This window comes from Gekko japonicus, unplaced genomic scaffold (assembly GCF_001447785.1).
Source record: "Gekko japonicus isolate JY-2015 unplaced genomic scaffold, Gekko_japonicus_V1.1 scaffold844, whole genome shotgun sequence".
NCBI classification, from domain to species: Eukaryota; Metazoa; Chordata; class Lepidosauria; order Squamata; family Gekkonidae; genus Gekko; species Gekko japonicus.
This window is the reverse complement of record NW_015166448.1, coordinates 9,856-69,922: the sequence shown is the minus strand read 5'-3', so window position 1 is coordinate 69,922 and position 60,067 is coordinate 9,856. Positions and strand designations below refer to the sequence as shown.

Sequence of the window (60,067 nt, the reverse complement as noted above, 5' to 3'; positions counted from 1 at the left end):
CTGCCTTGGTGGCTTCTTCTCCAGGCGTCTCCTTCTCCTTGCGCCCCCTCTCTCGCCCCGCCCCGCCCCGCCTGCCTTGGTGGCTTCTTCTCCAGGACGCCCGTGCGTGCGCCCCTGAGCGCCTGTGCGCAGGCCTCCTCGGGAGGCAGCAGGGCCCGGCCGGCGGGCGGGCGCCCCACGGAGCACCACCAAGCTGGGGAAAGGCTTGGCTCAGTGTGTGCAGTCTGTGGTGTTGTCCTATGAATACGTTTGTGTTATGGCTGCAGCCTGGTCAGGCAGGTCACCAAGGAAAATGGACCGGGGGTCGGTCAGTGTGGAAAGGAGGGGGGGCACCGAGAGGGGTCAGTGCTCAGGGCGCCCTCCGGCCCTGGGAGGAAGTCCGAAGAACACCGTTTGAGTCCAGCGGCTGCCTACTCCACTCCGGGGTGGCCTCCCGGACCCTGGTGCCAACGGTTAAGTATGCAACTCAACAAGGAAGGAAGTAACAAAGTGAATCAGCTGTATCGAGAAGGAGAACTTCCAAAGATCACACAGCATCAGAGGACACGCCACAAACAAACAGTGGAGCAGGGCCCCTTTTAAACTCTCCCGGGCTGGGGTAGCCACGCCCACTCACAGTTAACATCCAATCATGTTACATAGATAACAACCAATCATTTGTCTTCCCTCCAGCACAGACTCTTACATTTCATTGGTTACAGATTATGCTTCAGCCAATGGTGTTGTTTCAGATTAGAATCCGGCTGAGGTCTCAAGCTTAACATAGGTTTAGACGGAGTGAATAGACAACACCAACCATGACGGACCCTGCTTAGCTGCCGAGATTTAAGGAGACTTCCCTGGCCTGGGTGTTCAGGCTGGGGCAAGTGGGCCTTACTGTAAGTCAGGGCTCCCCAGTGTGATGCCCTGACAACCCCCAGCACCTTTCCTGGTGCCTCCCAAGTGTTTATTAGAAAGTGGGAGGAGCCAAATGAAGCTTTAGCCCAACAGGGTTTCTGATTGGCCAAATGAGAAGGGAGCACTCACTGGAGGAGAAGACCCTGATGCTGGGAAAGATTGAAGGTCAAAGAAGACAGGGACGGCAGAGGATGAGATGGTTAGACAGTGTCATCGATGCAACGAACATGAAATTGAGCCAACTTCAGAGGACAGGAAGACAGGAGGGCCTGGCGGGAGCTGGTCTATGGGGTCGCAAAGAGTCGGACTCAACTGTGCGACTGAACAACAAAACTAAATCTAGGATAGATCAGAGAAGTCTGAGCAGACCGGTGACTATAGGAGGATTAGGTATACCCTCATTATATCATTATTATCAAGCAACAGCTTTAACAACAGTGGTTCAAATATTACAAAATACATTGGGTGCGAACTGGATGCAGATAGAGCAATCATACGTCAGCCCATTTACTTTACAAGAAATCATTTGGATGCCTGAGACACAAAGACCTAAATCCATAGAACAAAATACATTTCTGGCAGCAACGCTTAAAATATGGGACCAGGAAAAAAAGATCCTAGCTCCTAAGATTTCCCCTCTCACCACTTACACTCAATAATCCTGGTTCCCTTCAGGGATGGAAAGAGGTGCTTTTGCAGCTTGGACGTCAAATGGCTTTCAGCGAATACAAGATCTTTTTGAAAAGGGGGAAGTCCACTCAAAGAGATACTTTGAAGAAAAAATAAACTCTACGATATCATGGCTCAGATATTATCAATTAAAAAGTATGATACAAGGGTTAAAGGATACAGGGACTCTCACACGGCCCAAAACCAATTTTGAAAAAGTCATCAACAAGTCTTCAAACAGTTCAAAGGGACTTCTGTCAATAATGTACAAGATTTTATTTGATATTGAAAAAGAACAAAACATGTCTTACAAAACTTCATGGGAAAAGGATCTTCAAAGGGAACAATGGCTATCTATTTGGGGATCCAAAGCAAATAATTCAAGGATTTTTAATATTAGGTTGCAATTTTTTTAAATGTTCACAAGATGGTACCTTTCCCCAGTCCGACTAAAACATATGCACCTGAGCTATAATTCGATATGCTGGAAAGGATGTGGAGAATATAGTGATTTATATCACTGCTGGTGGTCCTGCTCCGAGATACAATCTTTCTGGGTACAGATACTGGAGGAAACCTACAAAATAACAGGCCAAAACATCCCGTTAGAGCTGGCTATTATATTATTAAACTCAACAATCACAAAAGATAATCAAGAAATATATATATCAGATCTCGCTTCTACATTATTGGCTACGGCAAGACTAACTATAGCGGCCTCATGGAAATCTCCCAAACCTCCTACCATTCAGAACTGGCGAAATAAATGTTGGGATCATTTTATAATGGACAAGATTGCAGATAAATATGAAGGGCAAACGAGGGATCTCATACCAAACTTGTGAGCAGGTGGTTCCCTTTGATCACATATTAAGTGGAAAATGATCTACTACCCTCAAATCGTAACTATCTGGAATGGATACATTTTTGATTCACAGTTGTTTAGGCTGAGCTCTTATCATCTAAGTTTTAGAAGTGAAAAGTAGAGTAGACTGAGTACAAGGCTAGTTGTGTGCAATATACAGATACTGAGTTGAAATTGATTGAAAACACAATGTAATATATCTTTCAGTATGCAGGTTTGTATTGCTTTAATTAAATAAAATTTTGAAAACCAACAAGAAAAAAGAAATCCCGGTGAGACAACCAGACCTCCGCCACGCACCAGGCCTCTGTTCCCTTGACTTCTGAGACATCAGACGAAGAAGAGACCCATCAGGTTCGCCTCCCAGCTCACCGCGACTCACGACCTTCTGCCGCCACCACTCGCCCAGTGGAGACCATCACACTGACTGCCTGCACCAGCTGTGGAGAAGCCCACAAATGTTGCTCCTGCTGTTTCCAAAACGTGACATGCAGAACCTGCGGCAAGACAGGCCACATTGCACGCGCCTCCCGCTCCAAGGGAGCCCAAAGACACACAGCCACACACCAGGAACCTACAGATCTGCACACCACCGCCATCTACCAACATCAGGTACTGAATTTGCCCCGGGACATCCCTGATAAAATTAAAGTGACTGTGCTAATAGAAGGGGTACCTTGCAGGATGGAACTGGACACGGGGTCATCCATCTCCATCATTTCGGAAGAGATTCTCTGGAGGCTCTGTCCACAGGGGGGTCCCCGTCTTAGACCCACTGGGTTCACCCTCCGGGACTTTCAAAAGAACGAGGTGGCCATTAAGGGGTGGGGCAAATGCCACGTGAAATACAGACAATTTGAGGGAATGTTGGACTTCTTGGTGGTGGAAGGACAGCTCACCAGCTTACTTGGACTGTCCCAACCCTAACCCAAACCGATTTATGCCCTTGGGGTTCAGAGTAACGGGGGTGCACCACGTGTGGCCCTCAGACTTCAGTAGTGTGTGTGATGAGTTCCCTGCCATCTTCAGCGGGACACTCAGTCAGTACACAGGTCCCCCAGTAACCCCAATTAAGCCTACTGAGGAAGTCCGCATCTGCATGGACTACAAATGTATGAGCAACAAGGCACAGAGTGACCACGCATAACTGGTGCCTGTGGTAAATTGGACTTGGCCCAAGCATACCAACAGCTCCCAGTGAAGGAGCCAATCACTGAGGCACAGACCATCGTCACGCACCGGGGTGCCTTCAGAGTCAAGCGGCTGCAGTTTGGGGTAAGCATGGCCCCGGGGATCTTCCAGAACTTAATGGACTCTCTCTTGAAAGGCATCCCTGGGGTCCAGCCCTTCTTCGGTGATGTACTAATTGCCATCTCCACAGAACAGGACTTCGCCACCCACCTAGGCACCCTGCTGCAGCGATTTGACTCTGCTGGGCTATAGGTGAAGCAGGGAATATGCCTCCTGGGAGTCCCTTGTGTAGAGTTCCTGGGGTTCTCCGTGGACATGGATGGCATCCACCTGGCTCCTGACAAGGTTCGCGCCATCACGAATGCACCCGCTCCCACATCCAAGGCTGAGTTGCAGGTTTCCTTGGGGCTTCTAAACTTTTACCACTCTTTCCTGCCCCATACAGCTGAACTCGCGGAGCCCCTCCACCGCTTGCTCGACAAGAAGGCCCCGTGGGCATGGGGCCGGGCGCAGGCCACCACTTTCCGGGCCATGAAGGAGCTACTTGCATTGAATGACGTCCTCGCCCATTTCAATGAGACGCTGCCGGTCATCTTGGCGTGTGATGGTTCTCCTTACCACGTTGGTGCAGTCCTGGGCCATCGGTTGTTGGATGGGAGGGAGGTGCCAGTGGCCTACCAATCCCGGACCCTGTCATGAGCCAAGTGGAACTACTCCCAGATCGACAAAGAGGCCCTTGCAATCGTGGTGGGAGTGTATGGTCGCCCGTTCACCATCGCGACCGATCACAAGCCCCTGCTCGCTCTCCTCGCCCCTGACTGCCAAACGCCACAGGTACTGTCGCCCAGGTTCCTGCACCGGTCCACTGTGTGACTGAACATAATCTGTGTGTATGCACAAAGGTATTCTGAAACAAGATGATAGTATAAAAAAGCATCCTGTTAAACAGAGCTACTGCATGAAATGTTGAAGAATTATTAGAGTTATATGTCAGCTCGCTCCCTGATATTTTGTGGTTGGCTCCGCCTCCCATGGCAGCCATTTTGTGGTTGCGCTCACCATCCTTTGACAAAACTCCAAAGGTGCCCACAGCCTCAAAAAAGACCCCTGCTGTAAGACATGTGTATTTAGGATTTTTTATTATTTATTTATTTATTACATTTTTACCCTGCCCTCCCCACAAGCGGGCTCAGGGCAGCTTACAAGGAGCGGAGCCCACGTAAAACATAGTAAAAGCAATAAAACCTTAAATAGCAGATAAAAATAAAGTGCTCCATGAAGACAAGATAGTCCCCGAATAAATCTCTTGATGCTAACAGTCAGTTCTTTGGGGGTGATCTTATCCTGTAGTTGGTCCCAAGTAAGTCCGGTGGTACCAGTGTCGTGTGGCATTATAAGCAGTCTTCCTGGGGCCATCCCTAGCCCCATTGTTATCTACAGCGTTGGTGGTGGTGGCAGTGGCGGCCCCTATGTGAAAGCCTGGCGGAAGAGCTCCGTCTTGCAGGCCCTGTGGAACTGCATAAGGTCCTGCAGGGCCCTGATCTCCTCCGGGAGCTTATTCCAACAGGTAGGGGCCACCACCGAAAAGGATCTGGCCCTGGTCACGGATAGCCTTGCCTCCCGGGGGCCTGGAATCACCAGGCAATGTTGTGTCCCTGACCGAAGTGCTCTTGGGGGTATATATGGGGAAAGGCGGTCCCTCAGATAGGTCGGACCCTGGACATGTAGGGCTTTAAAGGCAAGCACCAGCACTTTGAAACGGATTTGGTATGCTATTGGCAGCCAGTGCAGCGCTTCCAGCCCAGGCCGGATGTGCTCCCACTTGGGGAGACCCAACATAAGCCTGGCCGCCGCATTCTGCACCAGCTGCAGCCTCCGAATCTGCACCAAAGGCAGCCCCATGTACAGAGCGTTACAATAGTCTAGCCTCAAGGTGACCGTCGCATGGATCACTGTAGCCAGGTTGTCACGGTCGAGGAAGGGGACCAACTGCCGAACCAGCCTAAGATGACAAAATGCTGATCTAGCAGTGGCTGCCACCTGGGCCTCCGTAGTCAGGGAGGAATCCAGGTGCACTCCCTCCAACGTTGGGACCAATGGCACCCCATTGACGGTTGGGAGAGGGATCCCTAACCCCAATCCGTTCCAACTCAGGCACAGGACCTCCAACTTCGCTGGGTTTAATTTCAGCCGGCTCAGCCTGAGCCACTCAGCTACTGCCTGTAATGCCCGGTTCAGATCTTCTGGGTCAGAGCCCAACCGGCCGCCCAACATCAGATAGAGCTGGGTGTCATCTGCATATTGATGGCAACCCAGCCCATACCTCCTGGCAATCTGGGCGAGGGGGCGCATGTAGATGTTGAACAACATCAGGGAAAGCACTGCCCCCTGAGGCACCCCACACTCAAGTGGGTACCTCCGGGACTGCTCCTCCCCTATTGCCACCCTCTGTCCCCGACCTTGAAGAAAGGAGGCAAGCCATTGAAGAGCGAGCCCCTGTATCCCCACGTCGGTGAGGTGGTGGGCCAGCAACTGGTGGTCAACCGTATCGAATGTGGCCGACAGATCTAACAACAGTGCCGCCACACCGCCTCGATCCAGATGCCTTCGGAGGTCGTCAGTAAGGGCGTCTCTGTCCCATGACCCGAGCCAAAGCCAGACTGAAATGGATCAAGGACAGAAGCATCATCCAGAAAACTCTGAAGCTGTGTCTCCACTGCCCTCTCAATCAATTTGCCAAAACAGGGCAAATTGGACACCATCCGATAGTTGGCCCATTCGGCCGGGTCTAGAGTTGGTTTTTTCAGGAAAAGGCGGACCATCGCCTCCTTGAGTGCCTCAGGGAACCGTCCCTCCGAGAGGGACTTGTTGATAATCTCCCTTATGGCACCTCGAAACCCCTCGTGGCCTGCTTTGATGAGCCAGGAAGGGCACGGATCCAGGCAGCATGTGGTTGGGTGCACAGTTACAAGCAGTCTGTCAACTTCCTCCAGACTGAGCAGGTCAAAAGATTCTAAACTCCGCAGAGACGTGCAAGGGGCCTCAAGTTCGCTCACTGTTTTAATTGTGGCCGGGAGGTCACGGCGGAGCGTCGAGACTTTATCTGTGAAATAGCTCGCAAAAGCCTCACAGCCAATATCCAATCCCCTACTAATTGTACCATAGAGCAGTTTGTGATTAGAGTGTCAGGTCCAGGAGACCCAGGTTCGGATCTCCACTCTCATGAAGAAGAAGAGAAGAAGAGATTGGATTTATACCATGCCCTTCACTTGGAGTCTCAGAGCGGCTTACAAACTCCTTTCCCTTCCCCTCCCCACAAGAGACACCCTGTGAGGTGGGTGGGGCTGAGAGAACTCTGATGCAAACTGCTCTTTTTCAAGGACAGCTCTTATCAGAACTACGGCTTGCCCAAGGTCACATCAGCAGGTGCAAGTGGAGGAGTGGGGGAATCAAACCCGGTTCTCCCAGATTAGAGTCCTCTGCGCACTTAACCACGACACCAAACTGGCTCTCTGTGGGCAACTTTAGCTCGCTGTGGGCAACTTTAGGCAAGTCACACAATATCAGCCCATTCCACCTCACAGCCTTGTTGTGAAGATAAAATGGAAGAGGACAATGTAAGCCGCTTTGGGTCTCCATTAATTGATGTATGTATTAAATGAAGAAAACTAGCAGCTCTTCCTCTTGTAAAACCCAACAAAGTTACATATAGCTTAACACCTGGGGAAGAAGAAGAGTTGGATTTGTACCCTGCCCTTCACTCGGAGTCCCAGAGCGGCTGACAATCTCCTTCCCTCCCTCTCCCCACAAAAGACACCCTGTGAGGTAGGTGGGGCTGTGTGAGCTCTGAGTGAACTACTCTTGAGAGAATGGGGACTGGCCCAAGATCACCCAGCTTGGCTGCATGTGGAGGAGTGGAGAATCAAACCCAATTCTCCCAGATTAGAGTGCGCCATTCTTAACCACTACACCAAACTAGCAGAAACCCACCATGGATAATCCTGGTTCAATTAAACAAACTTTTGGGTATAAGAACTTGTCTTAACCTTGGACTATTGCAGATCAGACCTTGGACTATCAAGATCCCTGTTGTCCACCTGGGGGCTCTCCAGTGTCTTTTGCATCACCTACTACCCGATCTTCTGCATGCATAGCTGGTGCTGCTCAAATGAACTGCAGCCCCTTATTTAAGGTGTCTTGTACAGAGTGAGACTGGCATTGGCTTTCCAGGGTCTTGGGTACAGTGTCTCAGGCAGCAGTCTTTCACATCACCTATTGCCTGGACCTTCAACTGGAGATGCCTGGGACTGAACCTGGGGCTTTCTGCATGCAATGCAGAGGTTCCACCACTGAGCCACAGCCCCTCCCTAGTGGGTAGAGGTCTTTCACATCACTTAGTGCTTGCCCCTTTTAATGTGAGACCCTGGGGATTGAACCAGGGACCTTTGGCCTGCAAAGCAAATTCTCTCCCTCTGAACCATGCCTTTAGGCTGGTTCCCTGAAAGTTTCTGGCTTGCAACCTTTTGTGATGAGCCCTGTGCAATGTCTCTCACTACCAAGATACAGGCTGTTGGTTTCTTATCTCACTTTGTATGCTAAACTTGTTCTGTCCTTACATCTGTATTCTCACTAAGAAGGGCTATGTTGTTCAGTCGCACAGTCGAGTCCGACTCTTCGCGACCCCATGGATCATCTCCCGCCAGGCCCTCCTGTCTTCCGCCGTCCTCTGAAGCTGGCTCAATTTCATGTTCGTTGCATCGATGACACTGTCTAACCATCTCATCCTTTGCCGTCCCCGTCTTAAAAATGTATATGTGACTAAATCCATCATTGTATATTCATTAGTATCCTGTTGGCTGGAATCAACAGTATGACAACACAATCCTAAAAAGGGTTTCACTCTTCTAAAGTCTACTGAAGTCAGTGACTTTAGCAGGATGTAACTCTATTAGGACTGAACAGCAACAGTGGGATTTTCCTGGACTTCAGTGGGTTTATCCAGGACTACCTCTGCATGTACTTTTACAGTAATTTTTTACATAGTGGCAGAAACATAGCTTTTGAGGTCTGTCAGCTGTTTAGGTTCGCCATTGCTTTCCTCCCAAGGAGCAGGCGTCTTTTAATTTCATGGCTGCAGTCACAGTCTGTGGTGATCTGGGATCCCAGGAACGTGAAGTCTGTCACTACTTCCACGACTTCCCCTTCTATTTGCCAAGGAGTGATGGGGCCGGATGCCATGATCTTAGTTTTTTTGATGTTGAGCTTCAAGCCCACTTTTGCGCTCTCCTCTTTTACTCTGAGCAAGAGGCTCTTTAGATCCTTTTCACTTTCAGCCATTAGAGTGGTATCATCTGCATATCTGAGGTTGTTGATCTTTTCCCCAGCAATCTTAATTCCCGCTTGTGATTCATCCAGGCCAGCATTTCGCATGATGAGAAGGGCTATACATCCCCTTTATTTTAGTGTATTTCTTATTTGGAATAGTAGTGAATGTAATGTAATGCAATGAATATTAGAATGTCATGTCATGTAGACTGGAATGTATTTCTCTGGTCTGGTGACGGAGGAGGCATAACACTGCACAACCAGTCACCCCACCGCAGAGAAAAGGATGCTGTTAGTTGCCTCCATGCTTGAGAGGAGACCGAGCATAACAAAGGGTCTCTGTTAATTATTCTCAGCTTTCCACAATTAAGAAGAATGCATTTACACACCAGTCTCTAATTCTGATTGAATTCTTTGCTTCCCCAGGCCCCTTTCCCGAAATTAAATCCAAACAAATGGTGACCATATAATACAAACTTAACTTGTTATTCCTCTTTGGTCCTTGCATCTATTAAAATATCTTCATTATGCTGTATGCTAATTTGCTGCTCACCCTCTAGCTATATGTATGGACTGGCAACTTCCATTTTAATGTATCTGAGGAAGTGTGTGTGCACACAAAGCTCATACCTTGAATAAAACTTTGTTGGTCTCAAAGGTGCCTGGCTGGACTCAGACTTTGTTCTCTCACTACCAAAGTGTGAGATACTTCCCATATACAGTCCTCTGGAAAACGTAATTCCGTTCCAGCAGGCTGAAAAACATGGTAAGTAGACTAGAATTTGCAGCTTAAAAGACTTACACCTTTATACAAGGTGAGAAAGAGTTCCAGAAATCTTTTCCAGCTCCCCAACAAGGCAGACCAAGCGTGATCCCCTGGAGAAGGAAATGGCAACCCACTCCAGTATCTTTGCCAAGAAAACCCCATGGACAGTATCAAAAGGCTAAAAGATATGACGCCGGAAGATGAGCCCCTCAGGTCGGAAGGTGTCCAATATGCTACTGAGGAAGAGCAGAGGACAAGTACAAGTAACCCCAGAAAGAGTGAAGCGGCTGGGCCAAAGCCGAAAGGACACTCAGTTGTGGATGTGTCCGATGGTGAAAGGAAAGTCCGATGCTGCAAAGAACAATACTGCATAGGAACCTGGAATGTAAGATCTATGAATCAAGGCAAGCTTGACGTGGTCAAAAATGAGATGGCAAGACTGAACATCGATACCTTAGGAATCAGTGAACTTAAGTGGACAGGAATGGGCGAATTTAACTCAGAAGACCATTATATCTACTACTGTGGCCAGGAATCTCGTAGAAAAAATGGTGTGGCCTTTATAGGCAACAAGAGAGTGCAAAAGGCAGTACTGGGATACAATCTCAAAAATGACAGAATGATTTCGGTCCGATTCCAAGGCAAACCATTCAACATCACAGTAAACCAAGTCTTTGCCCCAACCACTGATGCAGAAGAGGCTGAAGTACATCGGTTCTATGAAGACCTACAACACCTCCTAGAACTAACACCAAAAAATGATGTCCTTATCATCATAGGGGACTGGAATGCTAAAGTAGGAAGTCAAAAGGTAACTGGAATAACAGACAAGTTTGGCCTTGGAAAGCAAAATGAAGCAGGGCAAAGGTTAACAGAGTTTTGTCAAGAGAACACACTGGTCATAGCGAACACCCTTTTCCAACAACCTAAGAGACGACTCTACACATGGACATCACCAGATGGGCAACACCGAAATCAGATTGACTATATAATTTGCAGTCAAAGATGGAGAAGCTCTATCCAGTCAGTAAAAACAAGACCTGGAGCTGACTGTGGTTCAGATCATGAGCTACTCATTGCAAAATTCAGACTTAAACTGAAGAAAATCGGGAAAACCATGAGGCCATTCAGGTTTGACCTAGATCACATCCCTGATGAATATACAGTAGAGGTGAAGAATAGATTCAAGGGTCTGGATTTGATAGATAGAGTGCCTGAAGAACTATGGACAGAGGTTCGTGACATCGTACAGGAGGCAGCAATCACCACCATACCAAAGAAAAAGAAATGCAAGAAAGCAAAATGGCTTTCTGATGAGGCTTTACAAATAGCAGAGGAAAGAAGGAAAGCGAAAGGCAAAGGCGAAAAGGAAAGATTTACCCAACTGAACGCAGATTTCCAGAGAACAGCAAGGAGAGATAAGGAGGCCTTCCTGAATGAACAGTGCAAAGTAATAGAAGAAAACAATAGAATGGGAAGGACTAGAGATCTCTTCAAGAAAATTGGAGAAATCAAGGGAGCGTTCCATGCAAAGCTGGCCATGATAAAGGACAAAAACGGTAGGGACCTAACAGAAGCAGAAGAGATTAGGAAAAGATGGCAAGAATACACAGAAGAACTATACAAGAAAGACCTCGATGTCCTTGACAACCACGACGGTATAATCACTGACCTCGAGCCAGACATCCTGGAATGTGAAGTTAAATGGGCCTTAGAAAGCATTACTAACAACAAAGCTAGTGGAGGTGATGGTATCCCAGCTGAGCTATTCAAAGTCTTAGAAGAGGATGCTGTTAAAGTTCTGCACTCCATTTGCCAGCAAATTTGGAAAACGCAACAGTGGCCACAGGATTGGAAAAGATCAGTATACATTCCAATCCCAAAGAAGGGCAATGCCAAGGAATGTTCAAACTATCGCACAATTGCACTCATATCACACGCTAGCAAGGTCATGCTCAAGATCCTACAAGCTAGGCTTCAACAGTACGTGGATAGAGAACTACCAGAAGTACAAGCTGGGTTTCGAAGAGGTAGAGGAACGAGAGATCATATTGCCAACATTCGCTGGATTATGGAGAAAGCAAGAGAGTACCAGAAAAATATCTACTTCTGCTTCATTGACTATGCTAAAGCCTTTGACTGTGTGGATCACAACAAACTATGGCAGGTCCTTAAAGAGATGGGAGTACCAGACCACCTCACATGTCTCTTGAGAAACCTGTATAAGGGCCAAGAAGCGACAGTTAGAACCGGATACGGAACAACTGATTGGTTCAGCATAGGAAAAGGAGTACGACAAGGATGTATACTGTCACCTTGCTTATTTAATATATATGCAGACTGTGACAGCAGCCATGAAATTAAAAGACGCCTGCTCCTTGGGAGGAAAGCGATGGCGAACCTAAACAGCATGATAAAAAGCAGAGACATCACCCTGCCAACAAAAGTCCGCATGGTCAAAGCAATGATATTCCCAGTAGTCATGTATGGCTGCGAGAGTTGGACTATAAGGAAGGCTGAGCGCCAAAGAATACATTCTTTTGAACTATGGTGCTGGAGAAGACTCTTGAGAGTCCCTTAGACTGCAAGAAGATCAAATCTGGCTAAAGAAGATGGCAACGCTGCAAGACGCATTCACGCTCTTGCAGCGAAGAACTGGCAATAAGCTGTAACGCATTATTACAATAAGCTGAGGTAGGGACCAGAGAGCCAGAAGACCACCCATGCGGGGAGAGGGTTATAACATCGCCCTACTTGGCCTCAGGATGACCCCAACCGGAAAAACACCCGGGCTTGGCCTACCTGGCGAGAGCTCCGTCCTTTGCAGCCCCGGACTGTCGTGCGGGCTCTGCCAGGATTGTCGGACTGAGCGGTGGCTTTGTGGCTGGGCACACGCAAAGCAGCGACCGCCTCGGGATTGCGGCGGGGACTGCAGCTGGAGGGGAGGCCCCCCTTGGCAGCCAAGTGTTTGGCGGTGGGAGTGCCGGACCTGCGATTGCTGGGGAGGATGCTTGAGGAGGGCTTTTTCCTTCTGGGAGGCCTCTGGTTGACCGGAAAGTGGGCTGTGGATCTATGCCGCGCGGTATGGGGAAAGAGGAGGAATGCCGGATGACTACAGGACTGCCAATCGCTGAGCCGCCCGGGAGGACCCATGCCCCTGAGTTGCAGAGGGAGGTCGTGTAGAGAGATTCCAAGCAAGAGTAACAGAAGCCAGAGACGAGGCCCGGGTCTCTTCTTCTTGGGACGTGGAAGGAGGCTGAGCAGAAGGACCTTGAGGGAGCAACAAATCTATCTGCAGCCGGGGAGAGCCGAGGGAGCAGAGCCCCTAGCGTTGGGCCCACAGAAAATCAGTGACCAGGGAAGGAAGCGGTGATATCTGCCGCATCTGGCACCTGGGACCCAAGACTGAATTTGACTTGGACCAGCAGCAGCTTCTGTTGTGCTGATGTAGGAGAATGGATGGCGTAAGAGGCTGGACTTGTTGCTTGGATGATGTACGATGAATGTGGACTGAATGCTGACTGACTCCTATTAGGACGATGAATATGCTGGAGAGCGATTGAAGTGTGTGATTGTCAGGTTTAGAATTATTGTATTAGCGACTTCCGGTTGATGGCGGCACACTAGCAGACTCACCTCCCGGATATCCTGGGGGTGAAGCTGCGCTCCAGCCAAAGGAGGGTGTGTGCAGGCTCACTAATCCCCCAGGGACCCGGCTGAAGGGACCCTGGCCATGGAGCTTTTGAGAGGTTGCCTCTTCGACGGCATAATGCCGGAGAATTGAGGCACCTCTTTGCTCTGACGGTTCTTCGTGCTGAGAGACCGAATGGACTAAATGACGCTGACTGGAGCAAGCGCAGGAGATCGAGCGTAAGAAATGGAGTGTAACGAGGTCTGTGGACCGATTATGAATGTGAGTCATTTAAGCATTGATTAAAAGAAAAGAAGCTCCCCACCCCCACCCCAAGCGCATAGACTTTAGAGCGATTGAGGGGGGGAGCGGAAGTATAAATGGTTAAAACTGCTAAGGAGTACTTACCAAGGCGAGTGTGAGCATTTAAGCACATATTCAGAGACTTTCAAAAAGTTTGCGAAAGTAAACAAAGCAAAAAAGATGGCGGGGAAGAGGACGGAGAAAGAGAAACATTTGAAATCGAAAGTAACTGAGAGCCCAAAACTGGAAGGAGCCAACAAGCCAGCAAAGACTTTGGCATACTCCATGTGCCACCTGCTGGACCAAATGAATAATCTCAAATAACAGATGACATCAATGACCCAGTGTATCACCACTCAAACAAAATCAGATAAGCGAGACTCTGAAAATGATGAATCAAACAAATGAGAAGGTGAAAGAAGTGGACGCCACTACCCAAAAGGTGAAGAAGAAAGTACAAAAACTGGAAAAGAAGCAAGTTTCTACAGAAGAGCAGTTGCTACAATTACAAATGGAAAAGGCTAATATGATCCTTCGCTTTCAGGACATGCCAGAGACTAAGGGAGAGAATCTGAAGGAAATGATGAGTGAAATACTGGCCCCAGTGACAGAGATGAAGGCGGAATTTTTGCTAAGCGAAATGGATGTGGGCTGTAGGTCATATTCAGGATACATAAAGAAAAATAATCTGCCTGGGGAAATTGTCGTAAGATTCTCAAAAAGGCATGTAAGGGATGCAGTCCTGAAAGCAGTATCTGGAGCACCCCTGAGAGCTGGAGAGAGTGTTATCAGAGTACTGAAGGATATTCCATTTGAAATAAGACAGCGGAGAAAGAAATATAAAGACCTTGTTCTTTTTCTTCAAACAAATTCAATTGGATATAGATGACTAATTCCAGAAGGCGTCACCTTCAAAATCAAGGATAAAAAAGAAAATATTGACTCTGTTCTGAAAGCGAGAGAATTTTTAAGAGTCCAGCTGGGAGGGCCAGAGGAGGAAGAAAAAGAAGGGGACAGCAAGTCCAGTGGCGAGCTGGACTCGGGTTCTTCCGGAGAGGACTCTCTGTCAGAGAAAGGGGCAGCAGCTCCTAAAAGTCCTTATACGTTGCGGAAGAGACTGGACAAGAAGAAGTGAAGGCTGAAGGACTCTGAATTGTGCCTTTAAAATTTTTTGAATTGAGATGCTTTGGGTTATTTCCTTATATCAGTTAAATTTAAGATGTGGGAAAAGTTATGAGACGTTCACAAAGTAATGGGGGCCTTGCAATGCCTGACTTATCATTATATTATACAGCAACTTATTTAGCAGCACTAGCCAGACAATATAGACCTGAACAAGAGCTTGATTGGAAACACATTGAAGAAATCACAGCTCATGGGCACACTTTCCAAGAATTACTCTGGAAATCAAGAAACTTTGATTTTAAGACAATAGTTGCATCCCCCTTTTTACGCAATACGCTTAGAATCTGGTACCAAAATAAATCTAACCTAGTAACACATTTTTCAAAACTTAGTACTTTTTGTGGTCAGCAGTGGTTCCCCCCTGCTAAAGATAATACTCAATTCGTAATATGGAAACAAGTGGGACTCACGAGAATAACAGACGTTCTCAAGAAAAACCAACTCTTAAGCAAATTAGAAATTGAGAAAAGACATAAAATTAAGATACCATGGTATGAATACTTCCAGCTAAGGCATTTACTCATGACCACCTCCTTCAAATCATCACTAGTTATTCCTTTTACCAAATTTGAACAAATTTTAAGTATGAACCACAAAAAACGAGGTCTAATATCAAACATCTATCAAATATTACTTACCTTACACCAAAAACAAGAACTCAGCTATCAACATGCCTGGAAGACGGACCTCAATATATCCCTTTCGGAACAACACTGGAACCAAATCTGGAAAACACAAAAAAAATATTTCTAAGTCATTGTACATATATGAGGCCAATATGAAAGTACTACTACGGTGGTATCTAACGCCGACTAAACTTACACATATGATTCCACACTTGTCTCCACTTTGCTGGAAGGGTTGCAAAGAAAGAGTCACCTTTTTTCATAACTGGTGGACCTGTAAATACATAAATATATTTTGGACACAAGTAGCTCAGAAAATCAGTGAACTCGTGAACTGGAACCTACCTCTAGAACCTACCTTATTCCTTTTGAATCTATGGCCAGAAGAGGCTCCCTCTGAATCTACTAAAAGACTTGTAAACCTTATGAGCACCGCAGCAAAAATCCTTATTGCAACTTATTGGAAAAACAAAGCCTCACCTAACCTAGAAAATTGGATCCATAAGGTTTGGGACCTTTTTATGTTAGAAAATTTTAATATCTACAATACTGAACTCCAAAATGAATGTGAAATGATGAATCCACTTAACATATGGTACCCGATCCTAGACAAAATAGGTATAGACAAATTTGATTGGGAAACAATTAAGACAGCTAAGTATAAAAGATTGTTATATAGTTAAGTTATGTTTGATAGTAAATTGAAAGATATTCATGTACTCTAGCACAATTCCCTTCTTTATTCGTTTGTATCAATGCAAGACTCCATGACTTTCTTGTTATCTCTGTTTTGTCTGTTGATTGTACAAAATTTAATAAAATTTATTGGGGGGAAAAAAGATGTGGGAAAAGTTAACAGAATATGTGACTCAGTTTGTAATGAGATTAATATGATTAAGACTAGATGTGTATTCAAGCTGATTAGAAGAGCTCCTCTCTTGGGTTTTTAGTCAGTAGTGGGTATTTTTCTTTATCCCCTAAATGTAGTCCCCTCCCCCTTTTCTGTTATAGTTTGTAGTTTTAATAAAATGCAATAAAAAATTCCCCATTGGGGAGCAAAAAAAAAAGAATTATTGTATTAGCTATTGGGAGGGTTAGATTAGATTTTGAATTGTTTAATGACTGTTCTGTGAACGGTTTAGATATTAGGAAACTGTTAATAACTACTCCCAGGAGTTATATGTTAGGGGTGTGGTTTACCTGGCAGTGTAATTCTATGGCAGACTAGTCAGAGATACTGTGCATTAGGGAGCCATTAGGCTACATTTGTACAGTAGGAAACTAGATAGTTAGTTATAGCAAGGAGTCAGTGGATTGACACTGCAGCACCAGGAGCTGAAGGTACGCCCAGCTCTAGGAGGACAACTTTCCAGCTTGCTGCCGGCAGTCTGGAGCTACGGCGTGGACTGGCCGATGCAGCAATGCCAGGACAACGAATTCCGGTGCTCTTTGGGAGGGGAAAGAATAGCGGTGGGCCCAGGCGGAGTGACAAAGGAAGGACGCTGAGAAACAAAAGGGCTCTGTGTCTTTCCATCCCAAAGGATGTCGGCAGTGGGGCTAGGATTAGTAACCCCCCTCCGTCATTGGTGATGTGCAATGCCAGGTCTATTAAAAACAAGACAACAGTCCTTCAGGACTTTGTCATAGAACATCAGGCTGACCTGGCATGCATGGCCGAGACCTGGGTGCGGGAAGGGGAGACTGTAGCTCTCTCCCAGCTTGCCCCACTGGGGTTTTCGGTCCTACACCAATCACGGACTAGGGGGCAGGGGGGGAGGAGTGGCAATATTCGTGTGGGAGGCTTACTCCTTCAGGGCACTCCCTATGTTGGCGATTGCGGGCTTAGAATGTGTAGGTCTGGTGCTGGAAGCTGAGGAGAGTGTGGCAATCTGGCTGGTGTACCGTCCACCTAACGCACCGGCCAGTTGCCTGCTCTCCCTGCTGGAGGCTGTATCAGGCTGGGCATTGGAGCACCTGAGGCTAGTAGTCCTGGGTGACTTCAACGTCCATGCCAATGACGTGACCTCTAGCCAGGCTACGGACCTAGTGACGTCCATGGCATCGCTGGGACTCTCCCACTGTGTATCGGCCCCCATGCATCAGGCAGGGCACATGCTCGATTTAATCTTCGCAATGGGGATTACAGTGGACCGGATCACCGTGGAAGCAGTGCCATGGTCGGACCATTATGCCCTGAAGGCCCGTGTGAATCTCCCGCCCCGACCCTGTATAGGTGGTGAGCAGATTTTAGCTCGCTCACGGAGCCAAATGGACCCAGTGCGGCTTCAACTGGCTTATGGGATCCGATGCCCCTTGGTGGTTCGTTGGTGTCAGAACCCACAGCCGACAACAAAGTACATGCATTCAGGAATGGTGATTCTTTTATTGCAGAGCTATAGATGCAGTAACATAGACACTGTTAAGAATGGCGGTGGCCCCTTGGGCATAACAGGATATAGGGTGTTTGTATGCACCCCCCTCCACAGCACTGGCCAGTTAGGCACCCTCCCACGCGTGGGATAAGGCTTAGAGACTGTTAGGTAGCTGAAGCTGAGAACGGACACTCTCCCACGGCACTTAGGGCAATCCCAGACACTACAACACCCTCCTGCACATCTGTATAGATAAGCATTTTGGCACACAGCAGAGACAGCACAGAAAGGAATGCAGTAGCAATTAACCTGAAAGAAAAGCAATAGCAATTGACCAGACACAGACTGGACTTTAAATGGGGTGCCAGCCTCCATGTGGGGCCTGGGGATCTCCAAGAATTACAGCTGACCCCCAGATGACAGAGTTCAGCTCCCCTGGAGGAAATGGCTGCTTTGGAGGGTGGGGTGCATGGCGTTAGACCTTGTGGGTGTCCCACCCTCTCCCCTAATTGAGCCGTCCCCAGGGCCCTGTACCCCAGATCTCCTGGTATTTCCCAACCCAGAGCTGGCAGATAAGGGAGCTTTCACACGTGGGCCTGGAGCTTCAGGGCTTGCAGTGGCTTCAGAGAGTGACTCTTGCCGCTGGAACTGGCCTGTCCAGGGCTTCCAAGGCCACGCAGCTGCCAGGCGTGAGACACCGCAGAGGGGAAAGGGATTCCCATGCACTTCATCAGCCTAGGAGAAAAGGTGTTCTAGCCATCCTCATAAGTGTCCCTCATGTGCCATTTTAATTATTCATTTTTAGTTCTATTTATCTCCTTGGGCTGAAGGCAGCTGCTAGTGCTGCAACCCGATTGCAGGGACACAAGTTATAAGCAGTGCAACTCAGATAAAAAGAACGCTGTACAAGCAGCAAATTAAAAGTGTGCAAAATTTGAGATGTACAAAATCATGAAAACAGACACGTCTTCTAACTTGCTTCCCTTTTCAGAGCTCCTATGATTGGATGATCTTGAGCAATGACTAAAAAGAATCATATGTTATTTACTAAAGGAATAATAATTATAATTAATTCTCTTATGGCATTGCGTGTAATATAGCCAGGAGAGCCTAAGATTGTCTGGCAGCCTGAAGTTCTAGCTCTTTTGGTGTTATGCACCATTATGTGGAGCGCTAGACTTATTTTTTGGGCTGACAGTGCTCTGAAAGAGCTGTGACTGACCCAGGGTCACCCAGCTGGCTTCATGTGGAGGAGTCGGGAATCGAACCTGGTTCTTCAGATTAGAGTCCATCGCTCTTAACCACTATACCACACTGGCTCTCTTTACTAAAGGAAAATATGCTTGACAGAAATTTAGCAACCAAGTAGGTCTAGCAACAAGTAGGGTATATTATCCCCTTGAAGTTTATTAGACGAGGAACGTATTAAAAACGGTGAGATCTAATAATGGCAAAAAAACCCCAACATTCCAATATTTTATGGGATAGAATGTTAATTTTACTCTGAACACGAGGGAAGAGACAATCTGACTGTGGAATACGGAGGAATCTACCCTGTAATACTCAGGAGGGGACAATATGAAGTCAGGCTAAAGCAAATGCCCAACACGGCGCCGACAAAAAGCAAAGTCATATCTATTAAAACAGTTCAGTCTCGACCAAATCCTCTCAGAAATATGCCCTGTTGAATGTAGCTAGTGAAGGCGCCTTCCCCTTCCACTCTGGAAAGGCCACCATGGACACAGCCTGTGATCTTGCTGTAACAGACTACCTGAAGGGAGGGCACCTTAAGGCGGGCACTGTTTGATGGAAATAGCAAGATCACAGGGGAGTATCCTGAGGGATGCAGTTCAGGAATGCGGCTTTACAGATAAAACCAGCACTATGAACTGGGCCTAGAAGCAAATGGGCGACCCGTGCAGAGTCCATGCCGTGCTAGAGCTGCGTGTTCCAAGGAGTGACTCCAGAGAGGAGCCATGCTGCCGCATTGTGTACCAATCAGATTTTCCAGGACGCCTTCAAAGGCAGTCCCATTTTCAGCAAGTTACAGTAGTCTAATCTAGAAGTTACAGTACCGTGGATCAGCATGGCTAGGTTAGCGGAATCTTAAAAGTGGCTCGTTGACAAGCCGGATGTAGCAGAAAGAAGGCGCTGAGCAACGATATAGGCTTTGGCAATCATTTGATCCCCCATAATTTTGTGGTAGGGAGGGAAGGCAGCATTGGCTAGGCAGAGAAGAAGGAGAAGAGGAGGAGGGGGAGACTGGATTTATACCCCTCCCTTCACTCAGAGCGGCTTACAATCCCCTTCCCCTTCCCCTCCCCACAACAGGGACCCACTGAGGTGGGTGGGGCTGAGAGAGCTCTGACTGAGAACTGCTCTTGAGAGAATAGCTCTGAGAGAACTTGTGAGTGACCCAAGGTCACCCCAGCAGGTGCAAGTGGAGGAGTGGGGGATCAGACCCGGTCCTCCCAGATTAGAGTCCACGCTGTTAACCACAACACCCAACTGGCTCTCGAGGGTTGGTACGTGGATGGCTCTGCAAGGAAGGCTCGGCAGAGGAAAGCAAGGGCCAACCGCCTCTGCTTCTCACTTTCCTTGACAGCCCCCCTCACTGCAGTCACGACAAGTCAGGTGCAAATTGATGGCACTTGTGCAATTGGTTGTGAGCTTTTGCATAAGTGTTAAGGTGACCGTCCCATACACAGTTACCAGGAGCACCTCCCATTGAACAAAGTGGGGCTTTCTTATGCATAGAATTGGGACTTAGGGGGCTCTGTCGGTGGTGGGGGGGGGGGTTGAATCCCAATCTGCAAATGTGTATCGTTTTGGTTGGTAGACACAGAAGGAAAGGAGCTACTGAGGTTAACTGGGGTGGTTAGTCCAGTCACCATTAGTTAGCAGAGTGCTTAAATAAAGCTACAAATCCAGGTGTGTCACTTTACCAGGTTACTCAGCTTACAAAGCTACACAGAGCCACGTTGCAAGCAGTGTTCCCTCTAAGCTGAGTTAGTGTGAGCTTTTTGTTGTTCAGTCGCACAGTCTAGTCCGACTCTTTGCGACCCCATGGACCAGACCACGCCAGGCCTTCCTGTCTTCCGCTGTCCTCTGAAGTTTGCTCAATTTCATGTTCATTGCATCTATGACACTGTCTAACCATCTCATCCTTTGCTGTCCCTGTCTTCTTTGACCTTCAATCTTTCCCAGCATCAGGGTCTTCTCCAGTGAGTGCTCCCTTCTCATCGGGTGGCCAAAGTATTTGAGCTTCAGCTTCAGTATCTGGCCTTCCAGGGAACAGTCAGGGTTGATTTCTTTTAGGATTGACTGATTTGATCTTCTTGCAGTCCAAGGGACTCTCAAGAGTCTTCTCCAGCACCATAGTTCAAAAGAATCTATTCTTCGGCGCTCGGCCTTCCTTATTCCACCAATGATATTCCAATCATCTACCCCACATAGTGGGGATAGATGTCGCCCAATAGAGCTGGGGAAACATTCTTCCTGGCGCTCCCACTGTGAAGAACTTGGCCGCCAGTGTGGGACGTCGCCCATCTTGGATTTTATGTAAATTATCAAAGCACCAAATTTTATGTCAAGATATAGTGTTTTTATTATGCTGTTTTCAAAAGAATCTATTCTTCGGCACTCGGCCTTCCTTATAGTCCAACTCTCACAGCCATACATGACTACTGGGAATATCATTGCTTTGACCATGCGGACTTTTGTTGGCAGGGTGATGGCTCTACTTTTTATCATGCTGTTTAGGTTCGCCATTGCTTTCCTCCCAAGGAGCAGGCGTTTTTTAATTTCATGGCTGCTGTCACAGTCCGCGGTGATCTGGGCTCCCAGGAACATGAAGTCTGTCACTACTTCCACGACTTCCCCTTCTATTTGCCAAGGACTGATGGGGCCGGATGCCGTGATCTTAGTATTTTTGATGTTGAGCTTCAAGCCCACTTTTGCGCTCTCCTCTTTCACTCTGAGCAAGAGGCTCTTTAGGTCCTCTTCAGTTTCTGCCATTAGAGTGGTATCATCTGCATATCTGAGGTTGTTGATCTTTTCCCCAGCAATCTTAATTCCGGTTTGTGATTCATCCAGGCCAGCATTTCGCATGATGTACTCTGCATATATATTAAATAAGCTAGCTCACAGTTTTTTAGCCTCTGGCTCACACATTTCTGTCTCAGCTCAGTCAGGATGCCTCCAGAGTAACTCATTTATGCAGGAGCCAAATCGCTGGCTCACAACTTTAATGCCAGTAGCTCACAAAGTAGAATTTTTGCTCACAAGACTCCACAGCTTAGATTGCAAGTTTAGAAGAGAAGTACTCCTCTCTTTATTTGGGAAGTACACTTTGGATAGGAAAGAGCAGAGATTGATAGGTTACTAAAGGGATAGATTACTAAAGGATGGAGGTGGATGGTGAGAGGCCTGTCTGCTTTGTGGTGCCAAGAGAGGACCGCGTGTCCCTCTCTTGGTGCGTGCAGGTAGAGAGCAAGTCTCCATCCGGAGTGAGGGAGAAGAAGGAAAGGGAAGTTGATCCCTGAGAACACAGTCTGCCTTTCAAAGAGGACAGTGGCAGAAGAGTAGATACAGGAAGAAAGGTCAGTGTGCCTGTCTAGCTATCTAGTCTCTCTTGCCACTCAGTCCAGAGGTCTGAGACAGGGGACATCACACAACTGGAACATCCAACAGGGAGCCAGGTAGACCTCTCCCAGGCAAGGGATCAGGGCCTGGTGGGTATTTAGGGAATGGGCCAAGGAATAGCTTTTTGCAAGGCTGTATAGAAATATTGATTCCTACAAACCCCTGCCTCCCCCCTTGGAATGTCTCTTGCTGGGACCCTGCTGGATTTCCTGTTGAAGCCAAATAGAGTGGTCCAGATGGCCTCTATTGCCATGCCTTAAAAAACATTCCTTCACACCTCATGCTGGAAGCTAGGCCAGAATGCCAGAAACTGCACGTATGCTATGGGAGTTGGGGTTTGGGGGATCATATAACTGCAGGTGTGGCCTTCAAGACAACTGACCATTCAGAAATTGTACCCATGGCAACCCTACCATTGGGCACTCCCAGGTCTACTCCAATTGGCCCCTGGCCAGGGTTAATTTGAAGACTGAATTGCCCTATATCTGGTTAAACCCTATGGGAGAACTCTCTCTCTCTTCCTCCTGCTATGCTCTCTGTTGCTCTGTGTCTGTCCATCTGAGATGCTATGCTGCCATGTAGCAGAGACAAGGAGCTGCTTTGGAGCTGAGCACATGGCTGGAATCATGCACAAAGATGAGACCTAATGGACTTTATCACAATGGACAATCTTGGACTATGGATTCCTGAAGTTGGTAATTATGCATATATCTAATGCTTAGTTAGGGCCAAGAGCCATAAGTTTTTGTTATTTTGTAATCTTTTCTAGTCTGTGCTAAGTCTGTACTGAATAAACTTATCTTGGTTTATAAATAGTGTCTGGATTGTGGTAACTGGACTTCAAGCTAAATCCTGTAGCCTAAACCGCTGACCAATTGTGCTACCTGTGTAAGATTAAGTGCATCTCTGAGCTAGAGTTGCTAATGTGTAAAACCCACATGCCAACTGAGATTCTGGGGATCTCTAATCTCAGGTTGGTGAGGGGGTAAGTTTAGAGATCCCTGGTGGCTATTGTGTTTAAATCCAGAGAGCCTACCTTTCTGGGTTATTGAGTAATGTATTGTGCCAGTGTAGAATTCTTTTCCCCATCCCTGGACTGGCCTCGGGGGCAGAATCTATACAAAGGCACACGAGACAGGACAGCACACTGCCTAATTTTTGTGTGTGCTGCAGATGTCTGCTTGTGTATGGCCTAGCCGGCTCTGACCAACTGGCGGCCATTTAGTGAACTGCAGGCTGTGGAAGGTCGGTAGTTCAGCAGTTCAAGACCCGGGTGCCGCAAGACGGAGTGAGCTCCCGTCTCTAGTTCCAGCTCCTGCCAACCTAGCAGTTTGAACGCAAGACATTGCAAGTAGATAAATAGGGACCACTTCGGTGGGAAGGTAACAGCATTCCGTGCGCCTCGGTGTTTAGTCGTGCCGGCCACATGACCACAGAAACGTCTTCGGACAGCGCTGGCTCTTCGGCTTTGAAACAGAGATGAGCACCACACCCCTAGAGTTGGATTCAACTGGCTTTCGAGCAAGGGAACCTTTACCTTTACCTTTAATCCCTGTGAAGAGGGGTTTTCCCCTCCCCTTTTTGGTATTCCTTTTTCTGCCTGGAGGCATTAATTATATGCTTACCTGCTCCATTGCGCTTTAGAGCCATCATTTTTTGTTGTTGTTGTTGTTCTTTGACTTTTCATTTGCAATACCTGCCACACAAATTCCCCAGCAGGTTATGATGTTCAAAGGGATTATGATTTGCCATTAGCTGGAGGCCCTACCATGCAACAGTAATGCATCTAAAAGGAACATGGATTTATAGTTGCTTCACTAATGAGGAGGGGAACGCAGGAGGCAAGGCTCGGAACAGTCACCTCCGTTTAAATAATTGTTCCAATTGTGGTTTTGACACGGCCGTGCACAGAGGCACTCTCTGAACATTAACGCTCGGCTGCGGACAAGGAGGAGCTCGTGTACTGAGTGCGTGGTTTCCCTTCCTCTCCCCTGTGGCTCAGTGGAAATGTGTAACGTATTTGTAGCTGCCTAAGTCTAAGTAATCCATCCGATTGCCCTCTCATTAGCAGCGGTGGCATCTGTGATGCTCAAGCAGGCATCTGACTAGTGGTGTGAATATACTGCAATGGATACACTAAAATCCAGAGCGGGGCTTTCTTAAACTCCTTAAATTGCATTCAAAGTCTCTGTTTGGAAACATCAAAAAGAGAACTAACAAACGGGACAGGTACCTCTTTGTGTCTCTCGGTTCCCTCACTTCTAGGACCTCTTTCCATTGTTTCTTCCCATCACGGGCAGCTCAGTTCTAAAGAGGGTTTCCGGCATCCCACTGAGGGGGGGGATTGTCCACACCCAGCTCCTGCTGCCCACCACGGCTCAGCTAGGTGGTTGGGAAGAAATCCCTGACATGATGATGATGTTGCTTCTGCTGCAACTCAGAATTTGGCGTCATCACACTGGGTTATTGAAGTGTAGTGGGTTAGATGCATGTAGAAACCACAGAGACTGATGCAGTGATCAGCATGGTTTACTCGTACACAACAAAAGACACAGAATACTGACCGGATGGCCAACTATATACACACCTGGGGGACACCCCCTAGGTCCCGTTGGTGGGTTCAGATCTCCCGCCACGGTCCTATTGGTTCCCCAGTGGAGGGACTAAGATCCTAGTCCCTATTGTTTGTATGTATTCAAGCTCAGGCATATACGCTGGCCCCTGGTGGTGGTCAGTGGACATAACGTCCCTCCCCCCATAGTTCAGACTAGCCTAAGTCACATAGTCCTTTAAGTACGATGGAGCCCACCGGTCTCTAGTGGATCATCGGGGAGCCAGAACTGGGACCTCCGGGCCGGGGCCACCCTCGGAGTGCTGGGTCGTGCTGGTGGTGCCACCACCTCTGGTGCAGGAGGGACGGCTGCCGTGAGGACCAGCTCCAAGTTCTGGTGCTCCTCTGTTGGAAGGTCTTGTGCTGGGGCGTCTTGGGTGCTCAGGCACTTGTGTGCTCGGATGCCCTGCGAGCATGCGCCATCGGAGCTGATCTATGTGTCTCCGGAGGATCTGCCCGCAGTCAGTAGACACGTCGTACATGACGGTGCCCATGGGATGGATGACTCAGCCGGTGATCCATTCCGGGCCCCTTCTGAAATTCGTAATGAAGACGGGGTCCTCTGGGAAGAAGCCGCGAGGTGCTTCTCGCTGCTCTAAGGAGTTCCACGGCTCAGGAGCCCAATCCGGGTGCAGGCAGTCCAAGAGGATCATTGGACTCTGGCCCATGAGAAGTTCAGCTGGGCAGTGGCCGCTTACCGGGTTGGGCATTGTTCGTTGCGCGAGAAGGAAGTGGGCAGTGCGAAATTCCCAGTCCCCCTCCATCAGGCGGCTTAGAGCTTCCTTTGTCATGTGGACCATGCATTCCGCTTGGCTGTTTATAGTGGAGTGGAAGGGCGTCGACCTGATGTGTTTGATCAAGTTGTTGCAGAGGAACTGTTGGAATTCCTCCACCGTAAATGCCATCCCATTGTCCGATACAATGGTGTCGGGCAACCCATGGGTGGCGAAGATCTTTCAGAGGGCACGTATGGTGGCCTTTGCAGATGTCGCGGAAACAGGGCTTATCTCCAGCCACTTCGAATAGGAATCCACCATCACTAGGAATAGTAGTCCGTGGAATGGTCCAGCGAAGTCTATGTGGAGCTGGGACCAGGAGGTTCGTGTGGATTCCCATGCCTATGATGGTGCACTTGGTGGGCTGGGGCGGACGGCTTGGCAGGTTGAGCATCATTTCACCCACACCTCTACCTCTGCGTTGATGCCCAGCCACCAGATGTAGCTCTTGGCGAGGCCTTTCATCCTTATGATGCCCGGGTGTGCTTCGTGAAGGGCCTGGAGCACTTGTTGGTGGAGGCCGCTGGGGACTACTACCCTGTCTCCCCACAGCAGGCAGCCCTTGTGCACCAACAGTTCCTCCTGGCGGGCCATAAATGCAGTGAACTCTGGGCCCTCAGTCTTCACAGGCCACTCCCTCACCACCCAGCCCAAAACCCAGGAAATAAAGGGGTCCTGAGCCGAGCAGCGGGCAATGTCCACAGACTGGAGTGGAACGTCCGGAAGCCCGTTCAGCTGGAGGACAAGGTGCGTGGGGGCCAGATCCACTACTACGTCTGGCAGGGGCAGTCGGTTAAGGGTGCCAGCATGGCCCATAGCCTTCCCCGGGCGGTGTTGCAGCTCAGAATAGTAGGCCGCAAGGAAAATGGACCACCGCAAGACCCGCAGGGAGAGGACTTGCAGCGTCCGGTGATCTGGTGTGGAGAGGCTGAGGAGTGGATGGTGGTCTGTGGCAATGGTGAACAACCGGCCATGGACAAAGTCGTGGAACTTCTTGACCCCGGCCACGACTGCATGTCCCTCGCAATCTATCTGGGCATAGTTGCACTTTGCCACAGACAGAGTGTGCGAGTAATACACGACCGGGACCTCCCGCCCATCCGGGAGACGATGTGCCAGCACAGCCCCGATGCCGTAAGGTGAAGTGTTGCAAGCCAAAACTACTGGCAGTGCCTCGTCGAAATGGGCCAGGACCGAATTGGAGATCAACAATTCGTTTACATTCCAAAACGCGGCGGCTTGTTGGGGCCCCCACACCCAAGGGGCCTGTTTATCTAACAAGCGGTGGAGGGGCTCAGCGACCGCCGCCTTGTGGGGAAGAAAGGCATGGTAGAAATTGAGAATTCCCAAAAATGCCTGCAGTTCAGTTTTAGATATTGGTGGCGGGGCCTCGATGATCACCTTAACTTTGTCGCGAGTTGAGTGCGGGCCGTTCACTTTCATGACCTGTGTGCCAGTTGCTGCCCCACTCCTTTCTTTTCGCTTCCCCCCTCGTTATCACTGACCTTGTAGCCAGCCTGTGTAGTGTCTTCCCATCAAGTAACCGTGAGACTAGTTTCGTTTCCCAGCCTCGGCTCTAATTTCCTTGGTCCTCTTTCCCGTCCGTGGGAGTCAGGCCGATTAGCCCATAGGTGGTGGTGGTGGGTGCTTTTGAACACCCTATATCTCTCTCAGCTTTCTATGATGTAGTTATTCCTAACAGTGCCTGCGTCTATGCTACCATAGTGCTAACAATAAAGTAAAACCTTTGAAGAAGTGTGTTCCCTGTTGTTTGACTGTGGGTCCTGACAGAAATCTTCCTCAGAAGACGATCACCTTCGAAAAGATTTTAATACAATTTCTTCTATGGAGTTGTCTGGAACTAATTTTCCAAGTTGTAAAGTTTATTCAAGGAGCTAAGCCAGTCTTTACATTTTCCAAATCAGGAACAAAAACCTTCCAGTTCTGCCGCTGTGGGAAAATTTCTCTCTCATTCAAAATTCTTGAGATAATTTTTCTGGCAGCATCAGAATTGTAACATAGCACTCAAATCTATTAAATATGCAATATTTTATACAGTTTAGCAGCCATTTATCATGGTGGTTTTCTTGCACTGTGATCCTGCTGTATATTTTACCTAGGTCCTTGCCCCCCCCCCCGCTTGCGCTGCCACACGACCAGTGCTGGTGTAGCTAGTTGGTATCCTGCACTTTCTCACAGAACAGAAAGAGCAACCAAAACCCAGTCCCAGGGGGCTGAGAGCATAGCAACTGCACAGGAGCCTGTGGTGACACCGCTCACACCCACTGACCGTAGGACAGCATGCTAATAATGTTTTGTCAGCCATACTGACTCACACCAATACGGCATACTTTCCCATTGCCAATGATGCCCTGTCCCCCAGTGCGCTTTGTTACGAGTAGGGCCACGGGGTGGTTTCTAGGAGTCCTGTACTTAGGAGAGCTCTGCCAACGGCCGTGTGAACGCCGTCCTGCAAACATGTTAGCATCCTTGCAGGGAAGGCAGTACGGCCACTGCAGCTGTCTCACCCATCTCCTCCTCCCAGGCCAAGGGGTCGGCAGCAAAAGGAGAAGAGGCAGGACTTGAGGACCCACCTGGCAGAGCTGCCTTCCGGCAACACAGCCCATTCAGCACACCAGGAGGAAGACTGACACGAGACTCCTGTTTGGCTTTTGCTGCCACCACTCTGGAGTCATTTAGAGCGGGTTTCCATCTAAATGGCCTTGAACCCAGCTTACAGGAAGTCTGCCTTATCCAATAGGAGTGGGCCCCTGTGTTAGGGTCATCCAGCAGTCGAGGCCCTGCTCACCTTCAGAGATTAGGGGTATGTGATTACAAGGCCTTTTCTGTTGTGGCACCGCAGCTCAGAAATGCCTCATTAATCCATTAGAAACATAGAATCATAGAAGAGTGGGAAGGGACCCTACAGCCCATCCAGTCCAACCCCCTGTCGCTCAATGCAGGACCAGCCTAAAGCATCTCTGACCAATATTTGTCCAGCCTCTTCATGAAAGCGGTCAGTGAAGGGGAGCCAACCACCTCTCTAGGCCGCTGATTCCACCTTTGAACCACTCTGACCGTGAAAAAGTGTTTCCTCATATCCAGCCAATACCCTTCTGCATGTAACTTAAACCCATTGATTCGGGTCCTCTCCTCTGCTGCCAACTGGAACAGCTCCTGGCCCTCCTCCAAATGACAGCCTTTCAAATATTTAAAGAGAGCAATCATGTCCTCCTCGTAGGGCTCCGTCTCCAGACCCCTGATCATCCTCGTCGCTCTCTTCTGCACCCTCTTGGTTTTGCCCACATCCCTTTTGAAGTGAGGCCTCCAGAACTGCACACAGGACTCCAGGTGCGGCCTGACCAAGGCAGTATACAGAGGGGCTGTGACCTCCTGTGATTCTGATGCTATGGCCCTTTTAATACAGCCCAAGACTGAATTTGCCTTTTTTGCCACTGCATCACACTGACTGCTCATATTTAGTTTACAGTCCACCCTTACCCCAAGATCTCTTTCACATTCATTACTCCCCAGAAACGTATCCCCCATCCAGTATTTGTGCTTGACATTTTTGTGGCCCAGATGTAACGCTGTGCATTTATCTTTCTTGAACTGCATCCTGTTTGCAACTGCCCACTTCTCCAGAGTAGTCAGGTCTTGTTGAATTTTAACTCTGTCTTCTTGGGTGTCTGCTACTCCTCCCAATTTGGTATCATCAGCAGATTTAATAAGTAGCCCTTCTACCCCTTCATCCAGATCATTGATACAAATATTGAAAAGTACCGGGCCTGAAACCGAGCCCTGCGAGCACCCCACTGGACACCTCCCTCCAATCTGTTGAAATGCCATTGTCCACCACTCTTTGGGTGCGGTCCTCTAACCAGTTCCCTATCCACCAAACTGTCCTATAGTCCAGCCCATAGTCTTCCAGTTTGCCCATCAGAATGTCATGGAGAACCTTATCAAAAGCTTTACTGAAATCCAGGTAAATCACATCAACAGAGTTCCCACGATCCAGTAAGCTCATCACACAATCAAAGAAGGAAACCAGGTTGGTCTGACAAGATCTGTTGCGGACAAAACCATGCTGACTTCCCCAGGTCACTAAGCGGTCTTTCAGATGCTTACAGATCGAGCCCTTTAAAATCTGCTCTAGTATCTTCCCGGCAACAGACGTCGGACTGACCGGCCTGTAGTTTTCTCCCCAACAGGGACCCAAACCAACTTACATCATTCTAGTTGTCACTGTTTTATCCTCAAGACAACAACCCTGTGAGGTGGGTCAGGCTGAAACTGGCCAAAGGTCAGCCACATGGGGTGGCCAGTTCCTGGTCGGGAAATTCCTGGAGATTTTTTGGGGGGTGGGGGCCCGTGGAGGGTGAGGTTACAGGAAGGAATGGATCTCAGTGAGGTATAACAATCACTCTCCAAAGCTGCCATTTCCTCCAGGGGAACTGATCTCTGAAGTTTGGAGAGGAGTTGTGATTCTGAGACATCTCCAGACCCCACCAGGAGGCTGGCAACCACGTCACCCCTTGAGCTTCCGTGACTGAATGGAAATATAAACCTGGGTCTCTCAGATCCTACTGTGCCGCCGCACCACACTGGCTTTCTTTGCAGAACAAGTTCACTTACTGCCTTTAACATCGTTAAAACAGCAGATGAAAAGTGGTTTTATTCACTGGAGCCTTCAGTGGAATTTAATTGATTAATGTATTCCGATTTCGCTGCAGTGATTTTGCTTTTAGGTTGATATTGGATTAGTGTTTGATTCTGGGCTTTTGAAAAAAGTTTTTTATTTTTTGTAATCCATCTCAGACATTAATCTAATGGAAAGGCAGAACATAAATCTTCTAAATAAGTAAATATTGACTTGGGCAAATCACTCTGGAGGAGGTTAATTACCCTGCCATGACTTGCAATACAGTGAACGGATGCCACCTGCTGGGCACTGTTGGTATGGCAGTTGAGCACAACATCTATTCCGAGGCAATCCCGGCTCTCGCATGAGACAGGCTGAAGAACAGAGGAAAGCTTTTGACCCTTCTGATCTGCTACAAATCATTATTTGCTAACAAAATGCTGTTTTGCCATTTTCTTGACATCCTTAAGGATGGAACTGAGAAAGGAGAAAACCTCTCTTGGTAGAAATTGAAATATTGCATTGGGGGTAGGGTTGCCAACTCCAGACAGGGAAATTCCTGGGGGAGATTGGGGGAGAGTGCCTGTGAAGGGGAGGTTTGGGGAGGAATTTCACATGGCAGAAAATGGCGGCTTCAGAGGGCAAACTCTGTGGTATACCATGCCATAGATCCTGGTAGATTACACAGTTTGCCCTCTGATGCTGCCCTTTTCTCTGGGTGAACTGATCTCTGCCGTCTGGAGAGCAGCCGTAGCCCCAGAGGACACACAAGGCCCCGCCTTGAGGTTGGCTTGCCAGGCTAAAGGGAAGGGATGGCCACAATGATCAGAGAATAACCTGATGGCAAACTCAGTGGGTTGCATCGTGCCGTCCATCAGTGGAAGGAGTTGGCGTCCACGGTTCATTCCAGCTCTCCCTCTGCCCAACAGCCATTCCCAACTCCGGAAACGTTTAGGGAGCTGGGGGGCCCGTGTGGAATAATATCACTGCATGTGATCAGAAGGCTGCAATGGGGAGAAGGAAGGGGCCAAATGACTCCCCCTGCCTGTTGCATGAGCAGCGCTCCGCTTTTTAAAGATGCCAAAGGGATCGGCTTTGTCTCCTTGTTCTCCCAAACTACGTGGCTGTTATTCCACATGGGACCAAGGGTTGCCAGGTGTCCTGCTCGGGCAGTTGATCTCCTATTGGCCACCCCTGCTCCTTTGACTGGTAGGAGAAAATTAATTTTAAAAATCAGTATTGGTGCAATAGGGGCCTGTCACTTTTGGGGAAAATACAGAGGTTAACATCAGACCTCTCTGGGAATTGCTGACGATTCCTTGAGTGGTGTGATACCACTTCCAGGTTTTTCCTGGACATGATGCAATGCCGTCAAGCCACCAGCACTACCCACCATGCCCCTCCTTCCTCCTCTTCTGCTGGGTGTTAGCCCAATCTCCTCCTATCTCGGAAGCTAAGCAGGGTCGGCCTTGACTAGTATTTGGAAGGGCAACCTCCAAGGAATACCAGGGTTGTGATGCAAAGGCAGGCAATGGCAAACCACCTCTGAAACATCTCTTGCCTTAAAAACAAATCTAGCTCGCCACCTAGTGGTGCAACATGGTAAATTAGCTATAACTTCAGTCTGCCAGACAATCTTAGGATCTCCTGGCTATTCTACAAACAATGCCATAGGATCATCATCATCATCATCATCTCTACCCATAATGGGTAGAAATGGAAATGAGTGCTGGAGGGAAGGGAGAGCCAACCCAGTTTCTAACAAAGGGCTGTGAAGGCATAGAATGTTTCAGAAGACTATTCTGTGGGGCCCAAGCCCCAGACTGAAACTAATATTCCTTGTTTTAAATGCAAATTGTTCAATTGTACATAGCCTCATTTTATAGTTTTAGCAAAGTAGTCAAGTGAATGTAAAACAGCAAAAAGAGTTTGTATCTGGAGTTTGAATGTGGTGTTGCTGACTAACAGTTACCACTTAGAACAAACCCAATGGCACCTTTAAGACCAATGAAGTTTAATTCTGGGTATAAGCTTTCTTGTGCATGCACACATCTCCAGATACCTTGAAACAGACTTCCTCAAGGTTTACATATAGAACAAATTTTGTTCTGTTGCTTCAGTCCAACATGGCTACCCACCTGAAGTTACCATTCAGTGATTGTTGATGCACTGAGAATTATCGCTGTCACTGCTTTCAAGACTATATGTTCAGCATTCCTTGAATCATCTGTATATTTCAGGACACAAGTATTTCAGAAAGTGGAAATGGAAAACACCCCCTACATATATCGAGAAAGAACAGTTTGATATTAAGAATTGTCATCGTTGTGTGTGTCATTACATTACATATTATGTAATTGCATTTATTAAGCATTGGCAGCATTCCTAGAGAAACACTTGTTGATGCTCTTTGAATTATTAAAATACTATACTTATAAATAACTGATATTTTGGTTATGTTACAAAAAATGAAGGATGCTCAAACACCTACTGGTTCAGAATCAGCACATGCTCCATTTGCCAGTCATGAGCAGGGAGCCAATTTTTTGTTGGGCAGTTCAGATGTTCATGAGCAGCCTGACTCGGTTTGGTGAATTACTTCCCATATATTCAAACAGGATGTACAACAACAGTCTTTCATGAATCCATTTTCTCATACAGACCAAGGAGGTCCTGGTTTTCCATCACAGACCTGTTGTCACTCCACATCAGTCCTCAACCAATGGTTTAAATAAAAACAAGAGTAAGCTGAACATTTATTTATAAACCAACACTTAAAAAAAAAAAACTTTCCAGATGCGATCACACGCATAATTAGCTATGCCATAGGTGCGAATGCCGGGCGGATTCAAAGGGAAGCACCCTGCACCCATCGGCAACATGTTTTGCTCCACCGCAGAAGCAGAGTAAAAAAACACCAGGAAAAGTCCAGTAGCAAACAGGTTGCTACAGGCCACGGACAGACTGTCACGGTACAGCCAGGGAGGCAGGCAGGCAGGGGGAGTCACAATACAAGTCCAAAGGTTAGCCGGGAGAGCACTCAGCAGAGCATTAAACAAGTCCCAAAACACCAGACAAAGCCGTAGTCAAACGTGACCAGAGGTCAAAGTACAGGGAGTAAAGCCAAGGGCGTGGTCAGGTTCAAAGTTGGAAGTCAGGAGCCAGAGCAGTCAAAACACAAGCTGAGTCCAAAAGCCACAGAGTCAAACAGGAATCAAGGTGCAGAGCTTCTGGTGCTACGAACGAGGTTGCCAGCACAAATTGCTCATGGCCAGAGGCCCTACTAAATAGTGCTCTGGCCCATTAACCCATTAGCACCTTTGTGCGAGGTCCTGGCTGCTGTTAAAACTCAGGGCTCAAGGATCTCCGCCCTCTTGAACGTGCTTCTTTTCGTCGGCTAGCCAGCTCCTGACGTCTCTGATCCCTAAGCCTACTTACAGGTGGGGGAGATGCAGGTGGTGAGCTGCTTATGGCCTGCTCAATCCCAGGTGCAAACTGTCCTGTAGTTGACTCAGATTGCTCTGTATCCTCCTCGGTACTCACAGTAGGTGCAGATCCTGATGCTTCTTCAGCTCTTAAGGGCACTGAATCCTCCCCTCTTAGGCTGTCAGGAGCTGGCTGCCCTTGAGAAGGGCTTCGTATGTGGATGCCTCCAAGGTGAGGGGCACGATGAGGCCCTGGACTAGCCTGAGGGTGGCGATTCCACAGGCACTGAGCAGGAGAGCCGCCTTCTTGCCCACGTCGTCGATGTCCTGGAACAGGATGTAATACTTCAGACGTTCTACCCATGGTTGGTCATGACAGAGCATCAGAGGATAAGCAAGGATTTAGAAAGATTCTCCTTTGGTGATTCTCTGGCTCGATGGCGCCTGGCGCCTGATGGATCAAATCCACAGCTGCACTCAACTAAGATCGGAACTCTGTTTCCCTCTTCTGTGATGCCGAAGGAGGGGACATTTCTTCTTTCCATGCACTTGGTGCTGTTTTCAGATTGCTGCCCTTTGCTGATTCTCATTTACAAGGAGGGGGGGAACAGTTTCTGGCTTCCCTGTTGGAGACTGGAAGAGACAGTTGTTAGGACTTAATGAGCCTCGGTCAGTCTCCTTCCGGTGGCATCCCCGGTCCAGGCTCCAAGCACAGCATCAACTCCCTGGAAACTGACAGATGTGGTGGAGAACCTCTCAAGAGGAAGCCCACAGACCTCACTGGTCTCTCATCACTGAAAAAGTTTAGCCATCAAGAAATACAAAGAGCAAAAGCAAAAAAAATTGTCTTGCCTGGTCCCTGTTTTTCCCAAAACCGTAATATGAACTAACGACAGTTTTCTAAATATCGTCCAAAGGATATGCAGATCCCACTAGCTTTGCAGCTGGGTAAGCGACTGAGGCCCTGGCCTGGATGGCCCCGGCTAGTCCGATCTCACCGGGTCTTGGAAGCTACGCAGGGCTGACCCTGGCTGGTTCTTGGATGGGAGGCCACCGTGGAAGTCCAGGGCCGCTATGCAGAGGCGGGCAGTGGCCAAGCCACCTCTGTCTCTAGCCTCGAAAGCCCACGGGGGTCACCGTATGTCGGCTGTGACTGGATGGTACTTTCCATCACCACCACCACCACCGCCAAGCGGATGAGGAAAACCCTTCCAGGACTGGGTCATGCAGTTCCTAAACTGGGTGTGAATTAGGCCATTTGTCATGGCTGTACATTTCTTTAAACCTCTAAGAGCTGCCATTTCTATGCCAGGTCAGTGTTCGGTGCTGAGATTGAAAAATAGCTGAGTTAGATTAAAGCGGCCAGACACGTGTGTATTTGTCTAGAAAAGAATCTTTACTAAAGATTAGGGAAAGGTTCTTTGAGAACAAAAGTAAAGTAAAATCCAGTTGGTCAGTTGTGTTGGTCTGAAGCAGTAGAACAAATTTAAAGCCCAATGACACTGTCAGAACCCACTGCCAACAATGAAGCACACGCGTTCAGGAACGGTAATACTTTTATTGCAGAGCTATAGATGCAGTAACACAGCCACTGGTAGGAATGGGGGCGGTCCCTTGGGCATAATAGGATATAGGGTATTTGTATGCACCCCCCCCCCCGAGCACTGGCCAATGAGGTACCCTCCCACGCGCGGGACCAGCTAGGAAACTGTTAGGTGGCTAAAGCTGAGAGCCAGGAGTATCCCACGGTACATATGAGACACCCAGACAATACAACACCCTCCTGCACATATGGGGAGATAAGTGTTTCGGTGAAAGGCAGAGCAAGCAGAGAGAGGAATGTAGCCATTAACAAGACACAGACTGAGCTCCCCAACCCCCATGGCAGCGTAGCTGACAGGGACCATCAAAGGTTTATTCAAGGTACGAGCTTTCATGTGCATGCACACTTTATCAGTGGCAGGCCATTGCAATTTATTTGATAAAGTGTGCCTTGCGCACGAAAGCTCATACTTTGAATAAACCTTTGTTGGTCTTAAAGGTGCCCCCACTGGACTCTAAAGTAAGTCATCCTTACTGGCTCTAAGCTACGTGTTGCTACTTTAAGAACTTGAGACTCAGAGGAAACTTTAAAGGAGAAAGGACAACAAAGAGCAATCAACTGAAGCCCGATGGGCGCTCTCCGCCTTGGCTCAGCCCCAAACTATTGATTATCCAGTTGGAGAATCCCAACAGTAGCTCATGATGCATCCCATCACCTTTTGCTCTAGCAGGAAAATTCAATTCTATTGAATTTCTAATTAGAAATTAGCCAGCATAACAAACAGGAGATACTTTCATGACAAACAGGAAGAGAACTCACAAATATCCCATCAGTAGCTGGCAGTGAACATGCAGATAAGATAGATGTTGGTTGTCAAGGGTGATGTCCTAGCAGACATTAGGTGTGCTCCATGTATGGGGTAGGATTTTCATCAATAGGCTGGCTAAGATCTTAGGAGAGTGACTGGATGGCCCCGGCGAGCCCGGCCCCATATTGCATCTCAGAAGCCAAAACTAGCACTTGGACGGTGCCCAGGAAGCCCAGAGCCACCATGTAGAGGCAGGCCATGGGGCAAAGCACCTCTGTCCATCTCTTGCCTTGAAAACCCCATGAGAGGTTGCCATAAGTAGGCTGTGGACCTGATGGCATTTTACACAATGCAAGATCGTAGGGGTCAGTGTTCCCTCTAAGCTGAGTTAGTGTGAGCTAGCTCACAGTTTTTTAGCCTCCGGCTCACACATTTTTATCTCAGCTCAGGGAGGAGGGCTCCAGAGCAAACTCATTTATGCAGTAGCCAAATCGCTCACTCACGACTTTAATGCCAGTAGCTCACAAAGCAGAATTTTTGTTCACAAGACTCCACAGCTTAGAGGGAACATTGGTAGGGGTATTATTGGATCCAGTCCTCGTCAGAAAGACAGACGAATGCAATGGCCTAACATACATTTCTCCCCCAGTTATGTTTGGCCCAGAAACTGTCTCCTCCGTTGGGCACAGATGACCTAGCCGCATTAACTCATGCTATGGTAACATTGAGGCTAGACTGCTGTAACACACACCACATGGGGATGCCCTTGAAGATTGCTCAGAAACTACAACTGGTTTCGAACACAGTGGCCTGTTGGTTGACAAGGGCCAGCCACTTTGCTCAGAAGATGCACATTTTGAAACTCCCATATCGTGTGCCGGCATGTTTCCAGGTCCCATTCAAGATTCCAGTTTAAAGCTCTTCCTGACAAGGGACCTTCACATCTGCAAGGCTGTTTGGCTCCACCTGAGCTCCTGTGGGCAACGCCATTTGCCCCAGTAGGACTGGCTGTCTCTTCTCACCTGCCAGGTGGTGAAAACTGCTCCCGCCCATGTGTGGGGTTTTTTGGTAGCAGTCCCCACGTTGTGAAGCAGTGTGCCAGAGCTGGTCAGAAATGCATCAGCACACATGACCGCTCAGAAACTGTGTGAAGCTGAATTCTTCATAAGGGTGTTTGAGGGTATGCGATTGTCTCATAAGCCAAAGTTGTCCTTTATTAGTTCAGATGAGTTTGTATTTATTTTGATGAGGTTTAAACTTTGTTTTTTTGTATGCTACTTTAGGTCCTTTGGGGAGAAAAGCAAGTTAGAAAATCTTTTAACGATTTTTTTAAAATCTTTTGTATGATTTTAAAAATGTAAACATAGAGAGAGATGCAAACCCAGAGAGATAACAAGGAAAAATGAAATAAGGATTGTAAACAGGATTTTCAGGTACAAAAAATAACACATCAGTCAATCAATCAGAACCTTTATTGGCATATCAACAGAACTAACACCAGCCGCAGGGAGACAAGGATACGTCCTTTACCCCCCCGGGGACTGAAACAATCTTCTCCTCTTAGAGGCACAGCAGAGAAATTTAGCTTCAGATTCAGTGATCTCAGAATTATTGGAAGATAATAAATAAATGATCTTATATTCATCAGATTGCCCTACTTGGCTTTGATAAAGAGGTTCTAGAAAAACAGCACGGATATCACAGCAAAAGGAACAATACAGGAGAACATGCTCAATACTATCAATCTTCCCCAAGGCACAAGCACAAAACCTAGACGAGTGTGGGATTTTCTTGGACCTCCCATACAACACAGCAGAAGGGAGAACATTAAAATGAGCTAACAGGAATGCTCTCCGCAGATCAGGGGTTGTCAGGCAAGCAGAATATCTAGGCAGAGAACCAATGCTAGAAAAATCTTTGGGTTCATAAACAAGAAGTCATAGCAGATGTGTCACTAAATATTTGACCCCAATGTGTTGGGTGAAGTGAACTTTGAGTCACAAAAGGTTACATACATTTCGTTAGCCATTCATGTACTACCAGACTCCTGTTTCATAACATTTGACAGACTTCCTTCTCGATGGCTGCTATGTCAGTCAGTTTTGTTTACATGGCTCCGTGAAATAATGATGTCTATTGAGGACACACGTTCTACTCTCTTCCACTCGTCCAGCCTATAAGAACACTTCCCCACCAAACAAGAATGCGGATTTCACAGACGTACTCGCTGCTCTTCCCATGCCAGGGCTATTTCCGTGTCCCCGCAACAGGGGAAATGGGTTTCCTTCTTCTCTGCTGAGTGTTGTCCCTCGGTCGAGGACATCATGTGAAAGCATAGCTGTGATTTGTATCTGGAATAAGTCTGTGTTCCTGTAATGTTAGCCGCCCTGAGCCCACTGGGGAGGGCGGGATATAAGTGTGAAAAATAAATAAATATAAATAAAATAAATAATGTATCTAAACCCAACCGCGTGCGAGGCGAGTGCTCCACGCGGTCATGCGAAGCCTCCGAGCTTCGCTCCGAGAGACAATGGCCCAAGCGGATCCTAGCCCACACCAACCTGAGGGCTAGGGTCTTGGTCAGGGCCTATGGAACTCTCGGCCACTGTAGATAGCCTATCAGGGAGTGGGGGGGGTGTTCTGGGAGTGGGTTGACTGAGCATATAAGCCGGCCGGCCAGCCGGGATTCCTCGTCTTGGTCTGAACTTCTAATAAAGTATGAGAGCTGAAATCACTGGCCAGTCTCAGTGCTTTTCAGGTCCCCCCCCCCCCACATAAGGTAGGAGGGAAGAGGCACACCAAACAGTTGGGCTGGTTTCAGAAGGTGGAACCATCTATCAAGCCACTGGATATAAGCCCTGCTTTGCACAGAACTAATGTGCGCTCCATCTTTTTTATTTCTTTTCTTTTTCTTATTCTATTACATGGTTACTTCACACTTCCTCCCAGAGGGAGAGCTTCCGAAGGATCCTGCTGTGGGTGTCGGGGTGGGTGGGTGGGGTGTCTCTTGTGGGGAGAGGAAGGCAAAGAGATGGCAAGCGGCTCTGAGACTCGGAGCGAAGGGTGGGATATAAATCCCAGCTCTTCTTTTTCTTCTAGATATTGCTGTCAAGTCAAAGCGGACGTGTGGTGACCCTGCGGGGTCTTCAGGGGAAGAGACCTTAGGAGGTGGCTTGTCACCCTGGGCGGCTTCCCGGGTGGTCTCCCATCCAAGGACTCACCAGGACCGTCCCTGCTGAGCTCCCGAGATCTGATGAGATCAGGCTGCCCTGGGCTGCCCCGGTCGGGCATGTGAACTGGGACGAGTGGAGGATAGCCACAGAGGAGTCCTGCATGGCTGGATGGATCAGCTCTTCTTGATGGGAGGGGAAGGAGAGACGGCAATGCAGGCACTGAGGAGGAGGGGCAAGAGGCTCCAAGGGGTCCTACTCCCACCACGCGTGGCCTTTGCAGAGGGCCACCCCCAGGGCATGTTGCCCCTCACAGCTTTGTTTCATACACAGACCTGGTGGATATTTCCTCCACACCCCTCCATCCAAGCCACTGATAAAAGTTTTGGAACAGTACAAGGCTCAGGACAGAGCCCTGCGGCACCCCACGTGAAGCCTCCCCTCCAGCTCCGTCCAGTGCTGTGGACCAGCACTGTCTGAGTCCGGTTCCCCAACCAGCTCTGTGGATCCCTCTGATGGCCAGGGCGGGCTGCCGGCTGCTGCTCTGGGCTGGGGGGGGGTGGAGCCTGGGGAGGGGAGGGGAGGGGCCTCAGCGGGGCACCATGGCCAGTGGAGCCTCCACCCTCCGGAGCAGCCGTTTTCTCCCGGGGAGCTGATCTTGGTCGACCGGAGAGCAACTGCATAGCGGATCCCCAGGTGCCCCCTGGAAGTTGGCAGCTCTACAGAGGATGCTATCATCTCACCCACCCTCACCAGCAATACCCTGCGGGACCTTGTCAAATGCTCTGTTGAACTCTGGATGTTTTTCATTTAGTAAACCAAAAAAGAAAAAGAAAAAGAAAAGAAAAGAAAGAAAAGACAAAGGGAGGGGTATAAGATTAGTCTAACAGGGTCCCCCCCCCCCCTTGACAGTTCCACGCTGGCTCCATGCATTGTCTTCCGGTTACTCACAGACGGCGACTGCCTCCACGTTCTCACACATTCCCGGCTATTGAGACCAGACTGAGTCCCAGGCTGCAGCTTCCTGGATCCTCCCTTTCCGAAGATCAGAACAGCACTTGCCCTTCTTCCGTCTGACGACACCCCACATTTGCGCTCCTGGATTTCTCAAAGACAACAGGCAGAGGCTCTGAGAGTCCACAATCAGCTCCTTTGGTGTCCTAGGATGCAATTCAGCCACCCCGAAGAGCGTGGACTCTAATCCGGGAGAACCAGGTTTGATTCCCCGCTCCTCCACTTGCAGCTGCTGGTGTGACCTTGGGCCAGTCACAAGTTCTCTCAGAGCTGTTCTTTCAATAGCTGTCCTCGAAAGAGCTCTCTCAGCCCCACCTACCTCACAGGGTGCCTGTTGTGGGGAGGGGAAGGGAAAGGAGTTTGTAAGCTGCTCTGAGACTCCGAGTGAAGGGCGGGGTATAAATCTAATCTCTCTACTTCTTCCGGGAAGTTGAGGGCACTGTGTTGTATTTGGCTCGTCCCTTACTATATCCTGTTGGCAGGTAGATGCCAGCATGGGCACTCGGGGTGTTGCCATTTGTTGATCGGCTCCTCTTCATGCTCGACATCATCTGCTTGCTGCTCCATGACTGATTGGGGTTGGGGCCGGTACTGTTACAGACTCGCTTACTGTTGCTTTGCTCTCACTTCCTTGGAGCTAGGTCTTTTAAAATGTCATTTCTTTGGAGGTAGAGCCTCAGATACCAATTAACTCCAGCTATGTCAATGTCAGAACCCACAGCCAACAACGAAGTACACGCATTCAAGAACGGTAATACTTTTATTGCAGAGCTATAGATGCAGTGACATAAGCACTGTTAAGAATGGTGGCGGCCCCATGGGCATAATAGGATATAGGTATTCGTATGCACACCCCCTCCCCAGAGCACTGGTCAATTAGGCACCCTCCCGCGCGCAGGATAAAGCTTGGGGACCATTCGGTAGCTAAAGCTGAGAACCAACCCTCTCCCACAGCACCTAGGAAAAACCGAGACAATACAACTCCCTCCTGCACAACTGTATAGATAAGCATTCCGGCGCAAAGCAGAACAAGCACAGAAAGGAATGCAGTAGCAATTAACCAGACACAGACGGATCTCCCCAACTCCCATGGCAGCGTAGCTGACAGTCAAGCCGATATCAACAGCACACTGAAGGGGCTGCCCGCTGAGGAAACACAATTTTAGCCAGTGGCTCAAGTATAGAATTCTATCTGATAAAATTAGTCTACCTATAAGAGTTACAAGTAGTAAACAATCAGGGTGAGATCCAGAAAACCTAGATTAAAAAGGATTTATCGGCCCATGTAGACTTACATTTTGAAAAGCCATGACTATACCTTTTTGCACTCTTCAAGAGCCATAACTGAGCTAGTTGAATCATAGTTGATTCACACACTTCAGATTAACAAGGTTATACACCTACGGACAATAAATCATTAAGTTTAAGGTATTTTTTCAGATTACAATTTGACTTCGGGTTATTTTTGTTCTATAACATGTTCATGTTATTCATTTTAATTGGGTAAGACTGTCCAACACCTAAAATTCAGGATCTCTGACTACTGTATGGAAAGCAGAAAGGAAAACATAGAGAGTCCTTTCATAGTTCACTTTTGGGGAAAAGAACGTAAGGTAGCTGCCCCCCCCCCATTGATAAACCATGTAGCATCTTTATAATAGCCTTGATTACAATACATTATTAGTTTGGCAAGGGGCATTCTAGTTTTATACTTTTACTAGGAAAAAGGCCCGTTGTGGAAATAAATACAACGGCCTCTAGAAAGAGGCTCTGGGCGGCTTGTGGCGACCTCAGCAGGGTATAATGACACTGAGTCCACCATTTTCTCCAGAGGAACTGATCTCTGCTAGCTAAAGAACAGTTGTAATTTTGAGTGATCTCCAGCCCTCACCTGGAGATTGGCAACGATGGTTTCCCCAGAAGGGAATAGTTGGTTTGGAGGGTGGAGTCTATGGCTTTGTACCTGTCCGAGGTCCCACGCCTCCTGAAACCTCACCCTCTCCAGGCTCTATCCCTGACATCTCCAGGAATGTCCCACCTGGAGTTGGCAACCCTACCTCCTTCCCAGCCAATCATCAACCTGCCTTTATTTCCCCCTCACTCTTCAGCTTTCCACCCCCCACACCCCTGCAGCCTCTCCCGTGCTCTGAAGCCCTGACTGCTGCGTCACATTGGCTGTCATATGGGGGCCACCTCAGCAGCATAGAAGGATACAGAGCCCACCATTTCCTCCAGGGGAACTGATCTCTGCCGTCTGGAAAGCAGTTGTAATTCTGAGTGATCTCCAGCCCTCACCTGGAGATTGGACACATTTTACCTCAGAACAGAAAACTGTTTAGAATGTTAGGCAAAAGCCAATCAAGTCACATATGCAAACGACCTCTGTGTTCCGAGGCGGAGGCCAATGAGGCTGCATATGCAAATAACCTCTGTGTTCTGACTGGCCATGGGGGGGGGGAGAGGAAGAGCAAACTGTTTAGAATGTTGGAGGCAGGACTCAGGCAAAGCAGCCAGTGGATAGGGGGACCCTCTGAATGACAGATCAGAGAGCGAACTGATTTTGGAGCATGTGGAATGTTCTAGAGGAGTGCCACCACCATTCGGCTTTCATTTATAAGGGAGATACATTCTAGATGGCTAAAGGTTCAATTAAATTGACCCCATTCATTTGAAGCGATCATATATTAAGATGCAATTATTTTTTCTTGTTTGCTTCTGTACACCCTTAGATCTGTGAGTGTTGCCTGCTATCTATAGTTCTTTGATCCCTTCCACTGTCTTTGGGTTCTCTTGGCTTTGGCAATGGGTTTTCATTTTGATATTTGTGAATCCCCTGCATTCTTAGCCATTGGGGTTAGATCTAGGCTACATTTTCCAGGGGTAGAGTGGGACTTCTCTTCCTCCCCTCTCCCATTACAGCCCACCAATCTCTACAGAACGCTGGTCCTGAGAAGGGACAGGGAGGGGAATCTGCAGCAGAAAGGAGGAACTGGTGGAGAGGCTGCCAGTTAAATCAGGATCCAGCCCATGGTGTGGGTCTGAATGTTGACACTGTACCTGGGATAACAGATTCCTTTTGCAATCTGAACATTACAGAGTGAGTTCTCTGTGACTTTTAACATTTTTCAATTTTGTTCAGTGCAATTTCTAGTACTCTGTATGTCCTACTCAATTTTAACACATTTTCTTTTGCTTCTAAGAGAATACCAAAGGGTGCAACGGTTTGGATCCACACTAATTCCCCAGTGACAGAGCAGAGCTCTCCTGCCTTCCCCGCCCTACCGAGGCCCACTGATCTCCACGGAAGCGGCTTCTGGGGGACAGGTGTGACCCTTGAGGAGTAACACGAGGCAGAGGGCGGCCGTGGGGAGGAGGCGTCAGTGGAAATTGCAGATTCCCCCCCCCCCAGATCCATTCCTGTGCTCAGGAGTTTCTGTTGTATGGATTTCTACTGTCTGTTTCATTCTAGAAGGAGATGTTGATTTAAAATGGATTTTGTCTGGCTTGAGTTTACTGAACATGGATCACACCGGCTTATGTTATTTAATCTTCTTCTTGACACTTGATGTCATGTACTTTTTTGAAAGCTATTGATGCATACATATTTTACAATTATATCATAGAATCATAGAATGTTAGAGTTGGAAGGGTCCTCGGAGGTTATCTAGTCCAACCCCCTGCACTCTGCAGGAGCATAGCTGAAAGATAGCCCTACATACCTACAACATACCCCAAAGATGGTCGTCCAGCTTCCGCTTGAAAATGTCCAGCGAAGGAGCTTCCACCACCTCCAGAGGCAGTCCATTCCACTGCTCAACCACTCTTACAGTTAGGAAGTTTCTCTCCTGATACTTAGCCGGTATCGACTCCCTTGTCATTTCCACCCATTATAGAATCATAGAATCATAGAATGTTAGAGTTGGAAGGGACCTTGCAGGTCATCTAGTCCATTTAGATCAGGTCCTACCCATACCTTTTAATTTTTTCTCCCATATCTAGCAGAGGCTCCTGCGTATTTGCTCCAGTGTGTGTGTGCTGAGCTAAAGTGTTGACATACATTTCTCTTCCATTTTATCCCCACAATAACCCTGTGAAGTGGGTTAGACTGTAAGAGGATGGCTTCTTGGCTGGGTGAAGATATGGGCCCAAGTCCCTCCAGTCTGAGGCTGCGGGCACACTGGGGGCTTGCCATGACCTGGGCATGCCTCTAATGGCGCTGGTTTAAAGTGTTGCAAGGCAGACCAACCAGACAGCACACCCGGAGGTGTCTTCCCCGGTGGCCAGGTGTTCACGTGACTGCAGCGCCTCAGTCATGGAGTGTGCGCTGCCCGGTCATTTTTGTTTTAATGCAGGCGGGTGCATATTGGGAGCAATTTTTTAAAAGTGGCAAAAATGGATCTGTGGGTTCAGACTTCTCTTCCGGGTTCCTTTTGCGGCAGGAGAGTTCATCTGTCCGGGAGAGTGGAGTGGAAGCCCTGGCATCCATAAACACCAGACTTTCCCTGGTGCCTGATTCTCCGCTTCTGAAGCGTGGCAGAACAGGGTGTCGAAGACTGGGGCACAGAAGGCAGATCCTGCTGTCTGATCATGCTCTTTGAATCTGCAAAGGTAGCACTATTCTATCGTGGCAAACTGCTCGTGTGACCACAGCCTGAGTCAGACACTTCAATCAGTATATTGCCATGGTCACCTCTCTCTCAAGTGCTGGGCTGCCAAGCAGGTAGTGGAGCGCGGGAGACACACTATGAGTGCAGGCAATGCCCACAGCCTCCCCTCAGTTACCACTAGTCAGGGTTATTGGAAAACAGGAGGACTCTGGAGTTCTGGAATTAAAACTGATCTCCAGATTACACAGATGAGCCCCCCTGGAGAAAACGGGACCTTCCCTTCTGAGCTCCCCGTCTCCCCCAGGCACCGTCCAAAATCTCCAGGAATTTCCTCAGCTGGAGTTGGCAACCCTAGCACTAGTGCATTCCCCTCTGATTCCCCCAGAAGCAATGGATAGTAGACAGGCAATCCTATGAGTGGGGTGGTGGTGGCAAGACTGTACATCTGTTTGATTCTCTCATCCTACACAAAAAGCTGGAACCTCTTCATGCTGTTCAGTAATCCATTCCTGTTTTACACTAGTTCCAGGATGCTAGACTCTGGAGGAGTTCCAGTCCAGGTTTTACTCATGTCTGGAGAAAAACTGGGTAGAAGAACTGCTATGGAGGACTCTGCTAGGCCTCGTGTTCCTTCATTCGTTTATCATGGATAAAATTACTAGGCTTTCATTACAGAGACCATTAGCATCTTCCTGGGTGATTGCCGCATCTCATACCCTTCACCCCACCAATGCTTGCTGTGGGGTGAAGGGAGACTGTAGTGACTGCAGAGGGACCCCTGGGAGCTGGGGGTGGTGATGTCATGGCATGGGGAGGGGAGCATTGTGCAACATCTCAATGTCACTTCTGGGTGAAAATCTGGAAGTGATGTCACTGTGGTGCATGAAGCTCTAGGAATCCTCCCAATCTCTATGGTAAATTTTAGAGGAAGTGTTTGGAGAGTTGCTGGATGTAGTGACATCACTTCCAGGTGCTCACCCAGAAGTGATGTGAATGCATTGCACCATGTGGTGTGCCCCCCCCCCGTCCCCCTCCACTGCTGCAGTCGGGGGGGGGGGACAAGCAGCGCCAGTTGAAGGTGGCCTGCCCGTACTGAGTAAGCAGAAACCATAGAAGGGAACAAAACTCAGAGCCTGTCTCTGGTGTGTGCAGAGCTGGTCAAACACCTTGTACAGCAGAAGCCTGTAAGCCTTATTTCAAAATGAAGGCAGTGTTCAAGGCAGGGCAAGTCCTCAAACGACCAGTTCCCTTAACAGAAGGGGCTGTCTCTGAATGATCACTTCTAGGGGGGTCCCAGAAGAGCTGGGGGCTCTCTATGGCCCATGGGCGGAATACCTGGTGGAGGCATTTGTGCATATTCTGGGAGTAGAATCAGTGGTTCACGGGACTGGTGTTTGTGGATCCACGCAGCGACAGAACTCAAGGGACAGCAAATAAGGAGATGCACAGACAGCGAGGAGAACTTCTTGGTGGGTGTCCAGAGCCATTTATTACATAAAAACAACTCTCTTCAAACAAATCAGGAACCCTAAGCCCAGTGCTGCTATGACTACACTCTCTTGTGGACGGGCCTCCCTCTGTGGGCAGGCGACAGAATAACCTGAATGTGCTGCTTGGTGGTCAGAAGGAGCTCAGCCCTTTGACGTACCTTCAGTTCAGAGGTGGCCAAGGTCTTCCGCTTCTTGAACCCGAGAGTGGCAGGTCTGGAGAGCACAGAAGGAAAGGCCATGTGGAGCGGGGTGGTGGGGGTGGAGGAAGGACCCCCAGTAGGCCACCATGATTGGATACCGAATCCCCCAAAGCAAGACTCCACACTGCCCCCTCCACAGAGCTACCTACATTCTTTACCCAATTTAAACGTGTACCCCCACCTCATCTCTTCATGATCCTTCCATTCAAAGATTTAGATGAGAAAGGCTGGTTGATAGGACAGAAAGGCTGAGCGTTTCCTCTACCACAGAGCCGCAGGGCTTGCTCTGTCTGGAATGAGGGAAACAAAGCAGAACTGGCCGGTATTGCCTGCCAGAAAGAAGGAATATGAAAATGCATTGTGCCACCTGGGCGTTCTGCCCCCTTGCCTTTCTCTTATGAAATGCAATGCTTGGCTGCAGGGGTGTGCTATTGTTTTGCAATGCACACAGATCAGTGTCAGATTCTTGTTGCGTAACTCTGAATCTGAGCTTTAAAACACACTCTAAAAACCAGGCTGAACAGTGTGGGAACCTATTCCTTGGGTACAGCAAGCGGGAAGCCAAACGGGATCCACTATCCCTTGTCGCTGACGGCAGTGTGCCGCATTGAGCCTCATTGATTAAGGGAACAGGGAGGAGACATGTGGTTAGCCACCGACACTCTTGGAGAGTTTGCAGTGCATGGGATGACGAGGAGCAAGCACAGGGTGAAACAATGGGAGAAGGTCACCGAGAGGGCGTCTGTCATGCCAACTCTGTCCTATTCACCCTTGCCAACTGGAAATAAACAGAGCCCCAACGTACCCTGGGCCTCCTATTTACTTGCCTGAGGCAGGGATTTACTTGCCCCCCAGCCCCAATATCCTGTCCCCAAGAAACTGCGGATCATGGGAAAAACAGGCTCTGCCTGGGAAAAACAGGACCCATATAGTGACACTCTAGATGCCTCCCCTGCTCTCTATGGTAAACACCATAGACACTAGTGCAGGCAGTTTACAGTATCAATAGGAAGTGATGGCACATCATCCCCAAACTCTGCCCTCTCCAGGTACCACTCCTCAAATATCCCGCCATTTGTTGAGATAGTGTTAGTAACCCTAACCTACCACCACTCAGCCAGAGGCCAGTCATTTCTTGATGGTGTTCTAATGCCTACATCTAGCTGCTCCCCTCTTGAGCCCTCCCGTCACCTAGCAGCTCCCATGAACTGCTTATCCAGACTATAATGTGGTTTACAGCAACCGTCTTCATCCTTTCGAGAGCCCAGGTCTAGCAAGCATGGGACCCACTGTGCGAGAAGCATGTGACAGGAAGCCACATTCCACCAGGAGCATGTGACAGGAAGAGCCAGAGTTCTGACCTCACTGGTGTTGAGGCCAGGACCCGTGGGCAACAGATCAAAAAAAATCTGGGAATGGGAAACACAAGCTGAGCACCAGGAGGTGTCCCATAGTGAGGACCAAGCCAAGGGTCCGAGCTATGGAGGAATCCTCTCCCCCACGGAGAGACTTCGCCTTGCGTTCCCGCTCCTCTTCTTAGCATGCATGCAAAGAGAGGCAGGAAGCACAGCGCCTCTGCTCTGTAGACAAGTCCTTCCAAAAAGCAACCCCCCCCGCCCGGCACTCATGATCCAGTCAGAGGGGTTCCATGACCCACCTGAAGGTCCCGATCCTTGGATTGCAGTTTCCTGGTTTATAGAAAAGCAGTCTCATTATAATTTCAGCTCTTGCTGGAATACAATGACTCTGCACTATTGCACAAGTTCTGCTCGTAGCCACACCTGGCGGCTACCCTTCCCTCACCCTCCCCTCTCGTGCCACCAGGAATGGGGTTGGGGAACAAGAGAAAAGAGATTCTTCTAGAAATAGAAAGACTGTTCTGGATTGTGTGATAAAGCACCAGAGTGACTCTAAAAGGTAGTCTGTCGAATGCTTCCCCCCACCCCCCACCCCCCGTGGGCTGGCTTATCACTTTGGAGCGTGTGACTTCCCCAACCTGCTTGCTGGGTGTTTGCTGTCTGCCGTTGAACAGAACAGTCCAGGGATCAAATGGTTAAAGATTTTTTTTTAAATGACCAACATTCAACCAGAATTCCTAGCAATGATTAAACAGGTGGACTTTTCTTTTTTTAAAAAAATATCCAGAAACGGTAAGCACAGCCGTTTTCCGTCGAACATCGAAGGTCACAGGTCCACTGGTTTGAGCTCCGGCCCTGATCTTCCCATCCCAACCCTGCCTATCCCTCCCGCCCCCACCCCCCATTTTAAAAAAAGACTCTTCTAACAAAAATGGTCCTTCCTGGCATATTGAAGCACAAGGAACAGATACAAAAGATAAGATTCTGGGGCCAAGTTCTTCTCGGAAGGTTCATTTGGTTTGGTTTTGTTTCTGGAGGGCCCCTAGGAAATACCTGAGATGCAGGGGACATTCCACCTTTTTTATCAAAAGCTTGTGCCCGGGTGCAGCTCTCAGTGCTGGGATGAGAGCGGAATCCCCCTCCCCTGCCCCCTCACCCTCGCCCAAGAAAACGTCAGCAAGTGCTGGTGTCTGTGGGAGCGCGTCATGTATCCAAGATCTCCCTGGTGGGCGAAGGCTCGTGACCGATGCCTTGAGTACTGTGGACCGTCTGGTTGTGGGGCACCGAGTTCTGCTGCAGCTCGAGGGCCATGGCATTCTGCGGGAACTCCTTCACCTGCTTCTTGTACTCGAGGAAAGTGCAGGCTTTGGTGGCGATGGCGATGATGTTCTTGCCGATGAAGATGGTGGAGACCCGGCTGTCTTGGAACAAGACCATGTTGATGGCCCGGATGAAGATGGTGACGATGTTGATGGTCACCAGGCTCAGGACCGGGTAGAGCATCATTTTCTGGGGGGCAATGTGCTCTCCTTGCATGCTGATCTCACTGAGGGACACACAAGGCAAGATGAGGAGTAGGATGTAGCAGTAGAAGAACATAAGTCCTTCCGCCCAGATTGGCAGCCCGGTTTTGTGCGGTTCCCACAGGTTGGCTTGAATGTCTAAGATATCCAGGAGGTCTAAGGCTACCCAGAAGAGACGCCCCCGCAAATCCTCTTTCTTCCGGAAGGTGCGTATGTACTCCATGCTATCCAAGGCCACTAGCACCAGGTACAGTCCCGGCACACAGATGGAGAGCAACAAGGTCAGGGCCTTCCTGGCCACGGTCTCCAGATTTCTCTTATCGGCCTTGTAATTCTGGAATATAAAATACAGTTTTATCTCCAGCACAAAGATGTAGAGGAACCAGAGGATCATTGCATAGCCACGCTTTGCCGTCTTCACCTCGGCCCCCACCCACACAGCCACGTAGCGCAGCACAATCAGAAAACAGATGTCTCCCACCAGAACGATAATGCAGACGCCAATTTTACGGGGTCCTTGGTTCTGTTCCACCAGATAGGCATCCATGAATGCCATGCTGGTCATGATGACAATAGTGGTGAGACACACATGACGTTTGTCTGGAGGTGGAAGCACCATTGTGGGATGATGGAACTGTTCTCTCTGTCTTGCTCTGGCCTCCTGGTGTTGCTACGAGGGCAGCCCTACAGGCATTACTAATGGAGTACCACCTGGTGGGCAGCAGGCTTCTCCCTTGTTTATTTGGGGGGCAGGATTTTATCCTGCTCTTCCTCCAAGGAATTTAGGGAGAAGAGAAGTCCCAATGAGGCAATGGCAGATGAGCCTGATATTTCGTGGGATACCATCAGGCTATAGGAACTCAGAACTACAACATGCCTGGCGCATTCTTTAATCCAAAAGGCTTTGTTGTCTGTGAAGTGAGGGTCCCACATGCAAAACTCTCAAACAAATACTCCATCGGGCTCCCCTAGGGACTGATCCGCTCTCTGTCTTAGAGCTACCTTAAGTACCCGTGAAAGTACTTTTGGGAAACCTCTCTTCCTTTCACTTGTGATTTCTTTTGTTGGATTCCATTGGACTTTTCACCCCAGACTTTTCACACAGGGATAGTTCCTCAGTGGGCCATAGATAATCCTATTATGGGCTTTCTGGCAGAAACTTATCCGAAACCTCTGCAGTTACAGAACTGACTGGGCATCCACATCAGCTTGACAGAGAAGAAATGGGTCAAAATGAGTTGCTCCCGAGCGAGTAACTCAGATTTTTCCAGAGCTGCAGGCAGGACTGCCAGCTTCCCAGTGTATCCTCCCGCTTGCAATCCTCTCTGCTCCTCCTGCCACCGCCCTCTCCGGAGTTGCATCCATGATGAGCGAGGCTTGCATGGCCCAGCGAGGGGACCAATCCACCATCTCATCCACAACGATCTGAAAGAGAACATAGAAAAGGACAAATAAATGGAGGTCATACCAAGGTCTCAAGAGCCTGGATCCTTCTGGTAGTGTTATTTTGTTTGTTTATAGTCTCCTTTTCTCACTGAGATGCAAGACAGATTGCACAGTTAAAGTCAATACAGTCAAACAGGAGGGGACATCCAATAAGCAATGAGATAAGACAGCATAATGCAGCATAATGTTTTAAACAAGCAGTAAATGGCATTACAAAAGCAAAAAATACAATCCACAAAGAACTAGATAATCATATAGCAACAGATAATGTATACCATACAGTAGTAAGGTCCACAGATCCATTCCCTTCCTTGAAACACCTCCTGAACTATTCTGGTATAATATACCCACATCACAGGGAGGGGCTGTGGCTCAGTGGCAGAGCATCTGCTTGGCATGCAGAAGGTCCCAGGTTCAACCCAGCATCTTTCGTAAGGATCATGTGAAAGACCTCGTCTGCCTGAGACCCTGGAGAGCTGCTGCCAGTCTGAGTAGACAACACTGACTTTGATGGGCCGATGGTCTGAGTCAGTATAAGGTGGCAGATTGCGTGTTCACGTGTTCACCTTTATAAAATGCCCTTTGGAACAAGTCTGTCTTACATAGTTTGTGGAATGCAGGAGAACAGGAGCCTACCCAGTGTCCTCAGGCAACCCACCCCACAAGGCCGGAGCCACCGCAGAGAAGGCACAATGCTGTTGCTGATCCTGCTCATTGCTGCAGGAAGCCAGGCGCAGAGGAAGGAAGTCATTACGGTTCTTTCTCCCACCCTGGAGAATTCTTAACTGACCCCTCACCAATACCTTATAACTTATATAGGCAGTTTCAGAAGCACAGAGGGGCTCTTTCTTCATTTGCAGGTCAGTTTAACACCCAGTGTTTAGTCATGCCGGCCACATGACCATGGGAACGTCTTTGGACAGCGCTGGCTCTTCGGCTTGGAAATGGAGATGAGCACCGCAACCCTAGAGTCAGATTCGACTGGCTTTCGAGCAAGGGAACCTTTACCTTTACTTTTTTAACACCCAATGGAGTGAACTCTTCTGTAAACCTTTTGTTCTGGACGACTCTGGTCAGGCCTGATTCAGTTATAGGTGCGCAGTTCAGAAACCGTAGGCATCTGGTTACCTTTCCTAGATCATTTAACTCCTAGCCAGAGGTCCACCTCAGTAGCATTACGAGTTTGATAAAGGGAGATTTGTGCATCAGGTTCGTTCTGAGTATAGCACACAAGTAAATACTATTAGAGAATCTCTGCTTCCATTTTAAGGTTTTTTATTAAAGCATAACTGTTATTTTCATAACAAAGGCTAAATCCACAAAATGTTATACCATCCAACCCTCATTGTTGCATTGGTAATTAAAGAGCGATTCCATGGGCTTTTTTGGCCAGTCATCCATCAGTGGCCTGGTCCTCACTGGACATCTGATTAGATATAGGACTGCTTGACATCTGATCTCTCTGTTTACGTGGTATTTTATGATATGATATTATTATGTGTAAATGGCTATTTTAACAATATTTTAATTGTATTATTTTAATTGTTGTACACCGCCCTGTACACCTGTACACCCTCTATAAATCTAATGACATAAATAAATAAATAACAAATAAATAAATAAATAAATAAATTTCTTACCCCAAAAGTAAGCAGGTCACAGGTAAGGGGTCCCTTCAGAGAAGAAGCTACAACTTTCCATATCTATAGGATTTTAAAATCGTCTTGTAACAATAGCTAACTGCCCGACTTGATAAGGGCCCACATTCTTGGCTAACTCATTATCTGTTAACTTCAAACACCATACAAGATAATTTATATTTGAAATATCTTATTAGAATATATAAAAATGTTAGTTCATCCTTGCTACTTCTGATCTTAACAAGGTCTGTTCAGAAATAGTGATTACAAGTTTCGTATACGTATATGACCAAGCCCTGGGAGGAAAGGCTGAGGGACTTCTTGGGAATGTTCAGTCTGGAGAATAGGAGGTCGAGGGGGGGGGGGGACAGGACGGCTCTCTCGGAGTCTCTGAAGGGCTGTGTCACTGGGAGGAGGAGGGCAGGGGGCCGTTCCTGTGGGCAGCGGAGGATGAGGGACTCACAACAATGGGTTTATTTAAGGGTGGGAAGGTACCAGCTGGCTATTAGGAAAACCCTTTTTACGGTAAGAGTCATTCAGCAGTGGGATCAGCTGCCTAGGGAGGTGGTGAGCTCCCCATCACTGGCAGTCTTCAAGCAGTGTCTGGACAAGCACTTGTCAGGGGTGCTCATGGCCAATCCTGCATTGAGCAGCAGGGGGTTGGACCAGGTAGCCTGTACGGCCCCTTCCAACTCTGTGATTCTATGAATATCTTTTGAACCTCAACCCAAACTCCCATCTTTGAAGCATAACTTCACTTCTGTGACGCTGGACATTCTTGCTATTCTCAGACACTTCCGCATCAGGGCCTTAGCAAATTATAACTATTGACAATGGGTTAGGCAGCTTCTAATCTACACAAGGCCATACAATTATGTTACTACGATGTCTTCTTCTTCTTACTGCTCTTCAACGCTATTCTGTTCTGGGCCTCTAGACTTCCTTCTTGGCCATGCTTCGCTGAGAGGCCAGGCTTTCTCTGTTCCTGTGCATGGAACCATCCTCTGTGATATTGATGGTCAAGTCCAACAGCTGTTCTCCTATATTTCTGGGCATATCCTTGACACTTTCATGGGTGGTACAAGCTGCCCACTGCTTATTCCAAAACATGTCTCAGAGTGATAGCTCCGGTGAACCCAGAAGCAGTGCAAGGAAGTATTGTGCCTGTGGTGATATTCTGCTCATTCCTCACAATGGCTGGAGTTAAAATACCAAAATGGATGTCAGGGTTGGAGCAACTGGTTCAGAGTGATGTCGGGGTATTTGGGTACCCGTCTCTGTGTGGCCCCACTTCTTGCTACGTGGCTTAGTGTGAGCGTCATCCTATACATGGCAGAATAGCATAGAGATTTGTGCCACTCTTACCCTAACAGTGGAGATATTATCTACGAAATGTCTACACTCGGCCTCTCTAGAGAACCTTCAGGCAGCAACTCTCCAGGACCGTTCACATCACCTGATCTATGGGACCGGAGTTGCTGGGGACTGAACCCAGGACCTCCTGCTTGGTGCCCCGTCACTGAGCCCGGGTGTGGCCCCTTCTCGTCAGATCGCTTGGCCCCGGAACACCCCCCCCCCACCCGAGCTCTTGAAACTGGAGACTTTGCACACTCTCCCCAAGGAAAGCTGGCACAAGGGCATGGGGGCATTGAGTAGTGATCTGATTCACTAGTTGGAGCTGAAAGCGGACCACTTCTGTTTCTTCTTGATATCTCCCCCAGGATAAAAAGGCGCAATCCCAGCGTGGCTGCCCTTTGCCTGGGGCGGAGGCAGCACTCAGGGGGCTGAGGCGAGGCTCCCGACAGGCGTCACGTGGCTGCTTGTTTCAAGACCCTCCCACCCCCTTCCCACTGGAGAGGTCAGTGAGGGGAACTTCCGGGCTCCCGGGAGTCGGATGAAGTGGGGAATTGGGGGGGGGGGAGGAGTCCCCCGGCCTGTCAGGACCTCTGACTCCGGAGCGCATCATGGGCTGGGGAAGGGTCTGTAATCAGCACACATCTTTTAAGATGTTTCTTTAAAGGGGTTCTCAGGACAAATCCCTGCGGAGCTGGGGGTCCGAGAAAGGGGGCGGCGCTTCAGATATCCCCGTCACCTCCACGGGCCTGTCGGGAGCTCCAGCCCCAGGCTCCTGCTGGCAGGACCGATCGGCAAGCAGGCTCAGACTGCTGCTCAGAGACCTGGACTCCGCATGCGGAGCTGGGCCGGAGCCCCAAGGAACATCTCCACACGGACCAGCAGCACACGAAGACATGGCGGCTGCCTTGAGTCTGTCGAGGTCAGTCCCGCCTGCTGTGCTTGCCACAGACGGAGACAGAGGTCCTCTACGCCACCGACTGGTGGTGGGAAGGCCATCAAGTCACTGCTGATTTATGGCGGCCCCTCCAGGGGTTTCCAAGGCAAGAGACCTTCAGGGGTGGTTGGCCATGGCCGACCCTCAGACTCCCTTGGCAGTCTCCAAGCACCACCCGGGGCTGACCCGGATTAACCTCTGAGATCTGAGGGGAGACTGGGCTCGCCTGGGCCATCCGGGCCAGAGCCATCAACGACTGCCCAGTCCTTTTAATGTGAGGTGCTGCCGGGGACTGAACCCGGGACCTTCTGCATGCCAAGCAGGGGCTCTGCTGCGAAGCCACACAGGCTTGCCCGGGGGGTGGGGGATGACACAGAGTCCGTCTGTGTTTCCATGCAGTTGCCTGCCATCAGCTCCCATCAAGGGGCTGGGAGCTCCCTGAGCAGCTGCTTCTCTCTCCCTTGCCTTTAGAGTGACAGTTGGTTATTCTGGGATGTGTCAGGCTGGGTAGTCATAGATGGGGGAACACTCTTGATGGGTACTTACGCTTCCATCATGATTGGCCGCTGCCCAGGGTGCTAGGTTTCCAGAGCACTATCTCGGCTTTTCATGGTGCAACCTGCTTAATTTGAGATTCAATCTAACACCTGTGCCCAAACTTCAGGGCCTCACGCAAGAGCTGCCCAGAGACCAAGTGGTTCTGGAGAGCTAGAATACGTCCTGGAAGGACTGAATAATCCTGTGCCACTGAACTCTGAACTTTTTGTGTCGCTAAAAGCTTGAGCCGTTATTCACCGCCAGCCACAGAGTAAAAGCCACCTGCCCAATGTCATTCTTCGCTGAGTCTTAAGGCACCACATTGTAAAGAAGTGGATGGTGCTTCCATAGCCTCGCAGTCCCCGGGGCAGAAGGGCCAGCTTCAGATACCCCACAGAGTCACTTAAATGGATTTCATGGATGTAGCCCGAGGTCACTGGGGCACCTGAGAGACTGGAGGCCTTTGGAGGCCTTTGGAGGCCTTTGGGCTCCTGCCATTCCCAGCCAGGCCTCCCCTTTGCCCGTCCAGGCTGGGAGGTCCCCTGGGGCCAGGCCCCTGGCTGGGAGTCTGTGGCGCTTGTGGGGCAATAAAAGCCATTTAGGCAATAGAGAGCTGTGACCAGGATTGATCTCTAAATTGCAAGCGGTCAACAACTTCAGAGGACAGTTCTCAGCCGCTGCAAGCTCATCCCTTCTGCCAGCCTCAGCAACAATCTTGATCACAAGCCGGCAGGTGGGGGGGGGGATGACTTCTAGAGTCAAGAAAGCTAACCCTTAGGCAGAAAAGCTCTCTTAAGGGAGACCAGTTTCTTGACACAGAGTGAGATGGGATCCCAGAGGTCACCTAGTCCAACCCCCTTGCTTGCAGAAATTAGTCAACTACAGCACCCCTTTAAAATGTTTTTAAATGATTGAAGAAAAGCATTTACAGGAGACATTCTTGTAGGGCTTTGCCTTTAAGAAGGGGGCACTGTAGCTACGGGCCTGACTAAGGCTGCCAAGCCTCTGGTCAGGGCAAGGAACCTCCTGCTCCAAGCTGCTGTTGCCTGCTCCTGCTCCAAGCAGTGGTGTGGTGTGGGAAAATGTTTTAAAAACACACCAGCAGCATGAGTGTGATGACATCATTTCAGGGAAAACCCGGTAGCTCTAGGAATATCTGGAAACCCTATGGTAAAAACACAGAGATTCTGGCAATTCCTAGAGCTACCGCTGTCGTTTCTTGTTTTCCCTAGAACTGACGTCATTGTACTCATGGCGCCCCCCCCCCCAATTTCCTGCCCTCCAATCCTTGTGCTGGTTTCCAGAGTCAGCCTGGCACCCCTGGAAATTTCCTACACCCAAGGAATTGGAGAGCGGGAGAAAAAGTGACACCCCACAGTGGTGCTCTAGGAATTTCTCCTAGTCTTTATGCTAGAAAGATTGGTTGTAAGGTTAAGTGTAAAATGTGTATATGTGTCTCTCTATACATACACACTTGAATGCCTTCTATTCTGTGTTTGAAAGATTGATTTAAGGGAAGAAAAATCCTCCCTTTTCTTGCAATATTAAAGAGCAACTCTCTACCTCCATGAATAACATGGTTTTATTTTGCCTTGAAATACATAATTTGTGAATGTGTTAAACTTTCCGTTCCTTTTGGCGCCACTAACTAGTTCCATTTATCATTTGTATTCATGATTTATGGGTGGTTAGTCACATACTCTGGCTGTGAATTCTGTGTAATACATTCCCTTCTCTCTTCCCAAATAATCTCCAGAGAGCCAGTTTGGTGTAGTGGTCAACTCTAATCTGGGAGAACCGGGTCTGATTCCCCACTCCTCCTCCACTCGCAGCTGGTGGATGTCCCTGGGCACGCCCTAGTTCTGGCACAGCTGTTCTCTCAAGGACAGTTCTGGAAAGAGCTCTCTCAGCCCCATCTACCTCACAGGGGGCCTTCTGTTGTGGGGAGGGGAAGGGGAAAGGAGTTGTAAGCCACTCCGAGACTCCAAGGGTATAAATCCAATCTCTTCTCCTTCTCCCCCCCCACATTTTGGTAGGCCAGAGACATACAGACCCCACAGTAGCCCCACCCTACTCACCCTCCAACACAGACACACCATACCTAGGGACGTCAGGCTTCAGGTGGGGCCTGGGGATCCCCTAGACGTACAGCTCATCTCCAGCCTACGGAGATCCGTTCCCCTGGAGAAAGCGGCTGCTTGGGAGGGTGGACTCTCTGTGGCCTTGTGTACCCCACCGAGGTCCCCTTGCCCTCCCCCCCAGGCTCAGCTGCCCAATCTCCAGGAGATCCCCAACCTGGATCTGACAATCCGACCCCCCCATCCCCCACTGGTGGCCAAGGGGGGACCTGGCAACCCTACCCGATCCACCCCCCATGCAAAAGCAGAGGAGACGGCCAGTTAAGCCCCCCCCCCAGTACAGGAGGTCCCGTCTTGGTTCCTCCACCCCACAGGGAGAGAGGCCCATCAGAACAGACTTCACCTGCAGCCCAGTGAAAATCAGAACAATAGGATTTAAGCCAATTTAGCCCCATTGAGCTAAACAGGCGGATATCAAAGTATTTCAAATTAACTAGGTTTTTGGATTGGATTATCTGGTTGGGAAGGAGAAGGAAAGTATATTTTAAAAAGTATATTAAAAAGCAATGATCCTTGACTCATTTACCCCGGCGAGCACTGTTTTAGAGTTAATTATTAATGCTAATGCCTCACAGTCTGAAGCCATTTTTGCAGGAGAGACTCCGGCTTCAGTCGCTTTGCACTGCAAATGTAAAACCCACTCATGACACCACTGCGAAGGCCTCTCTGCCGCTTCCTCCCCTGCATGAATCAGACCCCAGCAGAAATATGGCCTCAGAGGCTCAAAGGCAATTGAAGCCTGATGCGTGAGAAGTGGGGTGGGTTTTGGAGGAGAGTCAGCGGAAAGTCCTGTGTTGTGGTGGGCATTATTAGATTGTTGTTCAGTCGCATAGTTGAGTCCGACTCTTCGCGACCCCATAGACCACATCACGGCAGGTTCTCCTGTCTTCCATCGTGCTCCGGAGTTTGCTCAATTTCATGTTCATTGCCTCAATAACACTGTCTAACCATCTCATCCTTTGCCGCCCCCATCTTCTTTGACCTTCAATCTTTCCCAGCATCAGGGTCTTCTCCAGTGAGTGCTCCCTTCTCATTGGGTGGCCAAAGTATTTGAGCTTCAGTTTCATTATCTGGCCTTCCAGGGAACAGTCAGGGTTGATTTCTTTTAGGATTGACTGATTTGATCTTCTTGCAGTCCAAGGGACTCTCAAGAGTCTTCTCCAGCACCATAGTTCAAAAGAATCTATTCTTCGGCGCTCGGCCTTCCTTATAGTCCAACTCTCGCAGCCATACATGACTACTGAAAGACTATTGAAAGAGGTAGTCAATCTTTAAAGGTACAATTGTGGTCTTAGGGTACTGTCTCAGTGATGATCTGGTTCTTATAGATCCACATGGGTCAATGCAGGGGTAATTCATGAGGACAACCAGATGGATTTCACCTAGAGAACTGGTGTTGAGTAGTGATGGGCATGAACTGGGAAAATGTGGTATGGTTCATGGTATGCCAGCTTCATGAACCATGAAACATCACAAATAAACCAGTTTCATTTGTGAGGTTTGTGACATGGTAGAACACCCCTCAGCATGATAGAGACACCAAACTCACAAGGGATATCCGGCTAACCCACCTCTACCTACATGCCAAGGTTGGTGAGGATTGAATTTATGGGGTTCGAGTTATGGCTCCCCCAAAGAAGGTGTCCCCAGGAAAGCATTTTCTGGGGAAATGACAAGCACAGGTTCATGAGGGTCAGGATTGTATAGAATGGATCCTGTGCAAATTAAAGATGCCAAACATGCAAGAGATCTCCAGATGACTCTCCTCTACTTGCCCTCCAAGTTTGATGAGGATTGGATTTATGGGGTCCAAGTTACAGCCCCCCAAAGAAGGTGCTCCTATGGAGGGAAAAACAGCAAAAAAGCAAGGACAACAGAAGCCATGCAGAACAGAATCGAAGTCCCAGAGAATCTCTGCAGTAGAAACTGAAGGTTGGAGGCATTTTTGCAAGCCCAGCAGAACCAGTGCAATGTGCCCAGCAGAACTAGTGCCACTGTGGCACTGTGAACCCAACAGGACTAAGGTCAAGTCAGGGAAGTGTTTTTTGGGGGGACATGTCAGACACAGGTTCAAAAGTATATAGAATGGACCCCCTGCAAGTTACACACACCAAATGCACAGGGAACCTCACCCTGCCACCTGCTCTTTTACAATCTCTTCAAGTTGGGGGTGGATTACATTTCTGGCGTCCCAGTTACAGACTCCCCCAAAAAGTCTCTCCAATGCTCTTTCCAGAAAAGACAGCTGCAGTTACAGGAGTCTATGGAACAGCTCAGAAATAAGACAGCAAACTCACAGGGAAAGTTCACCTGGGCAGACCCCCCCATCAGACAGTGGAACCAAGGCAAGCATCCCCCCTATGCTTGCAACCCCC

The 60,067-nt window shown here is 48.8% G+C and overlaps 1 protein-coding gene across 1 annotated transcript; it reads right to left on the bottom strand.

Annotated features, from left to right (window-relative positions):
- Positions 1 to 49,321: 49,321 nt before the first annotated feature.
- Positions 49,322 to 50,260, bottom strand: TMEM121 (transmembrane protein 121). The gene has a single exon (XM_015412007.1). The coding sequence runs from the start codon at positions 50,258 to 50,260 to the stop codon at positions 49,322 to 49,324; it is 939 nt and encodes a 312-aa protein (XP_015267493.1).
- Positions 50,261 to 60,067: the final 9,807 nt, after the last annotated feature.

Excerpts from the sequence above, each read along its gene's own strand:
- TMEM121 (XM_015412007.1), bottom strand. The coding sequence starts at position 50,260 with ATGGTGCTTCCACCTCCAGACAAACGTCATGTGTGTCTCACCACTATT.